Here is a 72,089-nt window from a genome sequence, read left to right on the forward strand (position 1 = left end):
CCCCCAGGGATCAGAAGGTGTCCTTGGTGCCAACATGCCATACTTTGGCACGCATGGGCACAGATTTTGGCTTCACCTTCACGTCAAAGCCACCTATTTGGCATCTTTATCCCAGAAATCTTAAGAGCACCAAGGTGAGTGTGTAAGGACTGACAGGACCTGAGGAAGAGGAGATGGTGCCACAAGGCAGGTGAGGAGGAGATGGGGAAAGAGCCAGAGCTTCTGAGATATCAGAGCCAGTGCTCATTGCTTCAAACATAATCTCCCAGGAAGGGCAAAGAGAATGCAAGGTCTCTCCTTCCTTCTGGTGGATAATGCTGGGCTCCTGTGCCTGATTTCCATGAGAAAGAGCAGCTTCTGGCACTGACATCCCGCGTGTTCCCTCAGTGCCATGCTGAAAGATGAGGGGGGCAAGAAATTCGCCTCTCTGAAGGGGCTGGAGCTGCTGCAGAGGCCTGAGGAAAGACAAATGTGCAGCCAGGGGATGCAAGGAGAGACGATCCCTGCTCCTAGCCGAGCTACACTGAAACGCCTGCCGAAAACCAGTGGGAGGACGACTGAGATGCGTTTTGATGCATTTACGCGGACATCGAGCGTGTGTGTTGCTTTACAGCCAAATTGTTGGTGAGGATGCTGCAATATGGGGTTGATTTGGGATGATCGAGCTGCTGAAGTCTTTCCTGCATACACACAGCATCCATAAGGACTGCTGGCTTCAGATCCCGGCCCACACAGGGTTTTGATGAGTGCTTTTCATTCATGGATCAGGGAGGGCTTCACAAAGGAGAGCTATAAATAAGACAGATGGGAGTGAGCAGGGCTTTTAAAGGGCAGTAGGTTGTTCCTTTAAGGTTTTCTGTAGCTGATGACTCTTTAAGAGCTCTCATTTTATGGAAAATAAAATATTTTTGCAGTAGCACACTGTGCCAAATAACTTGTGCATAGATATTTACATTGTCAGGGGAAAGTTTTGTCGTGCTGTGTACAAATTGTTTCTAGCTAGGCTTTCAGAAAACACAAAAAGCAAAGCATTTAATGTTACATATTAACATAGCATGCACATGTTTTAGGCACTTTTAAATTGAACAGATCAAAGCCTTTCATTCCTAAATGCCAGAATCCGGTGATATTTGTGTAACCATGCAATTTGACCTGTCTGTTTTACATGTTCCCAAAGGGGTTATTATAGGCAGCTTTCAAATTAAGTGGGCTGGAACATTTGCTGCTCCCTTCCCTCGTTTTCAAAGCCTGTGCAGAGCCCATACTGTGTGACTGACGCTGCTGTTCGAGTGGTAGCAGTGGGGTTTTGTCACAAGGTACGTAACATAGCGAGGGAAGGGACATTATCCCTGGCTCTGTCACTCCAAGGCAGCTGTTTCGTTGCTGCGTCCTTCATCCTTCCCCTCCACAGAGCTGGGAGCAATATTTCCTCATCCTCTGAGGTGTCTCAAAGCTTAATTCACCTTGCAAAAAGGAACGGGCACCTTGCAATCAAAAGGGTCAGCAGGGTAAGGCCCCAGCAGCTCAAGCATCCCACCTGCACGAGTCCATTTGGCCCACGAAGCTCCAAGGCGCTGCAAACTCATCCAGCCTGGGACGGCCTCAAATACTTTCTGGGTGTTTGAAATAATATTATTGTATAACCGCGAGGCTGCCGTAGGCTGATGGCTCGGTAATGTTTTATGCAGCAATCCTTTCACCCAACGGTGACCTTGTAACTGGATAATAAAAGCCATACCCTGCTCTTGAGTGCACCTGCGCTGACACTATTTACATTGCAATAGCACCTAGAGGCCCCATTGTCTGAGGCACAGTAAAGCTGTCTTGATCTGGAATAGACTGAAAGTGGGAGAGGAAGCAGTAACAGGAGCGAAATGTTTGTCTCAAGGTCATATATCAGAGAAGTAGCTCTGGCAGGAGCAAAACTCGGGTCTCCCAAGTCCCAGAGCAATTCTCTGCCAGAAATGGCTTTTAAGGAAAAAAGGATGTATTTACTTCCAGCACTATACATCTAGAATATAAAATGCTGGGAGATTACAGTGCTAAAGCAAGATTTGCCCTTTGTTTATTCTTGTGGTTGTAGAAGTGCTTGTTGAGTTATTACGGGGTTTTTCTTTATTTTGTTTTGTTTTTAGCCACTTTGATATTTAAGCAAATGTTACATTGCCATTAAATTGTCAATGCCTTCATGAGAGGCATGATTTTACTTGAAGTACCTTACAATTTTCCTCATCACAGACCCAAAGGATCAACATTTTCCTTTCAGATAATTCTTTGTTTGAAAAGTTAATTAGCCCTGAAGTAACCCTTGCTGGTTTGGCAGTGGCCTTTTGTAGGTCATGAAATGACGAATCTCCAAGTCACGTCCTCCTCCTTCCTACCCAGCGTGTTTCTGTGTCACCGTCAGCTCTGCTCCGGCTTGATCTAACCAGATGGTATCTCACAAGACGCTAGACATGAATATTTCATACAGCTTAGAAACTGTTTTTTCCTCACTCTTCCCTGGTAAAAACATGTTGATTTAAGGCTTTCCACAACTGGAGGTGCCCCCTGGCACTGCACCGTGACTCAGGCCAAAGCAAGCTGAGCATTGTTGTCATCTCGTAACGGGGAGAGCAGAGATTGTTTCGGACCGCTGGAAGAATGGAGCTGAAATTTTCCATTAAGAGGAAAAAAACAAACAAACCATTTGTCAGGCAACAATCTTCCAGTTTAACCGTTCTTGGGTTACCTTTTCTGGACATAATGTGGAAAGTCTGAGGCACTGGATCAATGCAATTTTTGATCCATTGAATCAGCAGCCGAGTTAATTTTACACCTCTGAGCCAGTGAACGCTTTGTTTTCATTCAAACTTCGTCTGATTTTAGCTCAGGCCATTTCTAACAATTTTCTTATTTTCAATATCAAAGTCTTTAGCCACTGTATCTCGTGATATAAATCCATTAACAGTCACCTGCCTTTATCATTTTTCACTCAGGCTTTGCTTTCGTTCCTCTTCAGAGACGTGAGTAGTTTCTTTTGTCTGGGCCTGAGCTGTTCTCAGTGGATAATCAATATCGAGTTGCAAGTGTTTCTCTCAGACTCCAGAGCTTGCAAAACTGGCCTGTTTGCTTTCTTCAGCCACACACAAAAACTTTTGTTTCAGCTGTAAGCCCTCTCAGGGACGATCTGGCTCCGGATTAAGACACACAGAGCTGGACTGACAGCACGTAAACCTCCAGTGCTGTGCAAGATGTCCTGGAGGATTCTGCCTAACCTCCAGCTCCTCCTTCGGAAGGTCACAAGTCTACTATAGATCCTATTCAATTTCTGCCGGTCACTCAAATACATCTCAGATATCCTGGGGCATCTCCAGTGACACTTGACACAGGTCACTTGGTTAAATGTGTCTGGGGGGTATCTGAGCTGGGTGTCTGAGCTCCTGTTAAAGTCAGTGGAGATCCAGGTGGTGGAACATGGAAAGCATCTTGTTGACCAGACCTTAAGTGATCATTTTAGGGTTTTCTGTGCTTCTGTGATTGCCTTTCAGATGAGATATTTTGCAGGGCAGGACCTATCTTGCTATTCAATAAGTGTGCTATTAACATTTAAACACCCTCTACACACCAGACAATGTGTTCACACACAGAAAGAGCCATGCACCAATGGGATGGGGACCTGGGACTTTCCTCCCAGCTAGAAGGCCATCACCACAAAGAGGAAGGTGAATTCTCAAGAAAAAAAAAAAATCCTCTTTCTTACCCCTCCCTCCTCCCGCCCCCCCTCCCCCCCCAAATCCTCTTTCATAACTTTCTTAACTTTCTTAACTTTCTTAATTTCTGTGCTGCTTCTCTGTCCCCCAACACATGCTTTGCAATCTCCTGGAGTTTTTGCTGGCCCATTCATAGAAGTGAGCAGTTGTAGCTCCTCAAGCTACAGTTTGTATCAATGTACATCTGCTCCTGTTTAATTTATTGCCTCCATCATACGATACTCTGGTTAGGTACATGCTCCACAAGGAATCTGGTAGGTGTGGATTCCCATGCAATATCAGTTTGCAGGTAAGTAATATCACACCCTCTTCAGGAAGGCACGGGAGGCAAGCAGTGAACGGTGGTGAGAAGAGCTGGGAGCTGGGTTAGAAATCCAGGATGATAAGGAAGATCGGGCAGGTGGTAGCATAAGGCAGTGGAGGAGAAATAAGGAGGAAGAGTGAGATGGATGGGAGAACATGGAGATAAATGGAAAGGAGGAGTAATGGGTATGCTGTTGAAGAGGCAGTTGCTGGAAAAAAAAAAAAAAGAGGATAAAGCAGGGAAAAAGGTATTGATCCTACTGTAATGGACTGGGGTGTCTCCTCAGAATACCAGGGGAAGAAACAAGGAGGAACAGTGCTGAGATTACCAAGAAATTTGTGAAAGCAAAAGAAAGCATGTAGGCTGTGCTTAGTAGAGCACTTTCAATAGCTGCATAACTTTGCGCTGATGGCAGAGCAGCATGAGGGGCGCAGCATCTCTGCCCTCTGATGCAGCAGCCCCATGGGGCCAGAGGCAGCTCCTGGGTGACAGATTCCCTTCTTCTTCTATTACAAAAGGTTCATAAAGAGTCAAACTCTGCCAGAAAATTAGTTTGGATCCCTCCACACATACACATACTGCTGCTATTTGGAAGCCTCAGGACATGCCTAATCAGCTGGTTAGAGATCTTCTGGACTGTCTTATTATCTGATTTATACCACTTGTTTTTGCACTAGAATTGGCTTTTCACTTAAATAGTTCTCCCCAGTGTTTTCCTCCCTGCTGTATTTATAGAAAGCAGTCATGTTCCCTTGCAGCCAGTCTTCTGCCAGACTAAACAAGAGTCATTATGAAACAGGACATTATAAAATAGGCTTTACATTCACATGACCCTTCAAAAAGCTCTTCCTTTCACCTAGTCCACACTGATTTCATCTTCCCTGAACTCGCTCAGTCAGATTTGCTCACAGTTCTTCAGAGAGGCTAGATGGATGGCAACATTTCGTTGGGACCACAGCTGCACTCCACAAGTCTCCCAAGACCTGATTAGAACCGAACCGAACGGAACCGAACGGAACCGAACGGAACCGAACGGAACCGAACGGAACCGAACGGAACCGAACGGAACCAAATAGAATAGAATAGAATAGAATAGAATAGAATAGAATAGAATAGAATAGAATAGAATAGAATAGAATAGAATAGTTCACTTGGAAGGGACCTTCCAAACTCATCTAGCCCAACTGCCTGACCACTGCAGGGCAAAACAAAAGTTAAAGTATATTAATGAGGGCATTACCTAAATGCCTCTTGAATGCTGGCAGGCATGGTGTACCTCTCTAGGAAGCCTGTGCCAGTGCCTGACCACCCTCACGGTAAAGAAATGTTTCCTAATATCCAGTCTGAACCTCCCCTGGTGCAGCTTTGGCTGTTCCGCACATCCTGTCATTGATTACCAGAGAGCACCAAAATCCTGGAGTGCATGTGGAGAAGATGCTCCCACTCAGCTGAGCAGCATTATTGGGGTCTTCAGGCTTCCCCATTCCCCCTGACCCTCCAGGATTTGCAGGAACAGAGTAGCAGTTGCTCAGCTGTATCTTTGCTGAAAGGAGCATCCCCTGCTATGCTTTCCTTGAACAGAGAGAAGCATTTCTTATCTTTTTTCTCCTCCTAAAAATCAGAACAAAACAAAACAAATGTTCAAAATAAAGAAGGTGAAATCCCCCAGGTCATCTTCTTTTATGATTTCACTGACTTTCTTTCAACCACATTTATCTTTATTGCTGTTTTTCCTCAGAAGAATCTAAACTTCAAAATGTTTATTCCAGACATGGGAGCTATTTCACAGAGACTGCTACTTTCCATAGCAAACGTTTCACATTCTGCATTGTGTGTTCTCTACTCTGTTGCCTGCATGTGTTGCAGTAGTGTACAAGTTGTGTTTTTTTTTTTTGTTTGTTTGTTTGTTTGTTTGTTTGTTTTTTGTTTTTGGGGTGGGCGTAGGGGGATGTCCAAACACCTGTTCATAGCACGACTCTAACACTTGGTGGGGTCTGTGCCCAACTAAGGCATGAAAACTCCGATGTATGGAGAATCCACAGACTCTCTGGGAAGCCTCTGTGCCCTGTTGCCTACTACTGACAAAGCTTGTCATCGTATCCAGCCTGAATTGTCTATGCTGCCTTTTGCAGCCATTGCTCCTTATTGTTATCTTGTCTGCCAATGTTGAGAAAGCTTTTGGTCTGGATGTTGTTACTGCTGTGACATGGTTTTACGCAGCTAGGCAGCTGGACTCCACCACACTGCTCTCTCAATCCCCCTCCTCAAAGGGGAAACTGGAAAAAATATGATGGAATGGACTCAAAGGTTGAGATAAGGACAGGGAGGTCAATCAACAGTTATCACAGGTAAAACAGACTCAGCATAAGGGAGATTAATGTAATTTATTGCCAGCTACTACCAGACCAGAGCAGTGAGAAACTAAAAGCAAACTAACAATATCTGCCCCCCCATCCACCTTCTTCTACATTTTCCTCCCCAGCAGCTAAGGGGAACGGGACTGGGGGCTGCAGTCAGTCCCTGACGCTTCGTCTCCGCCACTCCCTCACGGTCCCTCTCTGCCCCTGCTCCCTGTGGGGTCCCTCCCACGGGATGCCGTCCTTCCTAAAGTGAGTCTGCGGGGGCTGCCCACAGGCAGCAGCTCTTCAGGAACTACTCCCACACAGCTCCGTCCCACGGGGTCCATCCCCCAGGAGCAAACTGCTCCAGCACGGGTGCCCCACGGGTGGGCGGCAGCTCCCCCCAGACTCTCTGCTCCTGCATGGGCTCTTCCCCACGGGCTGCAGCTCCGGCCCGGGGCCTGCTCCTGCGGGGGTTCTCCATGGGCCGCAGCTGCTGGCTCCCGTTTCAGCTGGCTTCTCCCCCAGCTTCTGGGCCCTTGCCAGCAGGGCTGTTACTCAGCCAGCTCTCCCCAGCCTGCACTGCTGCCTGGGGTTATTCTGCCCTGGGTGAAAAGCTTTGTGCTTTTCCTTCTTAAACCTGATGAGTTCTTTTTTTGGCCCAGTGCTTGGGTCTCTGACTGTTGGTAGAAGTGCTGCCATTCACCCTGTCAACCTTTCTCTTCTCCTCTGCCCCGTTCTGCTTAATTAGCGTCTTCCATTTTGCTGTAGTTGCACTCTCCACCATCTTCCTGGTTGCTGATGAGCGTTTGGAGCCTTGCTGGCCCCTGTAGTCCTTCCTTGCCAGCTTGCAGCTGGACATTATGCTATTGCTTGCGGCCACATAAGCCAGCTATCCAGCCGGTTTTCAAGCTCAGCTCCTCTGCTGTTCGCTGAGCTCAGGTTCCTCAGCTCCCAGGTGTTACTGTGGTGGGAGACCACGTTATAAGCCATACTAAAGTCAATCTTACATGAATGTGGTGGGGTAATCTTTAAAAACAGGATTTCTTATCCGTTAGCATTACAGGCAAAACATAGTCAGCTTGGAGAAAATTAATTGAATGTACTGTCAATTAAAATAGATTCAGGTAGTGAGGAACTAAGACAAAATTAAAACACTTTCCACCCCACACTCCAGGCCCAACATTCCCCCTTTGCTCCTGTCCCCTCTCTTCCAGCAGAGCAGGGTACAAGATGGGATGGGATGGGATGGGATGGGATGGGATGGGGTGGGGTGGGGTGGGGTGGGGTGGGGTGGGGTGGGGTGGGGTGGGAAAGGATGGGATGGGACGGGACGGGACGGGATGGGATGGGGTCTGCGCTCAGCCTCTCCAAGTCCTTCTTGTCTGCCCCTTCCTCCTCACACGTAGCCCTGCTCCATCAGCCCCTGGCCAGCACCAGGTGATGCAGGGATGGTCAAAACCTGACAAAAACCTGTCAAACATACATGATGGGCCATTCAGCTTTCATCAAAATTGCTCCTCAGCTCATTGCATGAGGCCAGTCAGACATGATCTACCCTTGAGAGTTTTCATTGATTGCTTCACAAGTAGAGAGCATACAAAGAAAAACTTACTTAGAAAATCTTTAATATTGGAATCTTTCACCCAGAACATCCAATTTTCTCTAGTTCAGAAATTGATTGTTCTAATTTACCTTCTGATATAAACAAACTCTTCATAGTCAACCCTTTGTTTGTGGTTTGGTGTGCTCACTTTGACAACAGTTTGCAAGTGGGACTGCATTAAGGCTTTTGGTCCACTCTATTTCCATCACAGAGTGTCAAACCTGTCATCAGGATGCCCTTTTCACACCTCCTCCCTCCTGCCACACATGCTGGAATAATTTTACTAGAGATCATTTAAGTCTCTACCCACTTCTGAATCTCCTCCTTATTAGAGAGTCATCTGTCTCGCTGAAAACTAAAAAAAAAAAAAGTGTTCTTTTTGGTTTAAGACCATAATTAGATTACCTTTAGATATTACTCCCCTCTCTCTCTGCTGAATAGATATGCTTTTACCTTAATCTCTTTTTAATTATAAGGCTAGAAATCTTTAACTGTGATATATCTTTTGTCTTTGCTGTGTTAAATTTTCTCTCTATTTTCCCCCTAGATTAGGACAACATCTGTGTGTACTGTGGCAGCCATGGTTCCCATCATTTTTTGATGAATGGACCTCTACCAACTTTCCATGTTCCTCTCAGAACACCATGCACCACTATTACCTGAAAACTAATTGGAAACATTAATGGAAACATTGCTTAATGTAGCTCCAGAGACTGGCTATGAATTAATTGCTACAGCTAACTCTAACCCATCCAGAATTTATTTTGAACCACCTCAGGTGCTGAGAACAGATTGCATGGACGACAGAGGGAGTGATCTAGACCCAGCAACTGATCTCTAGTCCTAAAGAGTGGTGTGTGATGTTGTTTTACAGTGTTAGACCCCTGCTGATGGGAATATATTGTATATATAAAGAGTTTTGGCATTAGCCATTTCCCCAGAGTTCTCTTCTTTTGTAGGAAGTGGCTCATGTTCCTTCTTTTACATACTTGATTTATTATTTCAGGTCTCTGAAAGTGTGCTCTTTTTCTGCAATGATCAGTGAGGCAATATCTACAGAATATGGTAAACAACATCGGGGCCATTATCTTGTTCAAGGCTGACTGGCGTGGTTGGCTATATTTGTAAGCTTTAGCATTCAAAACAGGATGGTCTCATCCAGGCTGGGACTGTTTCAAGGCCTGAATCATATTATGAATGGTGTACAGGAATTGTTTGTGAAAATGGTGGTTGTCTGAGATAAGACCATAACTCTTCTAACAGGGTAAGATAGGGAGGATTCAGCCCCAGTGCCCAAGAACTTTTCCTGCTCTGTTCTATTCATCTGTATGGGTGCAACCTGCACGGCAGTTCTGGTGATTTATGTTAAAATAAAAACAATGTCTTTAAAAAACAGGAGAAGGGAGGACCCACAACTGTAAATCAAGCATTGCATCTCTGATAGGTGGAAAAATACCAAAATGAATTACTTGCTCATCCCAAGAGGATCATAAACCTACAAGAAGCAGCCAACATGGATTTGCTAAGAACAAAGCATATCATATTAATTTGGTTTAGTTCTTTGACCCAGTGGATAAAGGCAAAACAGTTTTGTCTTGTCTGTAGTAAAACTCTTGGCATAGCCCTGTGAAATGTCCTCTCTGACAGACTAAGAAAACTGGTCCAGATGAGTACTGCTTAACCCAGATGATTCCCCACATCAGAAGATAAAGTCTAACTCATCAACTTGGAGTCCTCTTTCTATGATAAGGCATGAAGAATTTTCTACTGGCAGGAGGAAGGCATGAGCTAAAATGCCTGAGAAGGAGGAATATACTAATTCAGAGGAAATTCCTTAAACAATTATGCTCAAATAGAACTTTTAATTTTTAATTTTCCACCAAGGAGGACATATGGGGATTTGGGGCTGACAGTTTTGCCCCCTTCCAGAAACATTGGATGTTCTTCTTGCCAAGTTTCCTGATGATATAAAGCATGCTTTTATACAATTTGCAGAAGATAACCAACCGGGAAGAGATGCAATTATTTCTGAAGACAGCATTAGCATTCAAGTAATTGTGATAACTTGGAGAAATAGTCTGTAATCAATACAGTAAGATTCAATATTGGTGAGTGGAAAGCATTTCACCTCTGAAGGGAAAACAAAATGCAAAAACCCCAATAAAATACCAGATATTGGTTTATGCCCCAGTGTAGTTAAAAAAAAAAAAAAAGTAAAAAAAAAAAAAAAGTGTAGGGCTGTGCTAGAACAAAGGCTGAATAAAAGCCAGCAGATAAGATGCTGTTTGGCCATTCTTGTGTGTATGCCACATGTAAAAGATGAAAGGCTATTATGCCACTCTATTTATCAGGGGCAAGAGCTTGTCGTGTTTTGGAGGCACATGCTTTAATAAGCAGGGTGCGTGTATGTGCGTGCAGACATCTGTGTATATAGAAGAGAGTTCAGTGCAAGCAACAGGAGTGCTAAGAGATTTAGACAGCATGACCTACCAAGAACAGGCGATACAAGTTTTGTTTTGTTTTGTAAAGAGAACATCAAATGCGGGCATGGGAACAAACTTCAGATAACAGTGCTACAAAGGGGTTGCTCACCATTTGATCACCAGGCTGTGGACAGGACTTGAGCGGTGTTTGTTGTACATTCAGAGCAATTTTATTTAAGTACAAGGAAAGTCTCAGTAATTACGAGGATGGGATACTTTACATGGAAGGCTGTGAAAGCTCAGGAGGAGGGTGACAGGCATCCAGAGGGTGTAGGTGTGTCTCATCACACCTCACACTGTGGAAATGGCATGGTTTGAGCTCTCCTCTGGTTCTGTGTTTCCCTGCCTATTTGCCTGCTTTCTGTCAGCCTCCACTACAGGGCAAGAGACATTTCCAGTGGCTACAAACAGGAGTCTGCTTAGGTTTCAGTTTTGCATTTCTTTTTTTCTTTTTAATCTCTGTTCTCTGTTTCCATCCCTTAGGATATTCTTAAACTCTCCATTGAATTCCCATTGATGATGTTTTCAAAGCAATAATTGCTACTTTTTTCACTTGGTACCATTACAAATGACATCTTTTCTTTTCTATTGGCCTGAATATTTAGCTCAGTCACTTCCAAGAGTTGAGACAAATTGTGGTTGTATGGCTGAGTTTTCCCCGCATCACCCTGCAGTAGCACGTGCCAACATCATGGTAATTACATTACCTTCCTTGCTGGTGCCCAGTGTAACACTATATGCCTTCCGAATCCTTTCTCCCTTCCCTTATCACCACATTCACACTCTGGAAGCTGTCCAGATCCACAGTCTAAGGCTAAGCACGTCCAGGGAACAGAAAAGCAGTGTTTTCTCTGCAGTCCTACGCCGCCAGGTAGGAGCTGCCAGGTCAGCAACAGTTTCCCTGATGAGGTCTTGCAAGCACAAAGCAGCTTGGTAAGGAGGGATGGGTGGCTGGTGACGTAGGATGAGGCCTGAAGGACAGATGAAGCTCACACCATTTCTTCAGCCTAAAGAAAAAGCAATAATAAGTGAATGCACAGCTTCTTCCTAATTTTAGACCCCTCTCTGGCAGGTGCTTTATGTATTCAGGGTTTGCCTATTCTTACCGTGTTATATTTTTTATCATCTTTCATCGAATGAATGTGAAGAAGAACAACAACAAAAGAAAGCATTCAAAAGAGGATCCAGAAAAAAAGGGCAGTAATTTATTCCTTCAGGATGTTCTTCTTTAATGTCTCTCTACTCTTCTACCCTCCTACTCTGATTAGCTGTTCTCCCCTGAGTCTGAAATTACATTATTACAGTCTTTTTGGGCATGGTGAGTTTTGAAACAACAGTTTTAAAGCCAAGGAAAATCCCACCAACTCATGCCCAGGAAGTCAGGAGCTGTCATACAAACATCGCTCTCTTCTGAACTGCCCTGATCCGCATCTTCTCGTGTTTGTTTCCTCTGTGCCCTGCTGGAAAGTGGAAGGGAAGCAGTGGTCAACAGGCCCATGACCTTCCCTACCCAGGTTGTTTTTAAACCTGAATAAAAGGAAATGTGCTTTTGCAAATCATTTGTGGCATCTTATAGTTGGCTGTAAGCTTTGCATCCTTTGTCCTAACCCCAGCCTGGTGTTCAGTCCCAGCATGGCTTGCACTGTGCAAGTGGTGTGCATCCTAGTGCAGCTGCGTGAGTGATCAAGGCAGATTGAGGCAGACAGATGCAGATTTTGCTGATATATTTTCATTATAACAGAGGTTGAAAACCCAGTCAACATGAGATTTGTCTCATTTTGAAAAGCTTCTGAAAATGAATTTGCCTGTGCTTTCCTTTCTACTGGACATGGAAGAGGTGGATTGCATTGGACTGGACTCTTTTTATTTATTATCTTATTATTATTATTTATTTATTTATTTATTTACCTATTTACTTAGTTATTTTCAGACAAATTGCTTTGTAGATTTTAGCATATTATGAATGGAGCTCTTCAGGAGCAGAGGGGAGGAATTTGCATGTCTTTGAGGAAATTATCCCAAAACTATATATGATATGACTTGTGTCATTCAGAAAATAAGGAGCCCTTCTGCATACTCAGAATTTGAGAGTTTTCAGTGCTACATTTTTTAATTACTATTTTTAACATTCAATAGATCTATGTCTTAGCAAAAAGTTCATAAACTTCCTGGAAACACCTGCAAAGACAGTACAGGAAGGGGTACTAAAGCTTGGAGGAGCTAATGTTGCTTGTGCCAGGGATCCTCATAGGAGTAATGGTTGGAGGATTCAGAAACTGATGGTCGATGAGGCTGACCGCCTGGCACACAAGCTTGGAGGAGATGCCCAGCTTGGTGACAGGTGGCTTTCTTCTTGAGCATTAGCTCCGTTAGCACAAACACATTAATCAGTTTTAAATAAATGTCATTGTAAATAAAGAATCTGGCCTGAATGTGGCAAAGCGCTCAGTACTTCCATCACTTCTTTGATGAAGTTGGAGTTGCAGGTGGTCTGTCCTTTCGATAATTTGCTGCTATTCTGCGAGGAAACAGAAAGAAAATGTAAAAGGCTGTGAAAAAGCCTAAGTTTTATTCCTAAAGAACATCTGACCCCATGAAAGAAAAGTTATAGTCTCTGTTCCCTTTGTTACCAGTGCTGTAAAACTGATATTTGAATAGTATTTTTCCTCTGACAATTGAGGGGAAATATAAAAATTAAAATGGCACAGATAAAAGCTCCATTTCCTAGTAACCTCCTCCCCATCTCAAGAAAATGCCCAAGCAAACCAACCAAACCAAAAAAACTAAAATAAGAAAATCAGGGTTTCTGTCTCATTGATGTAACGGTGAAAAATACAGGCCTGCCGAGGACTTTCTTGTTATTTTCAGTACCACTCGGTATGTCATTTTTGTGGAGCACTATGTTCTGGTGGTGCCCTGCTGAGGTGGAAACAGTAACAATCCATCAGCACTGCCATTATAAACCTCATCTCTATAACCTGGATGTGCACATTTACTATTGCTTGGTATTTCTTATAAGAATGTTCAATTTGCTTTTTAATGATGTGATGATTTTTAAAGTAGGAAAATGTAAATGAAAAAAAAAAAAAAAAAGAAAGGTGGTTTTAAAAAAGACAGAATTCACAAATGAGAGCAATATTAATTATTAGCAGTAACAATAGTTTTGTTTATATTACAATAGTGCCCATATAGTCTGTATAATTAGGTGTTGTAAAAGAAACTTGATTTTTTTTTTAATGGATTTAGTGCTGGTGGGAAGTGTTGGACTGAAAGACTTCTGAGTTCTAATTTATTCTTATTATTTATTTATTTATTTATTTTTTGTCGTTGATAGTGGCCTAGTATCTGTCTGCAATCTGGCTTTTGTTGTGATAGATGTTATATGTGTACTCAATTATCTCTGTAGTGAAAAGCACTTTAACACACGCTTACCTTTAAAAGGGAGCAGAAACGCTCGCCATGGAGAAGAGCATTTCTGCAGAGCAGAGAACAAGCCTCATCATGTAAAGCACATAAAGCACATATATCTTGCAAAGCCACGCTGTAGGGATGCAGTAGAGACATCTGAGCCAGCTCCAAACGTGCTGCTGTGTTTACACGGTGCTGAAAGCAGGAGCTATAGGCTCAGACACTGGAAGCAGCACACCCTGCTAGTGCAAAACTCTGCCCATGCTAATACGTGGTGCTACCTAGCCTGGAGGGGCACAGACAGCTGTATCAGAGGTCACTCATACAGCTGTTCCTGGCACAGTTACTAGCTGATCCCAGTCCAGTGCCTTGCACGGAATCTGATTTGTCCAGAATCCCTCTCGGACAGATGGCTTAATACAATCTAATTGCTTTTTTTCCTGCCTCAACTAAGCTTGTCAGCAGAGCCAGCCTATGATGTAGCTGAGGATAAAAGCAAACAAAGGCAGTTAGACACTTCTAATTTTCGTAATATACAGTTTATCCTCTTCTCACCATTCACTCTTGAGCACAGTACTGGCAAACTTACATTGATATTTACTGTAGTTTCTTAGATTAACCATGATGTCTCGGGCTGGATCTAATCACACACATGCTTATTTTTTGGGTGTATGTATCATGCTGACGTGGTATATTGGAGTATTTTTCCTGTAGAGTTATGCACATTGCTTACGTAGATTCATATTTAAACCTCCCTGTCTGATGATGCATCGTGCGGCCTCTAAAGACCAAGTGAGCAGTGACTTTCATTAAAAAAAATAAAATCATAAATATATTTTACTGCTTGGATTTAGAGCAAATGCACAACTGACTTGTTGGCTCAATAGACGTAATTGCTCTCAAGGAGCCTTTATGGTCTATTGTTTCAATTATAAGTGAATTACATAGTCCCTAAGTACTTACTCATTCTGCTTTCAAGGAGAGTGAAAAGATCAAGTCAAAGCAGGAAATTAGACAGAAAGGACAATCGTTTTATTGAAACTCTTCACCTTCTGACTGGGGAAAGGAAACACACCAAGAAGAGCCCAAGCCATTCATGGGTGACACATTTTATCCATCTGAAACCATTACAAGCCCTGTACAAATTCAGATCCTGAGAACAGGAGTGTCAGAAAGGCAAAATGACTTTGGAGGACCAGCTACACGGGCATAAAGTTCAGCCCAAGCAGGAAAAAATGGGTTGATGAACAGATTTGGTGCTTGAGAGACTGAAGAAAATCTGAACAGCAGGGAGGCACAGTTTGCCCTTCCAAAAGAGAAGAGACGATGTCAACCCTAATCTGACATTGAGAGATTGAGGAAGAGTGTGGTACAAAAAAGAATGACACAGAGGTGCCCCAAACTATCCTACTCAGTATGCTGCTGCCTACAGATGACTGACAGGAGATTATTTAGGACAGGGCAGGTCTTCCATCACACCACACACCACATGAAGGCTTGCTGGGAAGCTTCCTTATGGAGCTGGACTCCAGTATTGTGGAGGTGGACTTTCTGTTATTGTATTCTTTTCTCTGTCTGCCATCAGACTTTGTTACTGGTGTGTTGTTACTCTGGACTTTGTTACTGGAGGGTTGTAACATTTTATTTTATTTTATTTTATTTTATTTTATTTTATTTTATTTTATTTTATTTTATTTTATTTTATTTTATTTTATTTTATTTTATTTTATTTTATTTTATTTTATTTTATTTTATTTTATATTTTCTGGGACCAACATGGCAGCAGATCACATTTATTTTTCTCTGGTTCTGTACAGAAGTGTAAAAGAACTAAGAATTCAGCTCAGTCTGAATCTTTTTTAGCTTTATTACTAATTATTATTTTAATTCATTTCTTTTCTATCTGTGGGACCAGCAGTGATGGAGACTTGAGGTGAGGTGTCTAAGCCCCATGCAGTGCTAAAATTCAAATTCAGAGACTTAATGCTGTAAAGGACTAAGCCATGCCATCTATACACTGTCTAGCAAATTAACTGAATGTGCAAAGTCATCTCTTATCTTCACTAGCATCTTCTGGAAGAATCAATTTAGGGAATTATCTAGGACAGATACATTGCTTTCTCTAGTGAATATAGGGAAATCCATGCCTATCTAGCTTCTGGGGATCCACGTTTGCTACACTGTCAGCATAAGCTGTTTGACCTGACTTCTGGTTCATGTGGCATACCTCAAATATTTATTTTCACTGTGGTTTTTATTTATTTATTTTAATTCCTATTTTTTTTTCTTATACTGTTTGGTCACATCTTTGTGTTTTTTTTTTCAAAAGTTTTCACTGAAAATGTAGGAATCCCTGCTCTGGTACTTTACAGATAACTCCAGTTAAAACTATACAGTCCCTTTTGAAATGGATAATGGGACCAGGACCTTGCTTTTTTTTTTTTTTTTCTGTTCAGTTGGGTCATCTTTTCATTAGTTCCTACAGTAATTTAATCCAGTGCCTCATCTCCTTCTGGATTGTCCTGCTGCCCTCCCAGCCCCTTCCTCCCAGCAGGCATATCTGTACTCCAGCTCTGGATTCTGTTCTGTGCAGGTTTTGCTGCAATCTGAACAATGAAGCTGTGCGGCCTGTGAAGGGACAGGGCTGGCATTTCTCCTCTGGAAAATGAGCAGTGTGTCCTAAATTAAAATATATATATTCTCTTAGGGGAGCTAGGCCTAAAGCAGAGCACTTTTCATCACATTTCCTGGTGATGTTGGCCAAGTATTTGCCGTCCCCATGTGCAAATGTGCACAAACTCCATTTTCAGGTGTTCAGAACCCCTCTGTGGACCTGTTTCCCATGCTCCGGCCCATTAAGGCACTTTTTGAGAGGAATTGAAGAGCCCTTCCTTGGCCTGTGTCCCAGGACACCCCAAAATGTGTCACATCTCTGATAGGATGAGACTTGGGCACACAACATCCTCCTGTCCCGTTCCTCATGCTTATAGGAGGCAACCTGCATGTGTGGGCCAGAAGGGTGTCAAGAAGACCCTGAGTTTGCAGAGCTGAGGGTCAGAGCTGCAATTGGTGCTACAAGATATCTGCACCATGATATCTTCATCAGTCTATGTGTGGTTCTGAAACTCCCAGCATGCAGACTGATGCCCATGCAGCAACAACAAGCAGCTCATTTCCTCTAATATGTTGCCATAACACAAAATAAGATGTCCAGGACTAATCTATTCAGAGTGCATTTGTGTGTGTTATTCTCAGGCAACACGTATTTTCTGGAATAAATAGGAAGAGGTAAGTCAGTGCAGGTAGCTTTCAGATGACTGCTGGGATATATGCAAAATATACAAGAGAATAGAAGCAGATCCAAGCATATATGTAAAGGAATAATGAGATGCAGAATATTTTTGATAACAATAGGATTATAATAATAATAGAACGTAGAACAAAAAAAAATCTAAAAAAAATATTCTAAGTATAATTTTTAATACTAATTTACATAATTCTATATAAAATAACATGAGAGTGACAGCTGGGTTTTGTAGCCAGCATAATTGGAAGCAGTTTACAGAGTGATTTTAGATAAAGAAAAGGGATTTGAATAAAGATCACTTACTCCTATCTGACCCTAGAATAATTTTCCATCCTCTCATTTTCCAGACTTCTCAATAAACTACAGCAATAAATTGTGTGGATCACTACATTTCTTAAATGGTGGTTTATTCTTTGATAAGCCACTGGGCTGTGCTATTACTCTACATTTTAAGAGCTCATTTCTCCTACACCAGCTTCCAACATGTTATTCAGAAGAATGACTGCTGCTAGTGGCAGACAAATTGTACAGTATCATAAGAATCTGGTCAATAATTAATGTCACAATAGCACAATAATGGCCTGGATTTTAGCTCAGTTGTAATTTTTGTTCTCTTTGTGTACCTCTAAATGCGTACAGTAAACCAATTTCTGCTGGATCAAAATAGTTTTCAGGCTCATTACAAGTATCTAGTGATGCAGATTACTTGTAATTGAATGCTGCAGTCCAGCTCCAGCTTCTTTGCAACCAGATGCTCTTTTCTTCATAGGTAAATGGAAAATTCAATCCAAATGTTTTTTAAAAAATAAAAATAAATAGAAAGTTTAGCTTCAGGCCATATTTTTGTCCATACTTTTACAATGCTTTCTCCTGCAGTTGATGTCAATCAGTAATCATCTATGTTCATCTCTGCCTTGCATGGGCTTGGCTTTTAAAGGTGTTGCTCCAGAAAAGTATGCAGCAGTCAATATACTAAAATATTAATAATATTTTAGCCGAAGCAAAAAGATCAAGCAAGTGGAAGTAACCCACTCCTCTGTGGCAGCCTGCTTGGTCCTTTTGATGTTCAAGGTTGCACTGTGTATTGCTTTTTTTTTTTTTTCTTCTTCTTCTTCTTCCTTTTATTTATTTATATATATATATTTTTTTTCCCAGTGATCAAGCTACAGTGCAAGGTAGGTGATAAAGATTCCCCGTCTGTGCTCACTGGGTTGTAACCTTTGTCAGCCACTCAGCCCCAGATTTTGTTCCTGGATAAAATCCTGGAAATTCTGTGTATGATTTATAAATATGACTTACTTGCCAATATACCCTGTCTTTCTCCTATTTCTCAAATTTGAAAATAGTTATGAAGCCTTCTTATTTCGTCCATGTAATGCACTGAGTCTAACTGACTTGTGGTGGCCTGCAGCTCCCTCACCAGGGGAGCGGAGAGCAGGAAGCATTTGGACAACGCTCTCAGAAAACATGGTCCAATTTTTGGGTGGTCCTGTGTGGAGCCAGGAGTTGGACTCAGTGATACTTGTGATTCCTTTCCAACTTTGGATATCCTGTGATTCTGTGATTTTATGATCGTGGCTGCACTAAATAAGGAAACAAACTTCACTGTCTTGAAATACAGTTTGAATAGCATAATGTCCCTAGTATTATTGTGCATGATTTATAATGGCCGGTAACGGCCAAAATATTACAATCTGAGTAGTTTTAGCATTATGTACTGTGTTTAGCACATCTGCTACAGGGTCTTCCAATCAAGAAATTCAACTGGTTAGGCATTATAATATATTATATATACTATATAGTGTTTGCCCCAGCTAGCAGCATCTTAGAGGTCACAGACTCCCTGGCCAAAGAGTGACCAGTCCTAGGTAATATTTCTACTTGGTCTGACCTGAGGCATGACAGGAAAATGGTGTTTGAAAACTTGTTCTTACACAGACCGAGCTGCAGAGGTTACACAGACACTTCAGGTTCCAAGACTGTCCACCTATCAATCTGAGGAACATGACAGTTCCTATAATATCTTGAAAATTGCATTAATTTTAATGCACATCTTGATCTATAATTAGTTAACAAGTCTCTCTTGAGCCAGCTATGACAATGGTTGCTAATTTTTAGTAGCATATTTATAGATCTGGTCAGCAAGATATATGGGGTTCCTCATCTTTTACTGCTGTCCTGGAGCACGTAATTATTCCACTGGATCTAGGAACATGGCTAGAAATAATTCTCCAACAGTATTATTAATAACACAGTAACCATTAAAAGTAACTTTTAAAAATAACTAATTTTCCTTTTTTATATTAGCATTTATTCACTGTTTATATTATGCAGGGTTTGGACATGGAGTTTGACATTCAGAGCTTTCCTTACGGTTATTTTCACATTCTGGTTCTCCAGGACTTTTATAATCAGGCTGCAAACGTGTATTTGAGAGGCAAACAAATGACTGCTTTCACTGTGCTTTTGACTTTTTCCTGAATCACATATTGCTAGTGATTTTTATGTGGGGTTAATTTTGAACTGTGGTGTCAAATGCAGCCAGGTAAAACAGAGATTTCATGTCTTTTGGAGACACTGGTCTTGATATGTCCTTGGAGCCCTGGAAGAGAAGGGTTGCTTCTGGGAGCAACGCTGGGCATTTTGAGGAGCCTCCTCACCTTCTGGAACAGGCTTTAGCATCCTTTGCACACAGACACTGGTTTTCACACTAACAAGATTTCTAGGGGGTCAGCTGTACTTGTTGTGTCCCACCAAGGGACGTGGCTTTTGAAGTGCTGCTGATGTGAAAGCAGCTTATTCTCAAACAGCCTCTCTCTTCCAGAAAAAGCAAAAAGCCTGATTTCCTGCTTTTAATCCCTTTTCACCCTCTCCTGAAAATAAATTAGATATTTCTGTGCCGCAGGGCCTGCCAGTAAGGACAGATCCTGCCACCCCAGAGAACACTCGGTACTGTTAGCCAGCTACAGCTCTCCTTCCTTGCTTTACCAGGGCTCTGCGGACATGCTGCTGTCACACACACAAATGTGGCCTTCCCTCTGCCACCTCTGTCACCACTTGGGGACACCCCAAAATATCTCAGACAATTGACAGATTCCATCCGATCTACTGATTTCCTAGAAATAGGTACCCTGGACTGCTGCAGCAGAGGGTGCTAAAACTTCTTGTGGATGCTGATTTCACAGGCGCCTTGTAATACTATAGAAATACAGAATGATTTGGGTTGGAAGAGACTTTAAAGACCATCTAGTTCCTTCCATGGACATGGACACCTCCTGCCAGATCAGGTTGCCCAAAGCCCCATCCAGCCTGGCCTTGAACACCTCCAGGGATGGGGCATCCTCAGCTTCTCTGGGCAGCCTGTGCTAGTGCCTCACCACTCTCGGAGTGAATAATTTCTTCTTTACATCTAATCTAAATCTACTATCCTTTAGTTTAAAGCCATTCCCCCGCTGTCCTATCTCTGCACCCTCTGACAAAGAGTCTCTCCCCATCTCTCCTGTAGGTCCTTTAGGCCCTGGCAGGCTGCTGTAAGGTCTCCCTGGAGCCTTCTTCTCTCCAGGCTGAACAACCCCAACACTCTCAAGATATCACAGTCAGGGACAAGAAATGAGTTTCCAGGCACTTTTTTATGCACCAGTCAGATGTGTGCTACTTAGCTTACAACTTTTATTCCCGGTGAGTGCTTTTCAATGTCCTTGCCCAACAAATGCAAACTTCTCCTCTCTTAACCCCGCCACCTCCTCATAAAATGGTAATTCTAACTTGGAAACAGACTTGGGTAACTCTGATAAACAGAGCCTCTGTCTGCATTTTGTGAGGAGTACACTATGTGAGTCAGGCAGAGCCACAAAAGCAAGGGGTTTACGGGAGGACCAAGTACGGGCATAGATGTTGGATGCTTAAAAGAGGACGTCACTGTCAGAGATTCTCCACTTTAAAGTGCAGTTATCATCTGGAAAGTGTAAAAGTGACATCCTGGTATGCCACATTTATTCCTCCTCCGCAATTTCTATTCCAAATTCACTCAGTCTTCAAGTCAATACCATGTTTTTTTCTCTGACTGCCAGCACAGCTAGCTCAGCCTGTTACCTGAGAATCAAGCTGTGTTCTTTCTGCTTATTAAAACATTGCCAACTGCAAAGCTTCTGGAAGCAGACATTAACTGGCAATGCAGTGGGAGAGGCAGGATTGCTGAGTATGACATGGCTAGCACATCCCTAGCTACAGGAAAGGGGAAAAAAAAGCGGTCATTAAACTCAGCACATGTGCCTCAGGAGACCCACAGAGAACACATATTTACAGCACCTAGGTGCCATTTTTATGCAGTTACTTTTCTGACTATCACTGCATTTCATGATGGAGCAGCTAAGGAGGGAGCCAAGGAGCCCCCTACTCAAGTCCCAGCTGTGCCAGATTTGCGAAGGATTCATTATAGAGGAAACAGGTAAAAAAAAATTCAGCCAGGATTTATTTACTATTGACTTGCTCTGTCATCCCTAAACTGCAGCATCGTCTGCAGCTTGTAAACCTGGCCAAGGTGCACTTACTCCTTACTTTATACATCCTTAGTTGCTGAGATAGTTTAAAAACATCTTCACAAAGGGATTAAGATTCCTGGGTAAAAAGGGGAAACAAAAAATGATGAGCGAACAAAAGCTCTAAATAGTTCAAAATTTGTGCTGGATCCAGAAGAGCATCTGAAAATCCACGTGTTTATCTGGAGCTGATCTGAGGTGTATGAACTCCTGGTGTCTTAAAACGCAGCTCTCATGAGAAAGTGTCTCAGATGCCCGTGCTGCTTGTCTCATCTAGAAGCACTGCAGGCTCGAGTGGTCACTGCTTTGCACCCCATGTAACCACTTATCCCTGCAAAGGCTGGAAACAAAGCAGGTGCGAAATGCTAGCGGATTACAGCCTTTCAGCACCTTCTTTCACACACAAGCACAGAACTGGATAATCAACTATTCGGAGCTGCTCAATTTGGTTCTCATCCCAGCAGCCTTACTGATGTCTAGAAAACACCTGCTTTCCTCGAGGGCAACATGGCTACAGATGCCAGCAAATGAGCAGCCTTAGACGACTTCTTTGGCTCAGGTACAAAATACGTAGTACTAGTGAGCCTTTGGGGACCTTAATTTCTTAAGGTCCTGATTTCTCCCAGCTAGCAAATCCACTGCCTGGAAAATTATAACCTGATAATTGGATAACTGTAATTTACACAGTCTGCCATTTTGGTGGTCTCCAGAGGAATGGAGTTTGCACACAGAGGATTCTGTCCCTGACTGTGCTCACTGTGAGCCCACTAGCTGTCAAGTCTCTCATCACCGCATTGTGAAACTGACTGCATCAGTCAATTACTGTAGTATCTGCCTTTGGGACAAATTCAAGGGTAATGGGGCTTAACCAGCTGTGTCAGCTGATCTGCATTAAGCCTCCATGTGCCTGAATCCCAGACTGGTGGAGGTTGGAAGGGACCTCTGGGTCCATCTGGTCCAGCCCCCTCCTCAAGCAGGGGCACCTCCAGCAGGGTGCCCAGGCCCACGTCCAGGTGGATTTTGACGATCTCCAAGAAGGGAGACTCCACAAGCTCTCTGGGAAACCTGTGCCAGTGCTTGGTCAACCACACAGTAAAAAAGTGCTGCCTGATGTTCACCTGGAAGCTGCTGTGCTTCATTCTCTGCCAGTTGCCTCTTGTTTTGTCAGTTAAAAAGGACGTATGTAGTAGCCTGCAGTGAACAAAACAGATGGATTCCTGTATTTCTTTCTAGTGTCCAAATGAAGTGGGTAGCACGGGACAGTCCTTGGCAAAATCTTCGGTTCATATCAAGGAAAGAAAGATGCGAGTTTTGCACTTCAAACTGAAGCAAGCTCAGCACTGTCAGCCACTCACGGATACAGGCACTGGACATGTCTTTAACTCCAAAGGTGTGAAATATTACCTTCAGTCAAGTTGACAAGCATTTTTCTTCCAGACTTTAGTCTTCAAGCCCACAAATCTCAGCAGCAAGTACCACACAAATGTTTAAAATTGGGCAGTGAGTAAGACCTGCTGCTTTTAGTAGTCTTTTAACCTTTGCTGAGCTGCTGTTCTTTAAATGGATTCTGCAGCTACCTAATTTCCCTTCCCAGCATTGCCAGCTGATTTCTGCTACTTAATTATTTTAGTTAATTTAGTTATTAAGCACCCAGCTGGAGTGCATCACAACTTTCTACAAGGACATGGACTTAAGGAGAAGGAAACACACGTAGACCTAGGCTGTACCCCAACGTGGTCCTCCAGGTAGCTGGAAGCTCCCCTTAGCCATGGACAGAGGGAGCTCAGCACCACCCACCTTCTCTGTGTGAAACATCTCAAAGTTTCTGATTCGTGAACTCATTGGTTGTTTGTTTCTGGTTTGTGTTGGCTTTTTTTTTTTTTTTTAGGGAAATCTTTTGGGGCTTTTCCTTTTGTACAAAGATTGCACAAGCTTCATTTGCTTAGGAAAAGAGCCCCTACTGGCAGAGTCTTCTAGACAGACTGGTCCCTCAAGTGCAAGGACTCACCAATCTGTATCTCCTGGCAGATCTCTGTTCCTATTTTTGGAAACCCAAGTTCCAGTTCCCCTGACGGATCACAGATTTTGCAACCTGATAACAAAACTACTTTTCCTCACATAAGGCCAAAATCCCTGCCCTGCCTTTCTCACAACACAAAGAGCACAAAACAAAATGGAATGGCAAAAGAGCATCACAGAAGCCCTATTATTGTCTCTGCCCCAGTGCTACATGAAGGACAACAGTACAGTGCCATTCTGTACTAGAAATGCTGGGGGAAAAAAAAAAAAAGTGAAGGACAACTTTCTGTACTAGAAATGCTGCAGGGGGAGTAGGGGGGGGCGGGAGGGGAAGGAGATTTCCTTCTCTTTGATTAAAATAGTTGCCTTGCAATCACAAATAGCCAGTGGGGATGAGACACTTTCGAGAACACCCTAGCATGGAGACTTTGGATTAGCCATTTGATCTGGGACTTTTGGTGCATACAGTACACTTCTTTTTAGTGCATCTTCTCTGTATATTACTTTTCTCTTACATGAATAGAAAACACAACTACACAGCAGCAAGACCCTGAGGAACTGCCCCTTATACTGAAAATACTTGGGCCATTGCTGACTTTTGATTCAGATCTAGGCTTTGAATGTTTTTGCCTACAAAATAGGGCCAGTGAGATAGAGAGAGGGAGCAGTACAATTGCTGGTTCAGATAGTATTGCCCCATTATGGTTAAAGGTCTAGCTTAAACCTTGTAATGAATGGGTACTTGAAAATCAGACACTCTCTTTCTTGCTCCTTGTTGTTATTCCCTGTCTCATGCAGCCCATATATAAAGTTATCTGACTTGCTATAAAAGAAGTGAAAAGATTAATTTGTTAAGTCAAATATTCACATCTCCCAGAGAACATAGAGGAAGTCACCTGAAGATCATTTATAATGGGCAAGTTGCTGAGGAACCCTCTAGAAAAAAAAAAAAAAAAAAAAAGGATAACTGCAATCCATGACACGGAGGATTTCTGACAAGGGGTGAATCATCTCCTTCCCCCCCTGCCACACACCTGGAATTAGGATTGCTGACGGATAACATCCTGTCACATGGGGGCTCTTTTTCCATTGACTTCATCAGCAGCCGTTACAAACCTTGGGGTCAGGTTATCCAGAAAGGATTCCAGAGCATCCCTACGAGGGCTGTGATAAGGCACTGTGATAAGGAAGGGGATTATAGGGCCTCACCGTCCTCCTGGGGAACACCAGACAGATTTGCAAAGTCAATATTGCTCTGCTGATCAACACCGGCACGAGAGCTGGCTTAAGAGTGCCTTACAGGAGGATTTTCCATTTGGTTTAAACTCGGAAGGTAAACTAATTACGTGAATGAATGTTTCCGGCTGGGCAATATCAACCATCCGAATGCATTTAGCTGAGGAACTATTAAATACAGTATATCTTTAGCATCACAGGAGACAATAACTTACCCTGCATGGCAGCTAATCATTGCTACCTCAGCTCTGCCCGCTCAGCCCCTTGGAGTCCCAGCCACTCATCACCAGGCCATTCGTGCTCAGCCATGCACGCAGCCATCTCCAAAGAGACACAGCCCCCTAATTACCACCTCTCCTCTCGCTTACCCCGCTGTTTGGTGTATGATTCAATGCTAAAACAGATCTCGGCAGCACAAGAAGCCTGTCTCACACTCCCTCTCATTTAACGTGGTGGTTCTTGGTTGTAATCCACGCCGAGGCACAGTCGTTCATCTGCTGCAGGGAGTAATGCCGTTTTGGCAAACATCCTCACGGGAATATGCACCAGCAGCAGTGCTGTTGCTTTAGGTCAACCTACAAGCTTTAAAAAGATGATGCAAAAAGGGTTTAGATTTTCATAGGCATTGAAGGGTCTTACGGAAGCTACTCACACCTGTAGAGATAGTTTTCAAAGACATAGTTTTCAAAGATTTGCCTTAAATTCTTGAATTTGTAGGTAACCCATGGCATGGCAGGTTGGCTTCTGGCTCAGTGTTGGTCCTGTGAAGCCACCTGGGTGCCACCACATCCCAAATGCCCGGTCTCCAGGTTGCTGTATAGCTATTGCCTTATACCACTGCCTCAACCAGGTCTGCGTGATGCTTTCAGGACAGACGACCAACACCATTTTACCAATTTTGTTTCTCCCTTCCGGCTCAGGAAGAAGAAAGGATGCAGAATTTATCAGAAGAGCTTTAAATAGCACCTCCTTCTTTCTTAGATTCTCTTCTTCCCCCTCTGCAGCCCATGGTCTGACCCCTCTTCTTGTCTCAGGGCTGAAAAGAATTTTCCTAACTCGTTATCCTTATTTTAAGCTGGAGTAAAGCTTTTTGTGCAGGACTGTTTCTGATGGGCAGCTGTAGCTCAGCACTGAGGATCTGTTTCTCATCGTGTCTCTTTGGACCTTGACATCACTCCCTGCAATTCCCAAAGCTTATTAGTGATAAAGATAGTAACATCCTGAATGTGCTAATAAATATTTGGATTTTTTTCAAAGCTGCTCTTAGATGTTTCTATTACTGTGGTCCTGGCTTTTTGCTTGGGTTTGTCTATAAAGGGACAATCAGGAAAGTTGATTTAAATTAACTATAGGCAGGAGTCTAATGTGAATTAGCCAAATTGCATTAAACCTCCCATTTCACAATTAAAGTGGCCTTAATATGACTTAGCCTTGGAAGAGAAGTAAACCAAATCAAATCAGAGCCACTTTAATTCTGACAGTTCCCACAAAGGGCTTTAATTAATGCAGTTTAACTAATCCACTTAAAAATTCAGATCAACTTTTCCAAGCAACTTCATGTAAACAAGCTCTTCCAATGGCTCTGCACCGAAATGATAGCTTTCATTCATAAGGTAAATCTGTACAAGTCTTACTCTGGTGGAAGTCCCACTGCAGAGGTTTGCACTTGGGTAACTGCATCAACTGAAAGAGTTGCATGAATATAAATCCAGAGCAGCTCAACTCCTTGCAATGCCTACCAGCTCCTAGCAACTGTGCTTTCCTAGCATCATGCAGAAGAGAGGGGAAAAAAAAAGGAAAAAAAAAAAAAAAAAGTCTACGTCATCAATTCAAGGAAAAGGAAGAGAAAATGATGATGTGCAATCCCATCTCTCTCCTTTGGTTAGCACAGAGGTCAGCTATGTTGGTAAGTAGCAGGTATAATTTGCCCTAGTGAGTCCTTGTACTGTATGCAGGAAGGCTGCAATCAGGCTGAGATCTATTTTAGGCAGGATGAGAACTACATTAGCACGAAGTTAATTTGCTTGAATGGGCCTTAAAATGGTATAAATTAGGGCATATAGTGATTTTGACGTTTTTTTTTTTTTTTTTTTTAAACACATGCCAGTTCTTGTTGGGGTCATGACAAAGGATAGGGCTTACAAATGACAAAAATCACAGAAGATAACATTGTCCAGAAATAAAATAAGATATAAAGAAAAGAAGATTATTTCAGCCAAATCAGACATTTAGTCAATTTGCAGTATATTTCATCAGTGTGCACATCAATCTGGCCCATTAACTAGTACGCCCTTTAATTCCTTCTGCCTTTATGAACAATTCCCTTTGTAGCTCAAATGCTTGAAGAAGGTAGTGCAGCCTCTTTTTCGGCATGAATAGGGGTGTTTGACTTTCTCAGTTAGCTGAACGTCCTTCAGCAGGGGGTTCCCTGAGGCACACAGTATTCCTTGGCTTGTTATCCTCGTTCCCTGCACTTCTACCCTGCAGGGAGAGCCAGCTGAAGAGTTTCCATCAGGTTTCTTCATTTTTTCCCAAAGCTTGCCAGTCTGACAGCTTGAAACATCATCCCCCCCCCCCCATTTTTTTTTTCCTTTTTGTTCTTTTTTTTTTTTTTTTTTTTAAAGAATAAAAAAATTTTGGCTACTCCAAAATGCCCTTCTCAGAAAGTAACTCAGGCAGATGTAATGCTCTAGCAGCACTGCACACAAATAAAATATTCCCAGTGAAAAAAAAAAAAAAAAGTGCCAGCATCACCTCTGCTGGATCAAAAGTTATGTCAAAGATGATATCAAAGCATGAAAATCTGCTTGCATAAAAAAGCCAAAAGCCTGAAGCCATCCCAACCACCTTCAAACAAGCCGGGAGTCTGCACAGGCAGAGCTGCTGCACAGCAGTGATGGATTAAGAGGCAGTGCAATTTCTAGCCAAATTCCTTCAGCTGCTGCCATCTTCACTCAGAGTTGTTTTCAAACTGTGAAAAGTTTAACTTTAGGGAAGAAAAAAAAAAAAAAAAGCCATTGCACAGTGTTGAAAATCCTGCTTGATTCAGAGACTCAGCTCCCGTCAGGTAGAGTTTCCTTTAGGGCAGCAGAAGCAGGAGATGTCCTGTCCCAGCCAGTGCCGCAATCTGTAAGGGAACGGATTTCTGTACAGATTTTGCAGGTGTGGGGAGCAGCTGGCTTCAGGGATGGGTAATAGGGTACGCAGCCCTCCAGCTCAGCATCATTAGCTCAGGCACCACGCGGGCAGGAGGAACCTGCAAGTTGCTTGCTCCGATGGAGCCTGTTATTTATTCACAGCAGCACCTGCCTCGCAGAAGATGCTTTCCAAGCCTTTAAAAAGCATCATCTTCCCCTCCTCCCCCCAGAAAAAAATATTTAAAAAATTGCAGTCTAACCAACAAGCCACACTTCAGGTATCTTTGAAACAATTTTACGTGGGGACCAATTTGATTTGCTGTATGTGACACAGCAGCAAAGACTGCTGAGTCCCTAGTGGAGCCGTGTTATTCTCAGGCAGCAGAATGACTTCAGCTGGATGTTTCAGCTGGAGAATTGGCTGGGAGCTGGAGAATTGGCAGTGGATGTCCTGGGCCCAGAGGTGGCCACCTGCAAGCAGAGGTGGCCCAAGGGACCAAGCATCTCCAGTGCTTCTGGGCTCTGCTGCTATCCCATCAGTTTGGCCTTGCTGCCTTCCTGCTGTGGCAGGCGCTGCGTGGTTCAGTGATATGCAATTGTCTCTGTCATTTCTCTAAAAGGGTGGGAGCTCATCCTCCCACAGAAGCAAGACAACCTCTCTGTGCAACCTTCCTCCTGGATGCTCTGCCCTCGCAAAAGGAGACCTGGGGGCCCAGGGATGAAGTGGGGACCAGCTTGTGACATGTTCCTGAGCTTAGTGGCCAGCTCAGCCACCAAATAAATGAATTCTGCTATTTGCATTTTTGCAGTTTAATATTTGTGTTCTGTCATTTTATCCTTAGATTGACAATGCAGGGGGATAATTGGTCTTAAAGTCTGGGGCATCCTGATAACTTGCAGGTGATCAGCTGCAGTTTTGTCTGCATAGGTCCTGCACAGAAGTCCTTTAGCAGCTGGGGCAAAAACCATCTTGTGCTGCCCCATAATGAAGAAAACAGCATATATCTTCTTTGCACTGTTTCTCTCTTCCCAGTAGGACTGTGAGGTAGCACTTCTTTGCAAACAATAATACTGACAGAGGAGAGATACATGTAGCTACTTATGGCATTTATAGGGGAAGACAGCTTTCCCCTGCCCTGCCCACCTGCAATCCCTGCAAAATCTTACTCTTCACCCATTTAGGCAGAGTTGGGAGCATTTCACAATGAAAACACTTTTTTTTTTTTTTTTTTTCTTTCCCAGTTCTGAAACATGAGAATGAAAAAGCTAAAAATGATGTAAATGATGTTTCTACACATTTATTATTATTATTATGTACTGTTGGGATGGAAAAAAGGTATTTCTCATTATGATTAATGCTGATGCATCATTTCCTTGGGGGTGTCGATGCTCCCATTACTATACCATTCACTTTTTCACTCCTCTCCTATAGTCTTCTGCTCCTTCACAAACCTGGCTGGGTGCTACTCTTACTTTCACAAACCACATATAGACCAAGTAACTCCAGTACTGCTGAAATGGGAACACAGTGTGATTTTTCACAGTTAAACTTCTAGCCTGAAGGGCTCTGTTTCCTTGTGCTTGTTATTGGCTTTCCCCTCCCTGCCGTACCTGGCTACTTTGGGTCTCTCTCCCAGTTTATCTGTGCTGAGAGCTGCACTCTCCTTTTTATCAGTTTATTTATCTCCATTTAAATACACACATTATAGTCTGATTTCCATTTATTTCTTTATGTTGCTCATCTGTTTATGGCATCTTTGCAACTTGCTATGTCATCAGTATCCAGCTACTATTATTCTTACAATACCTGAGATCTCCTGAAAATTTGTTGGTCTTTTAAATCTAGAGTTTTGCTTAGATCTCCCAACATTTTGCAATATGTTTTCTTTAAAGAAAAAAAAAAAATCAAGCTGATAGGTATGATGTTTTGACCAATGTCCTATAAAGAAATGTATTTTTTTACATGAGTGAATAATCGGAATGGTATGCTTGGTAATCACACTACTGGTGCCCAATCTCCTGTTTGGCATTACTAGTAAGCAAGCGAAGCCAGGCTGTTGAAGAGTGTGTCACAATATTGGAAAGCCTAATTTGGAATTTCAGCCTCTTAAGTCTAAATTCTATTTACTAATATTTCTGGCACCTTAGTATGTGGTTTTTGAATACACAAACTATTGCCAGTTATGCATGAAAACCAGACTTTCACATAATCCATGTGAATAATTGGCTGAATGGTGGTACTTTTGTTGTTGTTGTTTGTTTTTATATATATTTGTTATTTCTCCATATACAAAAAAAAAAAAAAAGAAATGTTCCAACAGTCCAATCAGAGACAGCATCAAATAGCTCTGTCTGGATAAAGTTCTTTCCAAACCGCCTCAAATTTGGGATTTTTTCCAGACCTATTTAGCAATTCTTTTGAAAAGCAATAATAACTTGAATGTGCACACATGCATGTGAAAGTGCAGTTTATAAACATAGCCACGGTTATTAAAATATACTTTGTGAATAATTCTCATTGACTCCTGAAAAATCCTCATAAAAAATCCCTCATCAGCTGTGGAGATTAAAAAAAAAAAAAAAAAAAAAAAAAAAAAAAAAAAGAGAGAGAGAGAGAAGAGAAGAAAAGAAAAGAAAAAGAAAGAACAATTTAATAAAATTTGGGAAGTCCTGGAAGAAACCACATTTGTAGAACCAGAAATTGTTACTGTCTGGTTCCAGTGCTTAGGTACTGTGGTGAAAAACCTTGACAGTGTCATTACATTGTTTACAATTACCTTAAAGAAAGCTATAGTGAGGTGAAGATCAGGCTTGTCTCCCAGGCACTAACTGACAAGACAAGGGGGAATGGTTTCAGGTTGTGCCAGGGGAGGTTTAGGCTGGATATTAGGAAAAATTTCTTCACTGAAAGGGTGTGAAATATTGGAGCAAGCTGCTCAGGGAAGTAGTTGAATCACCATCCCTGGAGGTCTTCAAAAAAAAAGTGTAGATGTAGAGCTTAATGACATGGTTTAATGGTGGATTTGACAGTGCTAGGTTAAAGGTTGGACCAGATGGTCTTAGAGGTCTTTTACAATGTAAATGATTCTATGATTCCATGATCTAATTAGGGTAGTGTATTTTTTTTTTTTTGTCAACCTAATGCAAGCTTTCCCCCCCCCCCCCCCCCCCATGTGTTCAAAAAATGTCATTTACTTAAACGGGTATTTCGTTCAACTTGAAAAATATTATTTAGTTTTTTAAAAGGAAACCTAGATCCATAGAAGGAAGGAGGTGGAAGAACAAGGTAAGTTGTCCTCTTGGCTTCCTTTTGGTGAGTGCTACTGTCAAAAGCTGAGATGTCAAGATCCAGAAAAGCCTGGATTTTGGTGTAGAGTCCTCTGGGAGCAGGAAAACACGGACATGAAGCCATGCTGTGGCTGAGGTAGGGAGGGCAGCCAAGGGAAGGGAGTGAGTGTAAATGCTGCCACACAACTCCCATTTGTTTGTCACGGACCAGTGCAGGGACAGACAAAATGCTTGGGAAATGTGAAACAAAATGTCGCTGCTCCAAGTGGAACCAGCTCAGCTTTCAGCTTGTTCTAACTCACTGAATTCAATCCAAATTTCTAAGTGCTTTTGCATCAAATTCTCTCTAAAACCACATGTCCAGCTGCTAATAGGTCGTTTCCACTCCTGATCTCCCTCGCTCCGTTATGTGGTAATGCTTCGCTGTTCCCACGTTCTATTCTTGCACTTTCCTCCTGGTATTTTTTAAGCAACCTTTAAAGAAAATGAAGACCAAGATGGAGCCCTGTGGAGACAGCCACTGTGATCCACTGCCAAGGCAGGGCTCTCTGTGTGTAGCCTTGCCCAGCTGCCATTTTCTTGTGAGCCTCGATCCCATTCTTCCCAGGGAGTGGGACACAAAGGTTTGGATGCTGCTCTGGCTTGTGACTAATGCACAAGCAGGTGGGAGAGAAAGTATATTTCCAGTTCCCCAAGCCATGGGGCAGCTGGGAGCCAGGAAGCTGATGTACTAGTGCCACGGGTGTGCTAGAGCTCAATGACCCAACAGCTGGGGGCTGGCAGCTGTTCCAGGGGCAGCATCTGCTGTGCTTCAGGGAATGGGTGGGAGAGTCAGCACTGACCACCTGGAAGGACTGTTTTTATTTCTTCCTCCCCTGTTCCTGTTGCTGTTCCAGCATCATCTCCATGTCCCTTGGCTCTGGCTGCTCTAAAAGAAGAGCCCCTTGTCCTGGTGGGTAAGTGTCTCCTCTCATACATGTACCTGTTTGCATGGGGCAACAGATGATGCGTTGGAGCTGCACTGTGCCTGAAGCTGGGTCTCTGCAGATCAGCAGGAGGGGGTGTTAGATCCTGTGAGGAGCTTTGTTTTTGTTTTCCTTCAGTTCCCTCAGATCTGGAGAATTCTGAATAATGAATGCAGCGTTTACAGGCTGGCTGAATTAAACAGTGTTCAGCTTAATTAGGGGGCTGGTTATTCAGGGAGGAAATCAACACCTGCATTAGGTATGCAGTCCAATGTGCGGTGCAGGAGAAGGTAGGCAAAGACCTGCCTGCAGACAGCAAACCAACTGCAGGTGTCCACTTGCCCCCTTTGGACAACCAAACATGCCCACAGCCCCTGTGCTTGCACAGATCTCTAAAGTGGCTTTTTACAGCATCGTTTCCTCAACATTCAATAGCTTCCTGCCTGGTCCCAGGTTAAGATTTATTATTCATATTACAACATCACTTAAGCATCCTGCACTGGCTGAGCTGAGAGTTACCTGGACCATAAAGATGATCCTAAAGTAAACTTAAAAGCTTAGGCTTAGTGTATCCCTCATTAGAAAATGAGGCTGTGGTAGTTTAATATCTTCTAGCTGAGCAGTTGTGACCTCAGAGGCATTTCAGGTTGACAGGAACAGGAAATTTCCATTTCCTACATAAGCCTGGATGAAAGTAAAACCCCCAAAGCTTTCTGCCAAACATATCTAAATTTTCCCCTATATGTGCCAGCAGGGAGAGTGAGGCTTCATTTGCTGGTGTTTGAGTGTGTGATAAGTAAGGCCTTAGGTAAGTTATTTCTTACTATCCCTAATAGTAGATTGCAGATGACAATGGAATTTGTAGGCTATTTAACTAGCTACAGACAATTGGAAACCTACTGTGGAAATCTCAGGTGTAAGCTTTTGGGGAGCCAGAGACCTAACTTCTCTCTGTGCAGCATCTGTACAATGGGATCCTGAAGGAAGACTCAATATTGGTGTATTTGAAATGAGGGTGCCTGTTCACAGCCTTCAGCTCTCTTGTTTCCTCCAAGGATTGAACTGTTTTTCTAAACATTGCAAGTTCTCTTTTTTACTCCTGGAGGTCTTGTGCCTTTTGATTTTCATTAACAGTTTTGTATTAGCTTGCAGCTTTCCGCCAATCTCTTGTTTTTAGCCTTGGAGGGCAGTTTTTGGTCCCCAGCACATGCTTAAATTTTCTAAGACACTGAAGAATTTAAAGCTTGTAAGGGCAACCCTGTTGACACCGGTGGAAATAGTCAAGTGCCCAAGTAAGGCATAAATTTGAAAGCCTTATTGAATGGATTTAATTCTGGAATAATGCTACAGAAATAGGGCAAGTTGTTTAGATTTATATTGGGTGTTGGGAAGCAAAATCAGGACTTAATTTACTTTACTGGAAGCATCTCTAACACCTTAATAGATAGGTGCACTGCTGTATAAATGCAGTTAATGAGCATGATTTGGGACTTCCTATACACTGTACTTTTGAAAGCTTACTGTAAGATATTGCAGTTGTAGCAGAAATTGCAGAAAGCACCACGTCCCCATGGTACATTATGTGCAGCACTTCCCAGTGGCAGTAAATGTTCTGACTTAATCAAAAAGATCACATTTCTTTCTATTACCACCTGCCTGGAGAAGCTAGAATAACTTTTGGCCAAGGAATACATTAGTTTAAATCTTAAATTTCAAAGCTAAATTGCACAAAGACTTGCAGATGTGATTCATATGTCCCCCATTACTTCCAATTTCTTCCTTTTTCTCCTGCTAACTTAAATTTGTGTGAGAAATGTAATGCTGCCAGCAGTGACCGTTCCCAGTGCGAGCAGGCCCGGCCCTGGCCCAGCAGCCTTGCAGGCTGCCTCCTGCCATGGGAGTCCCTTCAGCTCCTAGCAAATCGTGGAGCCACTCTCTTCCCTCTTGCAAATTATCCCCAAACAGCTCCAGTTTTTAAATTTCTGCCTTCTGCTGCTTGCAAGGTTCATGAGGTGCTTTCTGTGGGAGTCAGTTAGCCTTCGGGCTCTTCCCAACCTGAGCAGCTTTTGGCTTTTGGCAGTTTTGTCTCTGTCTGCTGGGTCCCCATTTGGTGAGGTGGGGATAACGCTGGTCACCCGCCCACCACACGCACCTGTCGTGAAGATTTATGAAGTGATATTTGCAAAGTGTAAAACATTATTTATGCCAGGGGCTGTGATCTATCGATAACAAATGGGATAAACATTGGGTGGTTAAATATTTAAAGCACAGTCTTTGGAACTGGGACATTTGTGGCCTTTCCCAGCTCTGCTAATGGCTTCCTGCCTTTTTCAAGACAAGCTATTTCACTGTTCCTGCCACTCATCTCCCCCCAGCTCTTCTGTAATACATCCATCTATTTTGTGAACGCTGTGGTGAGCACTGCTGTGATTAGGTGCTGGCTGAAAGGTACACTGGTGTCTTCAACACTCATAAGATCCTCAAAACTTTGGACAGAAGATTTCAGCCCAGTCTGAATCCAGACATGAAAAGGAAGAGCAGGTCTTCCACCAGCCACCTTCAGCTTTATTGCAACTCCAAACTTTCCTAGTACTTTCTAGCCTCAGTATTACATCCGTTATTTACCTTGAGGTGCCAGGGCTGTTTTAGGGGTCATAGCTTTGGGAAACATTTGGCTGAAGACAGTGATAGCTATAGGAAGTGCAATGACCTGAGACCGAGGAGGTGGCTGAGGAGAGAATATTTAAGTATCCCTTCTGCTCTTAAACTCTGATTTGGTGAATATAAAACAAACATGCATTCCCATAGCTTTGAGAGTAAGCTTCCACCTTTAAAGATGGAACAGCCTTTTTAACCCCCCCCTTTTTTTTTTTTGATCCTGGTTGGCGTATTTCCCCTATCTTGTCTGTGCAGGTACATAACCAGATACCTGTCCCTTTTGTATCATATTGAACTACTGATAGAAAAGAATTGCTGTAGACATAATCTCCAACAGTTTCTCCAACAGAATAGTGAACACGGATCCAGTCAAACTGATGGAGTAGCCCCAACTCCAACCGTGAGATATCATTATCTGGCTGTCACGGCTTATATGACGCCCTGCTGTAACTCTTTAGGACTGACCCATCTTTAGCAGAACCTCCTATTTCCCCATGTAAAATGTCCTCATTCAGTCATTTACTTATGCAAGTACATTCCTTGCCCTGGTAGTACATCTTAGTCTGCTGTCCACTTACCTGACCATGATCCAGTGGAATACTCAGCACAGTCATCTCTTATAAATCCCATCCAGGGCACTTTCATGGCAACGTTACTTGATGGTTCACAGCACAGAGCACACTCTGTCCCTGGTACCAGCTTCTGACTCAACTGCAATGTGCATATTTTGAGACGGAGGATTTTTTCTGCAGTACTTAATGTTCGGAGAGAGTTTAATCAAGAAACATGAGTAATTGGCATTAACATTCACTTCTGAGCAAGAGAACAGCTTTGATAGCATCTATACTCATTAGACTTTTCACTCCAAACACTGTTCATTACAGTGAGCGCTCTTTGTATTGGCTTATGCTTGGTAAATACAGCACAGATTCTGCTCAGCACAGAAGTATGACTTGAACAAACACTCTGTGGTTACACAAAAGTAAAAAGTTTTAAATGTCAAAATGAAACCAATGGAGCATTGCAGGTGCTTTGAGAAAGTTGCCAGGCACTCTGCAACACAACAGAAAAACCTGCAAAGACAGGACACAAGATTTATTTACTGGCTGCCTAATTGTAATGAGTAGGATTGATCTTGTTCACGTACTGAAACGAATCCTTGGGAAATCTGGTGATAGCAGCTGCAACTTGAGAGGCTGGAAGGAAAGTTTGCTGAAGTGCACTGCTGGAGCCAGGACCACCTTACACAGTGCTGGAGCATGAACCATGCCAGCAACAAGATGGGAGGGAGGGAGACAGGTCTTGGTTCTTTGCTCTTTTGCCTGCTTATATCAAAGTCATGAACAAATGGGTACCAGTCACCAAGGTGAAAGTATTGGCATGTCTGCACCACACTCCCTGTCCTCCTACTGCCTGTATTAGTGCAGGCAAGAGACATTTAAGCCCCTTACAGTCTCTGTTTACTTTTTTAATGCATCCTCACTACAGATGTATGAATAAGTGCTTCCTCTGTTCACTGTGGAAAAGAAGCACACAGAGTAATGCTGATTTTCAGCTAGCTTATAAAATAACAATAAGAATATTGTGTTACTGTAACATCTAGAACGGCCTGAGGGCAGAAGATAGGAAGTGTGTTCAGTGTCAATTCACCCTTTCTCTCTGTGATTAAATTTGCACCCAAATCAAGTAGTTCAAAGTCTCAATTTGTTTAATGAGTTGACTTGACACATAGATCATTTTCTCTTTTAGCAATTACCCTGAAAATGGAGATGGCAGGAGCCTTGATTTTCATATTTATCAATACAAACAGACTCGGAAACTGTTTCTCCAGTGTTATCATACTTAACGATTTCACAATTTTAAAGCATTTCCCAGGTATTGTGCCTCCTATTAATTCAAATAATGCTAGCAATGCTCATGTTGAGTGAAGTACAAAAATGTCAATTGCTTTATGCCAGCATTTGAGGATAATGTGCTAATGCAGGAACTCTTGGTTCCCAGTTGCCTGCTGTGACCATCTGACCTGAGTTTTGACTCTTTGCCGCATCCTGTAGGGGGATCTGCACTAGCCAAATCATTTCAAAGGGTTTCAGCTTCTGTATTTGGTCCATGGCTTTCTGAGTATGGTATAGCCAAGAGACAGAAAATCCTAGGGACAACTGCTCATTTAGGAACAACCATTTGATAAATGCTGCCTTAGGAGCACCTTTGTAATGACTGTCATATGCCAATATCATATAAAATTGCACTAAAAAAAAAAAAAAAAAAAAAGCCCTAGTTGGGATCTCTATCCTGCACATAGCAATGCAGCCCAAAAAATAGTGCTTTGCTTTGTGTTGGCCAAAGGCTGTTCTCACTGAATGTGAATTTTGCCATGATCAAGATAATAGCATCTGAGTGCCCTGGACCAACTTTTTCCTTGCCACCTCTCTCCAGATAGATTTTTTTTTTCTCTTTCCCACCTTTCTTTTTCAAATCTGTAGCCCAGGATAAAGTCTCAGGTGGAATCAAACCATCTTTGTTGGGCTTAAGGCTGATCTGGGAGAATGGCTCAGAATTGTGAGTACATGAAACAAGCCTTTACCCTTCTACTTACAGGTGAGAGTGCTGCCATGTCTCACTTGTAACTCTTATTCCCTGTCCCCAGATCTTTCCCATCCTGAAAGCTGCCACAAGGCTTTTGTGGGATAACACTTGCAGTATGTCCATGCTAGAGTGGGCCATACTGATGCCATTTTCCTATTGCCTATCATCATCATCATCAAAGGGTCTTTAGAACAGATAGGAGAGACACTTCCCAGATATTGGTGGCCACGTTACCCTTTCCCTCCATGGTGTACACATCAATTTTCTTAAAAAACGGTTACTGTAGTAACAGCATAGTAACGGTATAGCACTATTACTACTATTATGTCTGCTTCACAATAACAGCAACAAAACATGGGTTGGTCAAACCACATATCTTGCATTTTCCATTGCGTCTTTCCTGCTTTTTCATTACTGGGGGAAAGGACAAAGATAAGAGATGTATAAGATGTATGGACAGGAAGGACCAACACAAAGCCTTAAGAACAGAATTAGAGATCTGGATATAATGAAAACGGTTAGGGACTGTCTAATAGACATTTAGTCTGAACAGTGATGGATAAGGAGTTTTAGCTGCAGTGCTGTGAATGCTAAGGAGAGGAGGAAAATAAGTGGCAGAGAATTTGTGGTAATCCAGTTAGCCAGAAGGGACCTCAGCTCAGCATTTCAGACCTCAGAAGCTCATTTGAACAAGGTAGATACTCACGTGAACAGGCTTTCTTGGAGATTCTTGAGTTTTCCTGGATGGAAATAACCCAGGAAGATCTTTGCATACTGGATTTTTGTCTTCTAGCTTCACTCCTAGCTGGAAATGGAAAGCAAAACAAAAAGAAGTACTTATTTTCCTTCAGCTGCCCTCAAACATTGAAATATCGAGTGAGAATTTAGCCTGTGAGTTTGCTTTAATCAATGCTAGTCTGGCTAAAATTGACACTTATAGACAAAGATTCATGTATGCTAGAAGAGAAAACAAGGCAAGCAAAAATAAACACTATTGATGATGTTCACAAAGCAAAAAGTGGATTTTATTTCAGTTATACTCCTATATTTTATACCTCCTAGATGAAAGTTCACATTAGTAGTCAGAGCTAAGTTTGTAGAACTTAGTTCACAGTAAGGAGCTTGGATAAATGACCTGATTTGTCAGAAGTTAGAGCACTGACTTGCCATGAAAGCAATGGAAATATCATGTACAGAGTGCCTACCAAACCAAAGTTTTAATTAGTTGTTAACTTCTTCTGATCCCAGTGTCTTTGAAATGTCTTCTGACATGTCTTCAATGTTTCAGTTTGGTTTACTTGTAGAGGAATAGTAAATGATCCCAAGCATGATCCAAGTGTTTTGTCACTGGATCTGGAACAAATGCAGCCAAAAAACATGTAGAATTTTCTTCTGCTTCTATGCTGACAGGAATAAACTTAAGAAAATAAGAAATCTTTTGTTTATTCATGGAGCTCATCCTAAACAGAGAAAACTGTGAAGGTAGAATAGTTGAAACTAAGTATGATATAGGATGTGTTTCCAAGACTAAACACTGGCTCATACTGAGAAAATTAGTCTTTAAGATTATGTGAAACCATGTCTTCTGACACCTTCCCTGAGTGTGCCAATGGTAGATATTTAACTCAGGCATTCAACTCTGAAAAAGTCAGAACAGTCTTTTTATGTTGATCAGTTCCATTTTGGCTGAAAGAACCTAATTCACTAAAAAGAGATGGAGAAATATTGCATACCAGCATGATAACCTTGTGTGACAGCGTAGTCGTGATAAATACACTACACATGTAGAAGTTCAGTCTGATACATAGTCTGGACCAAAGGGTTCTCTCATAACGTAATGATCTATTGTATTGCCCAGCCAACTGGAGTGGCATTAAAATGAATTATACCAGACTCCTGGTTGGGAAATTGTCTAGTCCATTATTTTTTAAGTACAGATTTCTTAAAGGGCAGAAGGAACCTTGGAGAGAGAGAATGAATTGGAAACAAATTGTAACCGTGACATTCTGCCCTCTTTCCTCTTCTTCCCATTTTTTGGCAATTAGGGCATTATTTCCTCTAGCCTGTCAAGGACTGTTAGGGCTTGAAAAAGGCTCTTCAGTCTTTTCCTTTGTTCTGACTTGTAGAAAGGGAAGAAAAGAGTTGTTTATTCTTCCATACCTGCACAGTTATCTCTGTGCTTACTTTTTCTTGTTATAAATCTTTTTGTCATTTTGTGACACAGTTTTGTAAAGTCAACACAAGAGATGGGCCAATGGGCTGCCCTGGTTATATCCTTAGTATTTTATCTATCATATTGCCACAAACCATGATGTGATATGATGTACTGTTCAACCAATTTCTATGTTCACATATTCCTGTGTATTTCTAATAATTTTATTTCTTCATGTTCTTTTTCACTCAGCTGATTCCTGTGTGAGCAGGACTCTAGGTTGTCCAATTAATCCATTCTTAAGTTACTAGTTCATTATTATTATTATTTATTATTATTATTATTTATTTATTTATTTTTTTAAATAGGATCCATGCTTTTAAATATCCTACTTATTCTGTTGTGCATTTCCAGTTGGGTAGTTGTCACACCTCTGGTATTTCTGCTGCAGCAAGAAAACATTTGAGAACCATCATAAATATACAACGTGTTCTTTTATAATAGCTAGTGCTCTCATGATATCAAGTAGGATAATCCCCCAAAAGACACACTGATATTGGCTTATCTGAGATATCCAGTATGAGAACGCAATTTTGACAGTATGCAACTCTGCAAATCCTGACTTTCCCACACCGAGCACACATGCAGGTGCTGAGCGGTACTGTGTGAGTTCAGCAACTCACAGCATTATTTGGTTGCCATCTACCTCCTCATTTACCCCTTACCCCTATTTGGCAAATGAGCTCTTACAGGCACTAGCTTTGTACGTTGATTTCTCTGGCCTTTAGGAAAGTGAGCAACTCAGCATGATACCCTGATAGGCCAGGTGCCAGGCGTGGGTGAATCACTCTCAATCTTGGATGTGCTAAACTCTTGAGGAGCTAATTGAATCTAAAGGTGGAGGAGACTTGCCTATATATCATCTGGATTCAGTTGGCTTTAGATGTACTAATCTGGAAAGCGCTCAGGTCACTGAGCCAAACCAAAATCAGAACCAAAAAATGGTTTTGATTTTGATTCTGTGTGAAGCCCTAATTTTGAACTGCGATGTCTAAGTCACCAGCAGAAATAAGACTTTATATGATTATAGGTTGGTTGCTTATTGCCATAGATGCTAAATACATTGCTGCAAATACTGTTTTCTGATAGCTAATATTGCTGTCTGCACCACTGGCTCTTTCTTCCATGGTTTTATGTAAAGATTTCCATGTGTGATCCCTATGGAGTGATGATCAATTTATGCAATTTAATAATTACAAATAATTACATACTTCGGAGTTTTCCGTGTCAAGAGCAGCTGCTGATGAACCTACAAGCATAGAGTCTGTTTCCATGCCCTCCCAAGGCTCTCTTGGATCTGCTCAGTGATGTTAAGCACTTAAACAGCAGGGACTTTCTGGGAACAGTCCAGCTTGCTCTGGTATTAGAAGCCATTTAGCAAATGGTGATAACTAATTTAATTAAGATCAGATGCTAATGCCATTTGTGAAGATGATACCGTATGGACACTGGCCGACAGTTCTTTGGCTCTGCAGAAAGTGTCCCTGATTTTTGGAGTGCCATGACATATGTGTACTAACACACTGACAGAAATACACAATAAATGGCTCGAGTATTCAGTTTTTTGTTATTTAACTGAAGTATTATTTCTTCTACCTGTCAGATGTCATCAAGTCCAGAAGTTTTATCATTCTTCAAAGGATTCATTCCCCAAATGACTGAAGCAAAATGATCAACATTCTGAAACTCTTGTTACTGTGTAACTTCAGTTTGGGTATTATTTACACACTTTGAATACTCAGAAGATTGGCCTACATATATACTGATACTATACTGATAGTATAGTATCTACTTTTTTTGAGTCAATAATGGGGTTCTGACTAATTGTTGGTGCTTTTCTGCTATTGTGGTTTATGCCTACAGAATCTATGGACCCTGGCTTCCATCTTCAGTCATTTTGTTAAAAACAAAACCAACCAACCAACCAAACAAACAAACAAAAAACTTAATTCAATGATTTACAGGCCAAGGTAAGTCTCTTTGTGCAACATGCACGGATTTCAGCAAAACCATGGAACTCACTGCCACAGAATAACATGGATGCTAAAATTTCCTGTGGTTTTTAGAAGACATTAGATGGATTCATGAGACCTATTGTAATATTTTCTGACTGTCTAGCTATGGTGTTGATGACAAAGGCCTGATTTAGATAACTGTGCTTATTTTTGTCAATCATGACTCAAGGCAGTTTGGATCATGGACAAGATTCAATGTATGCACATGCCCATACTTCTGCCTTTTCCACCCATCATGACTTCTGTGTAAGTGACAGCTGAAACAGTACCTGTGAGATTACTGGCAATGACTCATATTTTTACCACAATCAAAACTGACTGTTCTGCCTGTTCTTATGTCTATAGACATAAGAAATAACACCAACATCTGTAAGTAGACTCCTGATGTTCCTTATCAGCAATGGGGGTTGCAAGGACAGCAGGACCAGGCTTAACTGTAACCATACTATTTTGCTCACATTTTTTTTCTCTGGTCAAGTTCATCCTTGGTGTTCTGGTGGTAGCTGTTGTTTATCCCCATGTGTTTCGCTTGTAGACTTAGCACCTAGCAGTTACACTTAGCACACAGCTGGATGATGATTTCTTGTTTGACAGTTGAGAGCTCTTCGACATTTGCAGATATTATTGTCAGTGCTGGTCCTGATAAGAAGCCTTTTATAAATAACTGACAGCTTGCACATCTAGGCACGTCTTTAGTTGTGATGTTAGGTGTTTAGCAGGATTTGTGGATTCATAGAATCTGACAGGGATGGCAATGTAAGCATTTCTGCTGGGGTCCTGTTATGTATGAATATCTAAGAAAAATACTCAATTTTCATTTTCTATTCTCTGCATGGCTGCTTACAGGTACCTCCAGAGTGAGAGAAGGGGCATAGTTATAAATTTTGCCTTGTCTCTGCATCAGAAAGCTTTAAAATATTCTTGTTGATATACTGTACATTTGAAATCCCATGAAGTCTTGTCTTCTTTCTTTGTAATGAAGGAAGAACTAACAGAATCTTGACGTGGTACCAAAATAGATGTGAGTTCCTGCAAATAGATTTTTAACTAAGTTTTAATTAATTATGTTATTTATTTATTTATTTTGTTAACAGATTGATTGTGTAGCTTTTGTGTGATTGAGTCAATACCCCATTTTATCAGATTTGTAAATACCCAACTCTGGTCCTCCAATGAGGTTTCCAATATAGTTCTGAGAGACAGGTTTACAAGCTCTACTTCCACAGCAAAGTTTTTCCTATCTTTTCCTCATTAAAGAGTAAGAGAAAGAGAAAAAAAGTATTTTTCACTTACCTGTTTCTCAAGCAACACCCCCCATTTCTGCAAACACAGAAGGATAGGTCCTTCTAGAGGTGAAGATGTTGAAACCATAGGTAATACTTCTCTGGACAGATGCCTTCTCATTTGTTACAGATATATATATGGATAGGCATCAACCATAACCTCTACTGTTTGTGGTCTTCCCAGAATTTTATTGCTGAGATCCTTCAGAGAAGGGCACGGCTTTCTGCAATGTCTGACTTGCTACTGAAGAGCTGCTGAGGTCAGTGGACATGTGGCTCTAGCTCCAGCACTGAGACTTTGCAAAATGTGTTTTACACTCAGTAGAGGAACCCTCTTCTCATTCTCTCCACATTTAAATATTTAATTTTTAAAGCTTTCCTATTATAGAAAGGAGTATGGAAACACAATCAAGCTTTAAGAAACAGGGAAGCTTAGATAATCACCATCGATGAGCAGCCATCCATCTGCACTTATGGAATGTGTAAATAACATGAAAGCACATTATGGCTGAAAAAGATTGAGGAGAAACACAAGCAACACAGAATCATATAGAATTAGGAGTCTACATAAGACATTTTTTCAAATTGCACATACCATTTCTAGAATTATTCACCTTTTCCCACTCAGTTTCCAGGGTCACCAATTTAAGAGTATCTGATTTAGCAGCAGAGTACAATGTTTGTTTGTTTGTTTGTTTTTTACTAAGCAACCCTCAAGGATTTTTAAGAAATAAAAACAGTGCTTAACAGCCCCAATTAGAGAGCAGAACTCTGTCTGCATGGCAAGTTGTTCAGATCTATAACATGAGAATGAAACCCTGCCACAAGCAGCAGGGAGACCACAGGTAAGTGTTAAAGAACAGAATGGTTGGTTGCAGGGCAGGAATACACAATGCCAGAATACACAATGCCAAAATGGCAACGGGATGTTCTAATTTTTAAAATAAATCTGGGGTTAAACCTTTTCAGGTGAACAACACTACACCAGTAAAGTGAAACAAAGAATTTCAGTCCTTAGTCCTAGAAGGTGACAGAAGATATGCATAAAACAAATCCCCAGTATTCACAGCAAGAAGAAAATGGCAGTAATTTTTTAGCTACGAGCCTAGGATGCTGCTGTCAAAAACTCTGATGACATTTGATGCAGTAAATGAGATTGGAAGGTAAATTCAGAGTCAACATTTCCCCTGGGGCTCCTGACAACTAGATGTAAACTAAAGGCCATCAGGAACCTCTGCCAGTGGAAGGACATGTCTTAGGACATGTGGAAATTGAGTTACCATTGGATAAATTGAGTTGTAAGAAATTAGCGTTCGTGTGTGCAGTCCTTTGAACTGATAGAGCAGACACCTGGTAAGGAGGGAGGGCTGAGAATCTGCAGGCATGTTTCTGGGCAGGAAAGTGCTCTGTCTTTGAGAACTGGGACCTTTGATTTTCCTAACAAAGCTAAAGAGCTTAGCAATAGGAAGATAAATGTGATCTAGCGAACACAAAGAGATCTGAATAGGCAAGAAGATTTCTGAGTGATGTGAGTAGAAGCCATTGAAAGGAACTGCCACAACTGGCCCTTAGATTGGCTGTGTTAGATGTCATCAGACTGATTGGGAAGGTAGTGTGTGTGTGTGTGTGTGTGTGTGTCCTCAAAATACACACACTGACGGTGAAATCATTGAGGCAACTGCTTCAACTGAAGTAGAGTTTTCTATTCCCCAAAAGCACAAGTGATTCCCCAGTGAGGACAAAATAGGAGATACCCAGCAGAATTTATAGAAGGTAAGAAGATCAAGTATGTGGTGGATGCAGTGATGTCTGGATAAAGGAGATAATATTATTAATTTCGAGAAGACAAATATTTGTTTCTGCTCAAAAATTGAGTTTCTGTAAGACCTGAGATTTAGAATAACCAGCAACTGTGCCACTTCTCTTGTGGGTACTGAAAATTCTCTGGACTCCAGACTATACCATCCATATTTCTGGTTCCTAAAATCTATATTTAGTCTTTATTTTTACAAGGCTTTCAAATATTTTTTCACAGCTTTGTTAAACTGGGATTTATTGGTAATACAACGTAAAGAAACTTTCAAAGCTCCCTTATTTTTCTGAGCACTTATTAATGGGTAAGAGGCTGCAAAGCCAAGTAGCATTGCTTTTTTGTCTCTGTCTGTATCTGTGCCAGAAATTCAGAATCATATTTTGATCCTGTATATATATATATATATATATATATATATATATATATATATACAGGATCAAAATATGATTCTGAATTTCAAATATATATATATATATATATATATATATATATATAACATTTATATTTATACCACGTGAAGATGTTTTCCTCTACCTGATGACTGTTGTACTTAAAGACAGGGTTTTGGAACTGAATGGAAAAAAAAAAGACCTCTATTTTGCTGTTTGCTCTTCATTCAGAGGACTGATTTCAGTAGGTGTTGCCTCTGATTAAAACTCGTGAATGTAACAGAACATCCTTTACAAGTAGGGGTGTAGAATAGCAAGCTAAAATTACCCAAATACATTTACTCTTCAAGCTAGGATTTAAAAGTCCTGAGAATCTTATTTATGTAATTTTTATTTCCCTTTAACCCCTTGGCAATAGCTGGTAGGACTCCTGCCATAAGTACTAATGAATTTTGCATTGAATTCTGACTCTTGGCATTTAGAGCTTAATAAAATCTTCTTTTCCTTTATCTGGAAGATTCCTTTTCTGCTAATTGGTGTCAACATCAATCAAGATCAGAGATGCAGCAACACTAGTTTAAAGGCCTTTTGTTCATCTGCTTTATACCCCAAGTAATATGGAGCTGTAGGGAACTCACACATAAAAGTGGCAATAAATGTCCTTTCACTTTAAAATGCCCCAAAATATTGGAAACTTAGAAAAATTGTTGTTCCAACAAATTAAAAGCCATCTCCAGAGATCTGTTAGTTACACAAGTGGCACTTTGAGGCCATTGGGCTGTGTTAAATGCTTTGTGTAGCGCTAGAAGAGCTTCCTTCAGACCCTCAGTGCAGTGGGTGACACCAGGGAGATTTTTAGAGGAAGTCCCCCTGGAAGAAGAGGGCATGCTGACAACTCCATGCACAGGCACATCTAGTGCCACTTGTGATAGGCATGTTCAGGGCAATTTACATTGCTTGTGGAGGTTTGACAGCTCGTTAATAGCTGTGCTTGGTTTAAGGCAAGGGCTCAAGTTGGAAGTTTGGTTCTATATGCAGTTGATGGGCAGCATCTTGTTTCCATACAAGATGACTGCCCCTTGCTTCTATGCAAAGCTGGACCTTGGGTCCAGCTGAATTAGTCCAGCTGCCTTGGCCAGAAGCAAGATCCAGGCAACCAACAGCTCCAGGTGAGGCTCTGCAGTATCTGTATCCTACCATTTGGTGAGGCAGTGGCTCCTGAACCAGCTAGCTTCCCCCATCCCTGCAGGAACTCGGAGAAGGGAACAGTAGCCCATCAAAACCAGTTATAGCATTGCAACAGCTGCTCCTACTGTGGTGCTGTGGGCTTTCAGAATCTTGATTTTTGTCTAGACAAGCCATGAATGGATGGTTTCAAAGATAAAAACTAGGCACTGCAGGGCTGCCCATTACGTGCACACCCCATCCGAACTCTGATCACCACCATTCTCCATGCAGCCTGTGGAGAGGAGCCCTCACTGGAGCAGGGGAGGAAAGTGAGGATGAGGAGCAGCAGAGATGAAGCATTATGGACTGACCATAATCCCTATCCCCTATATCCCTGTGCCACTCACGGTGGGAGGAAGTAGAAGAGTCAGAAGTGAAGTAGTGTTTGGGAAGAAGGGTGTGGGGGAAAGTTGTTTTTAGAAGTTGTTTTTAGACTTGATTTTGTTTCTCACTATCCCATTCCATTTTTAATTGGCAGTAAATTAAATTAATCTTCCCCAGTGACACCCAATAAATCTCTACCAATTCCCCTCAGCTGGTGTATAGGTGTCAAGGCTGACACCTGCCTAGTGCCTTGAAGAGAGTTCTTAGCAACTCACTACATTATTTCTAGTGACAAAGCTCAAACAAAATGGAAATCTTGAAATGGAAATGATGAAGTAGGCCTTCTTGTCTATGACAAGGTGCTCTGTTGAATTATTATGCCCCAGTGTCTTCCTTGCTGTCAGTATCCCAATTAGATCCCTTGTTCCTGGAGTCAGTGGTGGGAGGCAGCGCAGCACTAGGTGATATTGAAAGTAGCTTAACCTGTGAGTAAATGGAGGATTTTATTCTCCTGGGCTGCCAACCTGGTAACTTTCTCTGAAAAAATGTTTTTTGGTGCTCCTTCATTACATGGTGCAATACAAGGGCACCCCTGGTCAATAGACCAATGGCAAATCTTTCGGTGTCCCACAGGCTATTGTGCATTTTGAGTAATAGCTGCCTGGGGAGCAAGTTAATGCCACGAGCGGGCATTGTTTGCTGTAACTCACATGAATAGCTATGAACAGAAAGGCTGAACGTTGCGATGACAACACATCAATAAGCAAAGCCACTTTCTCCACCTTTTGACATGAATTACCTGTCTTGGATACTGCACTATAATCAGCACTTGCATCGCCAAGAGGAAAATAAAGGCCAGTTTGACCTTCTGGAGCAACAGGATCTGTTTTCCTGGGCAGATGAGAGAGTCATTAGTCTGGAAAGTTACTTGGACTGTCAGTAACCTGCTCACTGTATGATGCACTGCCTCGGTGGGGCCACACCTCTTCGTTTAATTTATACCTTTGGCATAAGGTGAGTTCTTTAGGGGCTGTTAGTGTAAATGTGGCTGAAAGCATCACGACTGAGCAAGCTGCACGATGGCTGTGTACAATGGCAGCACGCGAGCTCTGTGCAGATTGAGAAGTGAGCCCTTTGGGGGGAGTCAGTAGATTACAGGGGGAGCAGAAGCTTTGCAGGGATTGCCAGCCTCCCTCCTGACCAACCTGGCTGTGTAAGATGCTGATATCGGGGCTGACGGACCTGCTGCAAGGAAGCAACTACGACAGCAATGGGGCTGCTTCTTCATTAAAGTGGCACTCGTATCACCAGACAAGACAAAACAGCCTGTTTTGTCTCCCTTTCACCTTCTAGGCAGATCAGCGCTGTCCTTAGTGCTGGCCTTAGCTATTTCCCTCTTCATTTCACACATATTTCAAACAAACAGGGATGACAAAAGTATGCAATTTATTGCAACACACAATGCTGGTAATTTTGCAGCATCTGAGGCCAGCTGAGCAATATGCTGCTGACCTTAAATTGCCCATTCCCCTTTGCTATTAAGTAAAAGAATAAATCAATGGGTAATTCCTTTCTCTCACCATACGTCCTCTCCCTCCCCCTTTTTTAAAGCCAGACATCAGTCCTTTTTATTTAGTCATGACAATGAAGCCAGAGAAGAAAATCTTAGTACCACACCGGTATGTTTAGCTTCCTTTATAGTGTTAATTAGGTGTCGAAGGTATGCTTAGTGCCTCTCTGAGAAAGGCATGATGCCAGCCTAGGAAGCTCGCATAATGCTATTGTCAAATTTATTTGTTTATTAAAACAGGGTGTTTTGCTGTAGAGGACCTAACCTCCCCTCTAAAAGACAAAGTAATGAGGGGATTGCTTGATGGTGTGGTTTGCTCTTGGCCAATAATCACAGAGTTATCTGCTGCTCTATCTTGTCTGAACAATGTTTGATTACAGCTCTGCTGCTTGAGGAGTTGGGAGAGATGTAAAACCATTTCAGTCCTCTGCAGCTCTTGCCTGAAGTTCATGACTGGCAGGATATTAGGATAAAAAGGGGAAGGCTTGTTTTGAATATATGCAACATATGAATGAGGCATTCCTGCTACTGTGGAATGGGTTCTTCACTAAATGCAGCTTGGTTTTTGTATGGAGCTAGCTCAGAGTCTGGTCTACATTACAGTGCACCTTCAAAGTGAAATGGTGGACAGGAAAAGGGATGGAATAACAGTAAAAAGCCATACCATACATGTCTGAAGTCTCCTATGCACTAATAAATGTTATATCCTGCTTACACATGTATAGACAAGTATATGTATGTCTATATTGTTTTTACTGCATCGGGACTGCACTGTTTGCCAGGAGTGTATCTAGCAGCATCTGTAATATGGGACCCTTAAAGCATGTTTCCTTCCCTCCCAGCCACTTGTCCAAGGTAGTGAACCTGTGCAATGGGAAGATGCTATGCACAGGACCAAAGGTAAAGGCAGCCAGGCACTTTATCTTAGCAATCCGTCTGGGAGCAGAAATAGGATTTCTTACCAGCACAGAAAACCATTCTAATACTAAGAAATAACTCACGGGGAATTAAATTATAAATGTATATGCTGCCCAGAGGGTATGTCAGTTTGTATCATAAAATATCCATAACTATTCACATTTGCGCTGTTGGGCAGGGGAGACCAGTTAAGCTGCTCTATGGCAGACGAACTGTTAATATCCAAGGCACCCTCTAATAGAAAGAGGCATGAGGGCACTGTATCAATTTATTGTAACACAATAAAATATGAACTGCAGCAAAAATAGAAAAAAAAAATCTGTTGCAGTGGAAAATCATATTTTGAATTATTTTTTCCTGGTGGTGGAAATTTAATAAAACAAGTGGAAATCAGGGAAAATAATTTAGTATTTTCTGACTAGGGAAGAAGGTTTTTGGCTTGTTCAGAAAATCTGAATATCATTCTCATCTCTGTTTCAGATGAGCCAAGCCACAGAGACCAGCCACGATTCAGTCTCAACAGGCTGATTCCTTTTCTCAGACTTCATTTTGCTTATGATAGGGACTCCAGGGCTAGTTTGGTCTTTGATTTCACTCTATATGGCAGTGCCTATGTTCTTTCCAGCCTGTTATTCTGGAAAATGGACACTGAACAATAAAAATGAGAGGATATGTGCCAGCAGACCAGCCTTGTGAGGCACAGCACCATGCAGCCAGTTGTCCTTGATATACAGCAGAAGTATCTAGCTAGTGAATTATCACTGCTGATTATTCTAAAGCATTGCCAGTGAGAATGCTTTCTGTCACATCATCATTCTACATGGTCTTTTGCAGATATTAATTTTACAGAACCAACCTCCAACATTTTACATGTTTTAAATCTCTCTGCCATCAATCCCAAGAAGTTCCTCCTCATTTCCTCTCTATTTTTTTTCCTTCACTCTTACTATTAGATGGAATGAATAACAAGAAACCATTTAGTTTCCACTGGTTTAAGACTTGTTATTCTGTGCTTTAAGATTTAGAATAGGTCTTCATAGACAAGGAGGCCACCAGGAAAAAAAAAAAAAAGACTTCCTCTTTGTCCAGTTTGACAGCAGGATAGGCAGGTGTCATCTCATGATGACATTTAAAGGTGGATGTGCCCCATAAGTGAGGGAGTTCGGTCTGGAGTAATCAGCGTCAACCTGATGTAGATGATTTCTGTCGTCTTTATTTATTCCCTTGAGAGATCACTTTATAATAACAGGAAGACTGTAATTTAAATGGTTGGGGGAGTTCTCAACTCATTCTATGAGTCGGGGAATGGCTGATTTACTCATTCCTTACAGGAGACAAGCTTTCCATCCAACCTCAAATGTGGCTGACACTTTTGGCTCTCTCCTTCCCACCTTTGGTGCCCCAAAACACAAAAGAAATCCTATGGCTCTTCACTTAATCTGCAAGGATGGACAATTAGCATCTTCACCTTTAATTTAAGGGAGGTGTTTCACCCTTGAGCCTGTGCCAGAGACTCTCTAATTGGTCGTCTTTCAGAGCTTTGCTTTAAATAAGAAAGAGCAAACAGCATTTTGCAGCCAGCCTAAGAGAAAACATGCTGGAGTTTATTGTAGCATGAATCTGAAAAACACTGAAATAAAGACTTGAGCAGGCAATTTGCAATGCCTGCTGCTATTTAAATGCAAATATGTATACAGAGCTTTGTTCTGTCCAGTGGTCATTTGATCTGCCTTGACTTTAGTCCCTGCCTATAAACACCAGAGCTTCACTCTAAGGCACACCTTCCTTAAAAAAATAAGTAAGTAAATAAATAAAGTAGCCCATAACTGTAAAGTCAAGATTACCTGTGCAGATTAGCAATACTACAACTGTGATTCATTCAGGTTGATCCCAAGCCCCGTGGCCACCAGCTGCTGGGGTAGGGAGGCATGCATGAATATACTACCCACGCCATAGCAGACACTGTTGCCACAGCAGCATCCCTCCTTTTACTCCTTCTCTTCCTCTAGAAATCTTGAGTGTGTTTAAATATTAAACCTGGAAACATCTCAGTGTATCCTCCAAGGAATCTTTCTATTGAAAACATCCAAAATCCAATAAAATTAGCTGGTGCTTTTGATGTTTGTAAAGTGGCGGCTCACTGAGGCAGCAGGTTTGGGATACAATATCAGACTCCTATAAAGACATCTGCAGAGCACTTCCAATAGTGCTGATATCTGTAATCTCCCTGCCACATATCCCATTCTGCTCACTAGCATACCTTTATTTAAAAAAGGGATATTGAGGAGTGTTTGTTTGTTTTATTCCTACATCAATGTAGCATTGATCTACCTCGTATCTTCGAGAAATCCCTTAACCAAAAATACTTTGAGCGTACAGAAATCTATTCAGCAAAGGATCTCACTTCCTAGGCAAAAAAAAGTTGATAGTACTCTCTAAAGCAGGGATTTTCAACTTTACTAAGGATGGAAAATGTTTTCTGTGGCAACAGGGAGAAAACTCAGAAATCCTAGAATTTAGCTTTTTGCTTTAACTATGCTGCTTCACTCTTCCATCGCTTCCGCAAAACAAATGGAGGACAACAGACTCTCCAGGTACTGCAGACTTTCCATGGCTGCAGACCCAAGCACAGCTGGGGAGAGCAGCAACCTCAGAGCCCTTTAGGATTAAGTTAACATGCAAAATAAGCTTATGTGATTTGCTTTACAAAGCATACTGATTCCATGCTCTGAGTCAGGGCTGGTAAAATACCAGGAGAAACCTTCAGCTCCTGCAGAAATATTTATACCTCCTTTTAATTTTCACATCAGGCACAAATGCTATTCATGAAGATTAAAAATTGGAGTCAGAAGACAAAGGAGGTTCTCTGCCAAATTAGCATTGTCTGTCAGAAAGAACAGACTTTTAACAGCAGCCACATTAACCATTGGCCTAAGTCAGTTTTCCATTGGGTAGCAGGCACTTTTCCAATTTTCTAATACATACTATTGCTTTGGCAAAGAGTAAATGGGATCTGGTGCCAGGACACTTGTATCTAGAGCACACTTTGACTCCTTGCTGTATTTGCAGAAATTCCAGGTACACATCATTAATCATGAAGTCTGTCCTATTCTTGAATTATTTAATACAATATTGGAGGAGTTCTGAATTATTTAAAGCAATATGTGAAAGGTTTTCTACAATATACATGCAGAGATTATTAAGAACCTCACTAAACAGATTTAAATTGCCAGTAGCCAATATCAGCTCCCTGTGTTCCATAGCCCTAATTCAAATAGGGAAAGAAACAGCATACTCCTGCCCAGTAGCCTCCTAAAATTTTCCCTACAATTTACTGAAGCTGTTATAAGTAAGTGAATTGATTTTAATCTATCTCATAAGCTGCTCAAAACATGTCAGGCAAAAAGAAAAGGCACAATGAATTGTGCTCAGTAGTAGAGGAGAATGGAAAAGCCAGAATATTTATCTGATCCTCCTGAACATGCAAACTAGGCAGAGAAATAACAGGGAAACAGATTGTCTTCCAAACTGCTTCACTCTTTCTTTTTGCTGGAGAGACCAGGAATGAAGAAATAATATTTACATTAAATTTGAAGTTGTTCTTCCAGATCCCTTAATGGTGGAAAGCACTTACTGTGATTACTAGAGAAGTTTATCGCACCCAAAATAGCTGGACCACTGCCATGGGCACTATGCTTTCCAGTTTTAATGTCCAGTCTCATAAGCAGTGCCTACACAGCCAGTCCATCTGCTGCATATACAGGCACAAGAGATACTTTCTGAAAAGTCGTCTTTGTTGTACTCTTGCATGGTCTCTTTGGACCATGGGATTGTGAACGTAAGTGGTGATAGACTCTGACCAGCACTTGCTTCCCAAAACCAAGCCTAAGACTAGACAGCCCATAAGTCCTTATAATGGATCTAGCAGAAGAAGGAGCCCAGACTACCTTGTCTGCCTCGCATCAAATTGTAAGTTTGGTGTGTGATGGGATCTAGCCATATCCAATATCTAGCCAAACATACTGCAAAATATTAAAAACAAAACAAAACAATAACAACAACAACAAAACACGAGTATTTCAACCCACTCAAAACAGTAGTTTATATCTAGACTTTGCAGCTGTGACCTTTTTTGGGTGATGGCTATGTTTTCCCACCATAAAGGTCCTGTTCTTCCCACTTACCACAGAGATGGGTGTGGGAGGTTCCTTTTACCTTAGAGAAGGGAGAAATGGCAGCTGAGAACTTCTCAGCATCAAGAGAATCAGCTCCAGCCTCTTTCCTCCTCCTCTTCTTCCCTTTCTGTTACTGTTATTTTTCTAGGAAACATGGGGAATAGATCTTTAAAGGGAAAAAACAAATAAAATAAAAGCCTGGTCAGTTTTCCCTGCAAAGTACAACATTTTTTTCCCAATTGTTAACCTTAAAATATTACAATTAAATGAAGAAGAAAGGCAGAAGAAGGATTATCAGCACGTATTTTTAGCTAAGTAATCACAATGGAAGCATTCACCTTTCCACTTATTTCAAGATGGCCATGAACTTATTATATAGCCAACTCTAACACACCAGAATTATATATGACTGTGGATCATCTTAGTTTATCCATTCAGCTTGCCCTGTGAGTTTACTAGGGCTTAAAATCTATTTGCTTTTCACCTCGTTTAGCCTTGATTTAAAGGTATGACAGCAAATAAGTGGATGCTATACTTCAATGTCTCTCTATATGGAGTAAAGCATGTCATACATCTTTGCTGATGTTTCTGCCCTAGTATGTATATGGTGTATGAATCTATGTGTGTATAAGGGACAAAAACAAAGACACAGCTCTGCATGAGCAAATGTGAAGCACAAAACATTCAGAGTTTTGCCTGCTCTGTGTCCAGCTGTGTGGTCAGGTTGTCCCACCTCACCTCTGCTTGGTACTGTACATCAGGAGGTCCTGCCTCAGCAGGAACTTGGATTTCTACACCTAGAAAAGTTATAGAATTATTCCGGGATAGATTCTGAGTTATTAGTTAGTCAGCAAATAGGGCATGCATCACTTTAGGGCTTTAGCTGGATGCTAATAGATACAGCCCAATCACCTTGGCCTTAAGAAATCTTGTTCACAAGAGGAGTTTTAATCATAAGAGCAAAGATCTAGAGTAGAATAGTTCAGTTGGAAGGGAAATACAAAGATCACTGAGAACGGGAGCATCTGGGAGCATCTGTTCTGCTGTCCAGTGCTTTCCGCTTTCACTGGTTTGTAGCCCATTTTTTGAATCTTTCTTTTACAAAGTCCTATAGAATAACATACTCTTATTCCCTATTAATCTTCCCCAAGCTTTGGCTCAGGCAGATTTTACCCTGTACACTTTCCAGTTGTTCATTTAGTGCCAGATTCTTGTTACTTCATCCAAAATTATATCATTATAGTCAACCAACAAGTGCCTTATCTATCCTGAAGCCAGTGTATATAAAGAAGCCATAGCATACTAAAGCCACAGGTACAGCTGGCCTGTATTTCTTTTCATTGACATTTTTTCCTGCAATCTTTAATTTATACAATTTTAATACAATTTTAAAACCTGATAACATGTTCAATGGTCATCACTTTATATCTTGACTGTTGAAAAAGGGCTTTATGAATATATTAGTTTTGTTTCATAGACATCCATTCTCATCACTTTATTCCTTTGAAATCAGTTTTGCATTTGTAGAACTTAAGAACTGTGTCCTTAATCTTAACATCCTTATAAAGATTTTCAATCAGTCACTTATGTTAATCCAGAGCCCACAATATCCACCATAAAATTGTTTTAAGGGCAATGTAGACTTTCAAAGGCAAACATACTGCAAAATATTTTTAAGTCATATTTTTCTCAAGTTCTGGATAATTTTAATCGTCTTTTTATTTTTTATTTTTTGAAAGAAATCTGCTTGTTTTGTTACAACAAATGCAACATTATTTTCCTGTAGAGAGTTCTTTGAGATACACAAAAACAACAATACAGAGATACCCATCTTCTTGTGCCATTATCATGGTATTTTAAAACTTCTTTGAATTATTTGTGCTGCTGTAAGGATTAGACGGCTCTTAGTTCATACAACAGGGTCTTTCATTTAATTTGGACATCACTACAGATGTTTATTAAACACATTCAATAAGATGGCACCATCACAAAGAAGTAAATGCCTGCCCAGTTCCTATTGTCACTGCAAACTTCACATCCTGTTGCAGCTCGAGGTCTGTTATCTTTTGCAGCCTTGCTTTCTCTGCTAAGTGAAATATTTGGGGTAAAGTTCTGACATCTTATTCACATTCTGCAATAACATCTACCATTGAAATCAATAAGACTACTCAAAAGATGAAAAGTTACATAATATGTTTGAGGTAGGCAGAATCTTATCCCTCAGAATTTATCTGCATTTCTTCTCCTTTCAAGTCTGCTCACCAAAGCTTTATTAAAACACTATAAAGCTGCACTCCCCTCCCGTCCACATACAAATGCTGCTGTGGGGAGGGCAGGATGCAAAACAAAACTGTAGCCCTTCTATACTAAAAAATGGAGAAATAGAAAGGGAAACAATCACAAAAGAGCCACTAATTTAGTTATCAACAATCTGCAAAATCCATACGAAGCAATTATTTTGTTGAAAAGCAAGGAAGGAAATTGCACTGCAGTCATTTGCAGAGTGTCATTCAAAATGAAAAAAATTGTTAGGGGTGGGAAGTCTGACAAAGTTGTGGTGACCTGCAGCTTTCATTTGATTCTTTATTAATAATAATAATAATAAATCCTCTTAGGATAAATATTCTAACAGGCACATTTACCTGTCTAAGCTGAGAAGCTGCTATTGTGATTTTGTCCAAAGCATATGTGCTGAGAAACAAGACTACGTATTGAATTTGTACATACTGGCACTGCTGATGTCCCTGAAGGACCCTTCCTTGACTTCTACAGCTTCTTGCTCTGCTCTCATGCCTGAACGATTTTCTCCAACAAATCAGCGTACTTCCTTTGCAAGATGTCATATCCTGAGTTCAGCCAGCCTTGCAGACCCCAAGTCCCAGGAGACTCACTAATCCATAGCAGAGCTGCAGAGTTCCTGTGTGCCACTCTCAGTGTATGTGTTCACAGGCAATTGTAGGGATATTTTACCCTTCTGACCTCTTTGCAGGTGAGCTGGAAGGTTGAAGAAAAAGGTTCAGAGACCCAAGCAGGCAGGATATAATATAAGCCAGGTCAGTATGGGAAACTATGCAATTCTGTTTACTTGAAGATATGCTCAAACAAATAAGCCCCGGTTCTCTTCATTATTTATTCATTTATTTCTCTATTTCTTGTATTTTACTGGGGACATTTCACCTTATTAATGCAGTGGGAGATATAATCTCCAAACTCTTGTTGATAACTGGATATGGGGTTGCATGGTTCTGTGCTCTATTTTACAGTATGGACATGATAAATGGAAGAGCTGCTGTGGACCTTGTGTGTACTTCATCAGTAGAGTGAACAGACGTGTTTTTAAATACCTGAAACCATATCAAATTTAGCCACCTCTCCTAACCTTAATCAGGATAGATTTAGTCTCAGGAGGGGACCAGAGGAGCTCTGATTCCTTCTGCCCAGTCTGATTGCCATGATAAACTCATACTTTCTACTTACCTGCCTGTTCTCAGTGGCCTCAACACTGGAATTTAGAAACTTGTTTTGTGCTAGTAAGGCCTCTGATATGGCTGTGGTTAATGACTGTATCTGCTAAGCCTGGTTACAATATAAATTAATAATGAGCAATGAGGATGTTGCTGAAGCCAACAGAACTGATGAAGTTGGAAGGTTTTTGTGTTTAGGCATTAGCACTAGAAAGCTGGGGATTTGCATCCACTTGCTGTCACTGACTTCCATGAACAGAGCTTGTTTTCTATGTGGTAGCATCCTGGGGATTGAATTAAGATCAACAACTAACCAATTTAATGAATCTGGCCCCAAATCACATTGGAGAATTTTGCACATTGTGTTTCAAGTGGCTCAGTTTCCCCTAAAGAAATCAGGAAGGGTAGAACTTCCAAACTACCCTTCTCCAGTTCTTTGTTTCTGTAGTAAGCATGATGGGGCAAGGCTGTGTTTGTTCAGCACCTTCAATAACAGACACCTGGATTCAGATTCAGAGTTTAGATGAAGTTGTAATGAGCACAGTGACAACAGATTTGCTTTTCAGCTTCTCGATTATGTGCTGCTATAAATTTAATGCAAGCAAACTACATTATGATAGTGGTGCTTCTGTTTTGTGTTGTTGGTCTGAATCCAGAAATACAGAGCTGTGATGAGAAGAAGTTAATAACAAAGAACAGGTTAATTGAACTCCGGAATTGTTTTGACTAGGGTTTGTTCAGGTCCTAAGCTAAGGTTTGTCAGTGCTTATTTTACCTGGACTAAATCATCTGTCCCTTTCTGGAAAACTTATTGCATTGTGTCACTCAGCATCAGAGCACAGCAGTGTTTTTCATGAGCCATATAATAATCAGTGTTTTTGCCAGTTTATCTTGTCTTTCACATAGCAATGATGTGCATTCCCAAGGTGCCAGATGTTTACACCCCCAAGTAGGTGAAATGTAGTAGAAAAGGATGTCATTTTGATGACTTTCTTTATAGCATATTCCTACCAGTGCTCATTCGAGCATCTGTGATGATAGTAGTAAATAACGCTTAGTACTCCTATAGCATAGTGCATGTTCAAAATGAAATTTTAGTAGTAGTAGTAGGCTTAGAGATCTCTGAAGAACTGAACATGTACTGAAGGGAGAAAGTTAACCGTTGGTTGTGATAAAACCATGGCAAACCAATAAGTGTTCTCCGGAGAGTGACTCTTATTTAGAAAAATAATAAAAAATGCTTCTCTCAGTACGTAAAACTAGACATACAAATGGACTCCAGGGAAATTATTGTTGGGGGAAAAGAAATTATTTTATTTTGCACCACAGATCAAATTTTACCTTTGGTTTGGGTAAATATCTACATTCAAGAGAGACCTCAATTGAAATTAACAGAAATATGGTACTTATCTGTGGGAATTAAGATGCTTGCAATCATACCTGTTGATTACAGTGCTGTCAGTGTACTACAAAGAGGTGGAAGACTTCATTTTTTTCCTTTTCTGATACTTCAGAACAGACTGAGATTTCAGACTGGAGGTGCCTTGATCTGAAGGCCACACTCATAAGATGTCTTAAAGTTGTAGTTCTGAAGAAATACAGGTAGTATTTGAGTCTATGTTGTCATGTGACACCTAAAAGATACAAAGAAAACAAAAAACACCATACAATTAATATTTTGGCTGTCTAAATGTGTTAGAGTTCTGCTACAGGAAAGACCACTTACTTGTATGCCCTAACCCCCGCTTCTGACACAGATACTGCGACCTTCCTGGCCCCACTCTACAACACAAAACTCTGAAAAAAAACCAAACCCCATAGACAAAAGTGAGTGGAACCAGTATAACTAAACACTTGTTAAATGTTCTTTTTGGAACATAAGGCATGAAAAGATAAATATTAAAAGTCATCCCAATAATAGCAACGCATAATATATCTGATGATTCCCACATTATTTTTAGAAAGTGTTGCATTGCTGCAGTGTGCGACTGAAATATCACCCAGTGCGACTCCAGCATAATTAAGCAATGATTAATCAATACTTAACTAAAGAAATTAAGCTCAGGAGAAACAATTAATTGAAGTTAAGTGAACTTTGACAGCTCATATTAAACTAAGGCTCTAATTAACAAAAGCATTGTGCATCCTCTAAATGGAGAGACGTGCAGGCTTCAGGTGCTAAAGATGAAGTGAATCTTATTCCGCAGACTTCTAAATGATGAAGAGTCACTGACAGAGATTCAGGTTTTTGAACACACAAGCTGATTTTTCTTTGGGGTGTCCAAGGCACTATTTGGCAACTTGAATCTAAGTTCTGGCAGTAACAGTGTCTGTTTGGATGGACAAATACAGTACTTCCTGGTACTGTTCACAGCTTGGCCCCACATACTTCAACCTAATTACGTAGGACCAAGCTGATAGAAGATGCAGGGAAGGTCTGCATTAAGCCCATGTCATTGCCAAACCCCACAGTGCCAAGATGCCTTGGCCTTTTTATTATTTTTCTATGCAGTTATGCATCCCGATTTCTCCTCACAGAAGTGATTTTTCATCAGAAGATCTTTCCTGCTAGCGTGAGACTCACCCCGTCTTTCCCAGTTTTCTGGGTTGTAGCTTCCGTGTTGTAGCTTTAAAGGTTGGACGTGGTGCTTAGGGACACGGTCTAGTGTGTGATATTGGTGCTAAGTATAGGGTTGGACCAGACGATCTTGAAGGTCTTTTTCAATCTTAATGATTCTATGATTCTGGTTCACAGTCTGCCATGGTGAGGGACCCAGTGATGCACCTGCACCACAGAGAAGCACCTGCCTGGAGCAAAATATGTTCCAATTGGCAGGAATGACTTCATATGCAGGAATAAGCAAAGGAAAGTGTATTGTCTGTGTGCCCAGGTGCTGGCCAGGGGCTGCAGGGGCCTCCAGCCAGCTCCAACAGCTCCATGGCAGGGCCCTACTGAGCCCAGCTGGCGGCGCCTCAGGGAAAACAGATTTCCGAAAGGGCAGAGCGGGCACAGGCCAAGGAGGAGGCCCAGGGCGAGGGAGAAGCAGCAGAGGGCCCAGGCTCCAGGAGGAGGAAGGCAGGAGGGGCTCCAGGCCCACAGGCAGGAGGGATTCCCCAGCAGCCCTGCAGAGCCCCCGCTGGAGCAGATCTCCACCCTGCAGCCCGGGGAGGGCCCACACTGCAGCAGGGCCATGGGTGGGGAGGAAGGGGCGGCTGAGACGGGCTGGGGAGGCTGAGGAAGGGGAGTAGCAGAGCACCTAGGAGCAGTGTTTTGCACTTAACCAAGGTTAACCCACCACAGGGTGTCTGAGCAGGTGTGAGAAGATGTGAGAGAAGGTGTGAAGCTGTGAGAGATGTTCTGCAGGGGGGCCACCTGCCCACCAGCCCTCTGCACTGCAGAGAAGCCCACACAGGTGGGTGCTTGTCTGGGAACCCCTTGTCACTTCTCTTCCCACACCAGGGAAAGTTTTCCCTTTGTCTTTTCTCTCTTGATCTCCTCTTGTGTTTGCATACTCCATCCCAAAATATCTTTGACCTTTAAGGTTGATAAGCTATGGAACCACCTAATAAGTCTTTGTGAATGTGAACCTCTTTTGTGTAAATGTTTATCCTAAACCCTTGGAGTTGGGATAACTGCTCTAGTCTCTACACACACACACACAAAAAAACAACACAAAAAAAAAACAAAAAACAAAAAACAACCAACCAAACAAACAAAACAAACAAACAAACAAAGCAAAACAAAACAAAACAAACAAGCAAACAAACAAACAAAAAAAAACACATAAAAAAAGAAGCTTGGTTTAGGATCTGGATGATAAATCTGATAGAGGTGTGAAAAGGAAATGCAAGATCAAAAAGAAATCTAAGCTAGCACTGTCACCTCTTGGCTCTCAGCTACTTCAACAACTGGAACAGCACTGGTACTGTTTGAAGTAGCCAAGCCATGCCCAGGGAGCACAGACTGACAATCAGCTTTGGGCTCTGGACCAATCTCCATTAGTGCAAACAGCAGGCCTTTTGCTAACCCATTTCACTGCTACTGAAGCATGTCAGGGAGTGGTCACAAAAACAATTTACCAGGCAGGTGAGATGGATGGGTGGCATCTCTCCACTTGAGGTTGAGTTGCAGGAAGTTGTCTCTTCCCCCTGCCCAGCCCCGGAAAGATGAGTGTCTACAAACTTGAAGGGCACCTCTGACACCAAAGGTCATGACGCCCAGAAAGAGGAGCAGCACAGAGCATTATGTGGCATCACTCCCCAAGGTAACATACAATACAGGGCTGCAACCTTGGGCTCTTCGAAGGGACAGGAATGGGGATTATAGTTTACTCGCAGCCCCACTCACCTGAGAGGATTCTTCCTTTAGAGAAATGGATCTTTCCTTACTGTTTTTAGAGGTACTGGATACAGGTACAAATGCCTCTCTTAAGAAAATAAAGAAATGAAAAAAAAGAGAGAGATGATTGGCTAATGGATTAATTGCTCTGTTAATTGTTTTGCCTCTGGTGCTCCCATCCCTGAGGAGAAAGGGCCTGAGGGTTATTCCAACCCATGCTATTTCCCCTAAATGATGAGCAATTATCTCCAAGGTAGTGACTGCCAAGTGCAGATGTCACGAAGTAGCTCCATTCAAAATGATGGATGTTACCAAAGTTGAACTTCATCCCTGGAATTAACACTCAAATTCGGAGCTGATGTACTCTGATTTGTGTGGATTGGGTCTGACTTTGCAACAACGCAAATGGTGAGGCCTACCACAGCAAAGGTTCAGGTCCTGAACCTATCTCACTGTTGAAGACTGTCCGAAAACCCTTTCTGTTCAGTTACAGGTCTGTTTTACCTCTTGTTGAGGCCTCCATAAGGTTACAGTGACCATGGAAATATTCTGGGTGCTTTGCATGGAGGTGGCAGCATTTCTCCACTCTCATTGACCAAACCTGGGCTAATCTGGAGGAAGAATGGCTACAAAGAAAGGAGAAGAACCCCAGAACTGGTACTGGTTTTGCGCTTGGAGTAGCTGTACATCAATACCTCAGAGCTGTAGTTGTGCTGAGGTCCCAGATCTGGAGGGTACCTGCACATTAGTGAAGGACTAATTAGCAAGGGGGAAAAGGAAGAGGCTTGCACTGCAGGAAATTCCAAAGCCAAATGAGATGGAGTTAAAAAGCACGGTGAAACAAAACAAAATACAACTACTCACCCTCAAAAAAGTGCAAGGAGTGAAGTCACTTGTCTGTGGACATACAGGAGGGATGAGGGAGCACATCCTGTGCTTTTCCAGTTAAAGTACATTGCCTCTCTATTAAGTGTGCCCGACCAGATGCATGATGTGTAAAGTGCATGTGGGTGAGTTTTCCCAAGCAGCTATATAAACGTGCATTATTGCTATGCTCCTACCTGCCATATTTCCTCCTCTTTATTCACCAAGTGGTGGGAGCTGTCTCTGGCTCATCAATTAAACCTAAGAGTGATGATTTCCAGAGGTATTGCTACTTAGTGAAAGAAATTAATCCTTAGGCTAAAGGACAAAGCACAAGGCCTAACTGTTATTTAAATGGCTCATAAAGCATGTGCTGACTCTTTAGCCAGAGTGAAAATCACCTTTTGCTAACATAGGAAATAATCCTACTTTCCTCTGCCTTCTCCAGTCTTTTCATGAAGATGAATCACTTTCCTCTTGCTCCCCATTATTTCTGTAAATGAGAATATGCTGTAACATTGCTAAGGTTGGGCTAATTAAATCAGCTCTTTCTTATCTCATTGATCTGCATTTTAAAGCTGAGCTGATTAAGGAGAAGAGACTATATTTGATTAGAAATATGTTTTTCCCGGTTAGTTACATCAAAGGGTAGATTACAGGAGAGCAGAGAAGCTGAACTCACATGGCTACTCTTCTTCCTGGTTGTTAAAAGGAAAGAAAAATAACATGAAATAAAAAGCAAACCCTAAGAAGCATTAATCCTTTCTTTTTTTTTTTTTTTTTTCTTCTCCACAGCAAATGACAATACCTTTACTTTCTCTTCTGGAAAAATGTAATAAAAGATATGTGAAACTATGATATAGTATGAATATGAAATATGAAATATAGTATGAGATATGAAAACATTTCAATAGGCTGTGTGATGCTATGCACAGTACCTTATCTAACATCAGAAAAAAAAATATGCTAAAACAATTGATGACTTTTTATGGGCTGTGTCAGCAGACTCATTCAACACCCATGACCAAGTCCTTACCTGCACTGAGTCACTTGCCCAACTCTTGTGCAGTTTTTGTGGCCATTTCCAACTGGCCTATCTGTACGTATTGTCAAAGAAAACATTCTGGCTGTTGTGATTCACAACTGTGAAGCTGTGTTTTCCTGACAAAGTCTTTCACTAATGTTTAAGGTCCTTCATTAAGCAAACCTTCCTGATAGATCCAACAAAGTCTCATCCTCAGCTCAGACATGGCTTCACTGGGGGAAGGAAAGGTTGGGGAAAAGGACCTTTATTTTTCTTCTAAGAAAATGACCTTTTCTTAGAAGCTCCTAATTTGCTTTTCCTTTTTGAGTTCTTCAGGAAGACTCAGTGCCATATTTTGCATTGAAAATTGAAAGACGGCAAGGAAACCAGCTCTAGTATGACTTACTACATTGAGCCATCTTGCAGACATTGAAACATCTGCTAAATTCTCAGTATGACTGGAACCAAAACAGGGCCTTTATTCTTGTGTACCATTGTTGAAACATACTGGGAGTTGGGCAGAGCCTCTAGACCACCACCTGTGTGAGGCTGCAGTGCAATTCTCAAACTGACTTTAGGGAGGTCCCTCATCCTTGACACCTCTGTACCTGTACATCACCTATACACCAACAGAACCGTGTCTAATTCTGGGATTTTCAGTACAAGAGACATCTGGACATACAGGAAAGAGTCCAATGAAGGGACAGCTCTTCATCCTGGAGAAGAGGAGGCTATGGGAGATTATATCAATGTGTACCAACCTGAAGGAAAGTTGTGAAGAAGATGGAACCAGGCTCTTTTCAGTGGTGCCCAGTGCCAGTAAAAGAGTCAATGGGCACAATGTGAGACACAGCAGCTTCCACATGAACCTCAGGGAGTACTTCCTCACTACGTGGGTGACAGAGCACTGGCACAGGTTACCCAGAGAGCTTGTGGAATCCTCCTCTTAGAGATCTTCAAAAGCCACCTGGACATGGTCCTGGGAAACCTGCTGTAGGTGTCCCTGCTTGAGCAGGTGGGGCTGGACCAGGTGACTCCCAGAGGTCCCTTCCAACCTCAACCATTCTGTGATTCTGTCATTCTATGATCATCGTACATACTGGTCATTTATTCCTCTTCACCATTTCTTCTCAGGCTTCACCTGTGGTACAGAGCTGAACTACAACAGTAGAAGCAGTTTGTTACATTCATTTCCTACAGCCAGCATCCCACTGATGCTGTTGTGACTCATTTTGTCAATGGTTTAAACCTTTTTTTTTGGGAGAGTTCATAGAGAATGAGTGTCAGGATACTTATATTCATCACTTGGCATGAGGTCAACACTCAGAACAGTAATTACAGAAGAGATAAACCCATAGATCTGCAGTGTTAATTGGAACGGCAATGTAGCTGTGATAAGACATGGGTTAGGAGAAGAGAAGTGAATTTTACTCCTGGCATGACATTATGGAATACTACTCTTAATTAATGAAATACCATAAGCAGGTAGGGAGGAGCAGAGGACTAAAGACATTTTTAATTACAGCTTCCTGAAGTAAGAGACCTTGGTTAGGAAGGAAGCACAGACAACAACATTATCAGTTGTCCTTAGAAGATCATACCAGTGAACTTTTCTGAAGATCAAAAGCAATTGCAGGATTAAGTTTCTCTAGCCACCACCCCACTGCCCATGCTAAAATGTTGGTGTGTGGGGATTGCAAAAATGCAGGCGTGCGTGAATTCTGGCAAATTCTGTGTTTTCTTCTCAAAAACAGTAACAGATGAAGACAGGCTAATTGCAGGAAGATATTTATTATAAACAACACCCTAGATATCAAGACAGTGTGTCCAGAAACTGCAGCATCCTCAGCTTCAGACCTGGCTCTTAAAATGTGATCAAATCACATTGAAAAGTAATATGAATATAAGCTTTAACCAACAACAAAATATTGAGTGAGAATTATAAGCTCATCCGGTATGGGAGTTCCAAAAGTTCTGATCTGTAAAGAAGCAAAACTAAATGTTATCTGTTTATGCCTTAACATTTTTCATTTGTGTCGCAAGTGAGGTGATGCAAAGGACTTATTTATTTGCTATGAAGAAATAAAGATATTTATTGTTAAATGAGAATTAGAAAAACTGCAAGGGATTATTCACTGTATGCCATGATTAAATTTGATAAGCATGAGATGTATACTGGAATTATTTTTCTATTTTTGCAGTAGCTGTATTTCCTTTTGCTACTGCTCAGAGAGATAATAGCAGATCTAGTGGCATTACTATTGATATGTATGAAGTTTCCCCTGCACCAGAAGAGTCCTTCAAGGAATGGGAAAAACATCAAAGGTGACTCCAAAATTAGTGAGTCTCCTTCCAGAAGATTGTAATTGCTGTCAGTGGTCACTGAAGTTAGAAAGGACCAAATGTGCCTAGTCCCTTGAAGAGGTAGATCACACGTAGCTTGTTTTTGTTTTGTACATGTATACCAGTCTGTGGCAGTTGCAAAGAAAGCAGTCAGGACACTGACTTCAGAATATTCCTTCAGATGTGCAATTACTTCTTCCAAGTAAAATAAGCAAAGCTTTGCATTTTTGGATAACTGGGTAGCCATCTACCACTGGAGCTGCATCAATTAAAGTATTTATTAAAATGCCAATTCATCTTTGAAGCCAATATCTAATCACTTGGCTGAGCTTTCTTTGTTAGATGCCAATTCCACATGGTTCACATTTAATTTATAAGTAAACAATTATTCACTTTTATTAACTATATGACAGCAGAATTGATCCCATTTCAAATCTCCTTAAGTTTCTCTTTAATAGATGAATTCAGCAGCCTATAATTATGACCTCTGTTAAGCCCAAATTAAAAGCTTATTTATGATACTCAGTTCTTATGTCTTACCAAATGGGAGGTTAGCTTCTACCCAAAAGCAGTCCAACAGTGCCCTGCAAGCTAATTTAAAAGACTTATTTCAAGGACATTCCTACTTCGATTTGTTAGTTTCCTTTGGGAGGCAGTTAGGTGACACCTGCTTAATAGACATGGCAATAGTGAAAGTAATAGTGCCTGAGTAATACTGGGGGTGGAGTTGTCAGTGTTTATTGAAGAAGCATTTGAGTGAAATTGTGTTGCCAAGTTTGCATTTTTAATTTTATTACAGTGATTAATGGTGATAGTTGTTCTCCTGAATTCAAGGTTGTTATTTTGCCTAGGTTTATAAAGTCTATTCAACAGGAACTGCATGTATATATATTTGCAAAAGTGAGGAGATCACTAGTTAATTCCTTTTCTTACAAGTGTTTGACTGTACTTTGGCATTTTTAAGGTACTCTTTTTCTGAAGAAGACTTTGGACAAGATTTGTTATCAAAAGAATATTTTCCTAGGGTTATTGTCTATGATTTCCTGGTCTGTGGATATGCTTTGCTGAGGGTTCAGAAGGTGAACCTAAGCTAGGAGTTGGGCACAAGACAGAGGTCATGAAGTCAAAGTTCCTTGGTCAAAGACTGCTGTATACTGGGTCAATTTTCAAGGGAAGTGAAGAATAGGAGGAAAAAAAATATTATCTTTTCCATCATGTTGGACGAGCAGAAAATAAATACTTCAGTCTGAGGAACTGAGCTCTGAACAGGACTAAATCAAATCCAGAGGTCCTTTCCAGCCTGTACTTTTCTAAGATACTTAATCTTTTTTGAGGAAGTATTTTTTTTTTCACTAGAAGGTGAGAAAAATATCACAGAATAGCCTGCCATGGACTGGTTAGAGCTATTTTGTATAAAAGAGGATATGCAGAACTGAAGATTTGAATGTCACAGGTTAAATGCTACTCTACCCCTATCCCATCCACATATGTAACCTGTTTTCCTACAGAAAGATACAGAATTGACAAATAAATATTTCCTAATAAGAATATATTTTGGAAAAACAAAACAAACCAACAAACAAAAACTACTAAGGATTGTTATAGTGCTGCTTGGTGCAAAGTTTTTTCTCTGTCTTATCTCATCTAGAAGAGAGTTCAAAAGTACTTCTTTCTGTTTTGTTTTGTTTCAGCAAATTATTGATTGTTTAAAAATTCTCCCATCAATTGTAACAAAGTGGCCAAACCTATCCATCTTTCTCAGTGTAATATGGAATTCCTGCCCCAAGGATCCTCTGAATCTAATTGACACCCAGACACGGTCTGAGAAACTTACATTTTACTGAGCCCTATTCAGCCCAAGACTACATACAGAACAAACCTTATCAGCAGTAATTTATGTATTTGAAAGCAAGTCACTTGCAGAAGTGCAGGATTGAACAGAGCAGATTTGTCTCTCTCAGACCTCTTCCTCAGGCTAAGGTTGTATCATCTCATACAATGTAGAGGGATAATCATGTCTTTGACAAGCTCTGTGCGTAAAGAAATTAGAGAAGCTGAGACTTCATGCTATCCATGGCTGGTTAGACATATCCGTGTGCCTACACATCTGTGTCTTCAGCAAATTTCACCTAGGTGGATGAACTAATTTTCATGAATGAGATGTCAATCAAAAGCTTTGGAAATGGAGGCAATGCTTCACTGGTTCAAAAACTGGCTTTGATCTCTCTGATCAGTGTAAAATGGAGCTACCTTGGAGGTTCTTGTAATCGATAGGGCATTATCATACACACCAGAGTTGTGTTCATACATATTTTGCTCGGGCAGTGTCATAGCAAATAAAGTACAAAGAGCAGCTCCTGCTGTGCTGTGGCTGGAGAGAGCCTCAGAACTTAACAACTGTCTTCTTGATCAAAGTTTCCTCCCAGACCATCAATAGCGAAGGGCTCTTTTCCATCTCATGGGAAAACAGCATTGCAGTGCATGCTGATGCCCATCCCTACTGAAAGGCCTCTAGCAAATGCAGGTTGGATTCCACTTCATCCACAAAACTGTGCATGCCTTTAAGGTAAGCTCTCTCTTGTTGTGAGAGCTTTTCATGTTCAAGTGGGCTGATAGAGCCAGTCTCAGATATAAAAGCAAACAATGATTATACATTAGAAGCCTCTTTCAAGGCTCTAGAATGAACGAACACTGTGGTAGCAGGCAAAGAAGAAAATATTGTACACATTCCCCTACTCTCACATCCCTCGTGACTGTCCATCTGAGGGCCCATATCTGTAAGCAGCAGTTAGAAATGGCTAACAGTTTTGAGAAACTGGAACTTGCGGTTTGGTTCTTTGAAATATTTAGCTCTCAAATTGATTTCAGAAGAGAGCAAATATCTAAGATGCCTCATTGCAACAGGAGATGATGTTTTTCAGTTTAGTGAATCTTCTTCAAAGGGTTTTATGAGGATTAAAAGTTAATATTACTCTTTTAAAATGTATAGTCTTATTACTACCAATCCTAGCGTAACTGAAATATCACATTTTACATTTGCTGGTATAGCCTACTGCGCAACAATTTGTGGCTGCTTTAACAACTTAAGAAACTCAAATTGCAAAAATCAGCAGCTAACACTACATAGCCAGATAAAATAAGCAATAAATCTAGAGTGAAACCACTTACATGGCAAGCAAAGCACACTTTAAAAAAACTCAGTGGGAATAAAAGAAAAATCTTTGAACTCCTGCAAGTGATGCCAAGTCTTACATTCTTAATGCTGATACTCTGGCTAAAAGGACAATGGCCCTTGAAAGCATAGGTTTTCCCTTCTGCCTGCCTAACATCATGGTATAAACAGCCCTTGTCCTGTATTCCTCCAATGCTGTAAAGCTGATGAGGGATAGAAGCTGACTGAAGACAATGGTGTCCAGCTTTTTTTTTTTTATTATTAGTTATTTAAAATAATTAAATACATAAATATATATATATATTGTTCAGGTGGAAACCTGTGTGTGGATTTAAGTCTGGGCTAGTGGGCTGCTAGTCTAATAATTGCTTTGGTTGTTGTGCTTGCCCAGAGAGAGATCAGTCCAAGGTTTGTGTTAGATTCCAAAGTCAATTAGAGTAGTGTTAGAACAAGTTTTGCTTATCTTTATAGTGATAAAAACTATTTTTATTTATCTTCGTAGTGATAAAAACTATTCCTAGTTTTCTTTTCCCCAGCTTTTTGGGCTAGAGTGTGACAAGGGATGTTACTTAACAACAGCCTGAAGCCTCTGAGGGAACAAAGAGTGACTGATTAGGCTTAACCTGTCATTTTTCAATGAAATCTTCTGAGCTAAAAGTAGTTCAAGTGTGTGATTAATTATAGTTTGGAAGGATGCAATGGGAAAGTATGGGAAAGTTAGAATGTTATTAGTTACAGATCACAAAAAGGTTGAGGTTGGAAGGGACCTCTGGAGGTCATCTGGTCCAACTGCCCTGCTCGAGCAGGGACATCCAGAGCAGGTTGCTGAGACCCATGTCCAGGCAGCTTTTAAATATCTCCAAGGAGGCAGACACCAGAAGCTCCCTGGGTAGCCTGTCACCGGCACAGCACAGAAGTGCTTCCTGACATTTACTCAAAACCTCTTGTGTTCCGCTCTGTGTCCATTATTTAATGTCTTGGCACTGGGCACCACTGAGAAGAGGCTGGCACCATCCTCTTTTCACCCAACTTGTGGGTATTTGTAGACATTGATAACATCCCCTCTGAGCCTCCTCTTGTCCAAGTTGACCATTCCCAACTCTCTCAGCCTCTCCTCACAGAAGAGGTGCTCCAGTCCCTTCATTGGTTTAGTGGCCCTCTGCTGGACTCTTTTCTCTATGTCTAGGCCTCTCTTGCAGTGGGAGCCCCAGAGCCTGTCTACACAGAGCAAGACAACTTGGCTTTTTTTTTTTTTTTTTTTTTTTTTAAACGTAATTAAGGATAAGAAAGCATGATTGTGATCTATAAGTGGGCACTGGGTTGGGTTAATCCAGAAGAGGAAGAGTGGTTTTTGCTAAAGTAAAATTTTGGCTAAAGAACAGAACAGAGCAAAACGAAGCAAACAAACGAACAAAAAGAATAAATTGAAGCTGAAAACCAGAAAAAGAGTTTTTAGCCAGGAGGACAGCAAAACTCCAGGATAGTCTTCTGGTCATACCCTTGATTCAAACAAGCTATAATTGTACAAATAGATCTATTACTTTTGGAAAAAAACAAAAACAAACACACACACACACAAAACATCACTTTTTCCTAGAAGTCTAGGTGTTTGATTGCATTGGGCATGTTGAATTTGCACAAATGAAAATGGCATGGCCAGCATCACTTCAGATTGTGTTTGGGTCTCTGGTTTGAACAATCACAACCCATTTTTAAGAGGATTAAACATGGTCTTCTACTCCTGTCTATGGACGTGCTTGAATGAATGACCCAGATGCTTTGATCACTCTGACCCCTCCACCTCCTTCTTGTGGGGGGGACTAGTGGGAGTCCTGAGTGATTTAAAGATAGAGTACACAATTAATTAATGAACAGTATTATATAGTTTGATGGCAGGGTACACTACTTGATGAGTCAGGAAAACTCTTCCAGTTCCCTGCCCTATTTTGGGGGAAGAAAAGGTAGTTTTAAATACCCACACAATTCCTGTCATTGCAGGACTATAACTTAACACTATATTTTCCCCCATGAAATTTTATCCATTCTAGCCCTAAAACCTCCTAAGATGGAGCTTAGTACCAACACTTCCCCAAGAGGACTCCTCTCTGCTGTCTAATAAATTTCACAGTTCGTAAGCTTTCTCTGATGTTGTGTCACTCAGTGCCACATAAGAATGGATAAGGAGCTGGCTTCAGACATCAGAGTTAAAGGGTACTTTATGTACACGGGAATGGTCCTGAAAGGAGTGAGATGAATTACTACTGCAAATATCAGTAGCATGGTTACCTTTGCTCACCTTACATAGCAGTGATCTAGCAAGAAATGCAGAGGTGTGAAATTCAGCACTTAGAAAAATGCCATATTTACAGACTTAAATAGCAGTCTTCTGATTCTCCATGAAACAAATATAGCAGGATGTCCACTATCACAGTTTTCTCAGAAGTGGGCATCAACACAAGGGTGAAAGATGGTGAATAGGTCCCTAAAGTGGGGAAGAAATGGTGTTTTGTCCTCTAGCCTACAGAAATTGAAGTAGGGTCACCAATTTATTGTGGTGTTGACACTTGATGCAGATCAAATGAAAACATTTGGTTGTTATTGTTATGGATTCATCTTGACATGGTAGTGCAAGATTTCCTTTTCAATTACCAGCCACTGAAATCACCCTGTCCACTGCCAGTGGCTTCAAAAACAATGTCATAGAAGGTGTTCTGGGCTGCGATGTGGTCTATAAAGTATTTATTGTAATGAGATATATAGGCTTTGGTCACTTAGTGCATCTTGTGGTAGCTGCTACATTGGTTAAAGACCAAATTATTCAATCCTAATGACATACACAGTTCTTGCAGAGTATTTTTATTGCTAATTACTTGATGGCATTATGCTCTCATAAAATAAGACCAACAAGGACATGGATTTTTGGGCAGCCAGTTTGGACCTCTCCTGTGTAGCTCTTTACCTTGTCAGTGGAGGTGAATCAGTACTTGAAGCAAGATCCAAAATGAAACTGGTATGTTTAATTACCCTTTGAAAATTGAAAGGTCAAAATAGGACAGGACTGACAAAGTCAATTCTGTTCCTGGATTGAGTCCAAATTTCAGTCCTAAATGTCATCCTCTTTTTTCTTCTCTTGGAGATGTCTACCCTTAACTGTTGTTGTAAGAAATTCAAACTGCACATTTCTGTTCTTCTTCCATCACCTTTTTCTTTCTTTCTTTTTTTTTTTTTTTTTAATTTCCTTCCTTCTTTCCCTCTTCCTGTATTCTCTTTCCTTCCCCTTTTTCCTCCTTCTCTCTTTTTTCATGTAAGAACTTAGAATTATTTTTCCCTT

This window comes from Netta rufina (assembly GCF_964035555.1).
Source record: "Netta rufina genome assembly, chromosome: 2".
Lineage (NCBI taxonomy): Eukaryota > Metazoa > Chordata > Aves > Anseriformes > Anatidae > Netta > Netta rufina.